Genomic DNA, 57,938 nt, shown 5'->3' on the forward strand with positions numbered 1-57,938 from the left:
AAACTGTGCGTTTTACAAAACTGGAAATTACGACTGTCGCTGTGGCGAAGAAAGAAGCAGACTTGCTCGTGTCTGGCGTACTTCGCCACAGCGAAGGACAAGTCTTCGCTGCGGCGAAGCTTCTTGAAAAGTTCTAAAATTACAGAACTACCACTCTGCTTGCATCTTCGCTTGATTCTTCGATTCTCGATGCTCTCCCTTTGGAACAAGCCTCATCGTGCTTTATCCTGCTTCAGAACTCACTTAACTTCTGAGATCAGCTAACTTCTGAGTCACAAATAACCAATTTTGTCCTCATGTGCTCAAAAATGCCCATTCTAACCTGAAACACGAAATGTAAAGAATTAAGTAACAATTCAGGTCAAAATGCACCTGAAAATACCTGAAATCCGAATAAAAAGTCTAATGAAAACTGTATAATCCACAGATTATCAAATACCCCCAAACTAAAGATATGCTCGTCCCCGAGCATACGGTACAAAACCAACGGAAACAAAAACACAGACAACGAACGAAGACATAAAACACACACAACAAAACTGGAAAATAAACAAAGCCAGAACGACTCAAATTCAGCAAACAAACTACCTAGAAATTGCACAAGTCTCAAAAGTTGTTGAAAAATTATTATAAGGAAATGTTCAACACTCCAAGAAGTTATAAGCATTATCGACTGTCTTCCTCAATCGGTCCACCAAGTAGGTGATCCCCACTTCAATCCACATCCCAACTTCTCGGATTATTTTATGCAAAAATGTAAAGTTATTCAATTGGTGGCAGACTCCATAAGCCTAAATATCGAACTACTCTCCACTAATGAGGACTAAACAAAGATGAGAATCAAAAGGTCTTTAAAAGGTTGTAATGTTAGGCTCGGGTAGTGGGTTCCAAGAAAAGGATAGGAAAAACAAAGTAAGAGAACTCGGTTTTCCTCATGCAAACACTCAAGTCAAAGCGAACTCAACTTCTTTTCAACCAACAATCAACATGTCCACTTGTTTACCACCCTCAAACTCGTATCCTCCTTATTTTTGAAACCACAAATGTGCGGGTTTATGGTGTACGTGGCGTTGTTAAACCTGAGATCGTCAAGTACTGCTAGGCAGTTTTTAAGGCGATTACTGGTTTCTAGCCGATATACCCTTAAACCCAGCAAACGAATTTATTACAATTTTTTTTTTTTTTTTTTTAACAAACAATCAATTGAATTGAGGTGAACTACCTCTTTTATACTTTTTCTTTTTTCTGCCCTTCTAAGAACCCCCAAACTATTCTTTTGGCTTATTCGTACAACTCTTTTTCCGTTCTTTGTGTTTGCACTAAGGCCGAATTCTCCTAAGGGTACGACAAAGTGTTTAGAGTAACAGGATTGGACAATTTTTGGTTTGCCAAGAAAAATAAAGCGATACTGATTCATACGGCTCAAACAGGTGACTAGAGACAATTTCATTCCTAGGTCGACTAGAAAGGCTCAAACGTTCCAACAAGAATGCCTAAATCATCTCCTCAACCATGTCTAATCCTAGAATTTCGCCTCAAGAACTTCTCTACTAGGTTCTAGAGTCCACCAACATTATCAAACTTCACCTAATCACATAAAATGAATCTAAGCATTCTGAAATAAATGAACATTGTGGCTGAACCACTCAACAAACCTCAATAAAAATCCAGTCAATACACAAAAACTTAAAGCAATGCTTAACATTTCTCAACAATAAGATTTCAACAACTTAATTCTCATCATTGATTTGTACAATTCATCATCGGCAAAAACAAACAACTAAAGAAAAAAATAATTTTTTTTTTTAGTTTAAGGTGTACGTGGCATTGTTATACCAGAGGTTGCCAAGTACTACTAGGTAGTTTTTAAGGCGGGCACTAGTTTCCAGCCAATATACCCTTAAACTAGGTTTTAAATAAAAATTTCCTACCCCCAAACTAAACATGACATTGTCCCCAATGTTCCATTATGCATAAATCAGGAATAGAGAAAAATAAAAACAACAAAGGTACGAGAATGCTCCCTGGTTAATCCATGAAGTGTCACTCCATAATGAACACCCGGTCTCTGACTTTTCATCACCCATAATCTGTCAAAACAATTGAAACTGTGGTGTTCCTTATGTTAGCACAAATTCACAACTAACTTGAAAATATTACAACCTAATCTCGTCCTTTCAACAACTACAAATTAAAAGCAACAACTAAACAACTAAACAAAATCCAAAACAAAAATAAAACTGAGTTTAATGTTTAGGATGAACAACAAAAACAAATAAACATAAAAATAAACACAAACAGGTGCTCCGGCTCATTCTTCTTCCTCATCTTCCTCAGAGTCCATCCACTCATCTGAGTTCCAGTCGGCCCATTGGTATGCTGAAGTGTCAACGTTGAGCTCCTTAAAGCTATTCCTCAGCATCTCATGCGTCATCTGAGCCTGCTCCACCACCCAATCCTGACATTTTTTCATATATTTCATTAAACCCATCATCTGCCGCATCATCTCTTTCTGTGTGCCTATGGAGCTGGAGGATGTGGCAAGGCCTGTTCGCTGCCTTTTTGCCCGTGCTCTTGGTTGCATAGCTTCCGGACGGTCAAGGTGCTTCCTGTAATACTCTGAATCTAGAACTGGGGCAGCATGAATACGGTGCTCGTCATCCTGAACCTTGACTCCAGCTCTAAGGCATAAGGCTGTGATGAGATGTGGGAAACCGTAACTTGTTCGCCCTGGTTTGGCCGATAGCTTAATGTTGTTCCAGATCATGTCTCCCACATCAATGCTCTTCCCTATGGCAATTGAGTAAAGCAATACTGCCTTCTCATGAGTAATTGTGTTGTAGTGCGATTCCAGCACCAATTTTGCACAGACAAAATATTGCCACAGTCTAGCCACCAGTGTCAACTGAGTTCCCTTTAGAGTCTTCTTCTGTTTCTTTGAAACTGCCCAATCTGCATCTGGTTTTGCAATGACCGGAGGGATGACATTGTCCTTAAACTGTGATCTCTTAAACTACACATACTCATCCGTGAGAATTTCAGGCAGGTTATAGAACTCATTGATCACTGTTCCCGTAAATGGCACATCCTCCCCTTTTACAAAAACAGTATCTTCCTGACAATCCAGGAGATTGGCATAGAACTCCCTTACTAGCGGCTCTACAGTCGGTTGTGCAGGAGCACTCATGAACATCTCCCAACGTCTCCCTCTACTCCAATCCAAGGCCTGACTTGCGGTCAACCCACGCTCCGGGATAATACCCTTATCCTTTCTTTGAATTGCCCTCTCATATCTTTTACGGGCTTCATCATTAATAAAACGGTTGTCAACATTCTTCCCTTTACTCTTACTCTTGCCCTTGTATGGTTGCTTAATTTTGGGAGCCATTGTTCACAATACAAATTCACTCAAAAATTTTACCCCAACAATTCAAACTAAGTTGTTCCACACAACCAATTTAATCCTGTAAAAGCAACCAACACTTCCAAAAATTCGCGCTTTACCCCCAAATTACAAATTTTTCAAATCTACACAAACACTCCACAATTTCACAAACCCACACTCCTCACAATCACTTCATGCACAAACTACTCTTCCTCTAACAAAATCAATGCTCACAATCACCCAAATTCCATAACCTAATCGCAACAAAAATTTTCAGATCTACAATTAAAAACTTGAAATTGTGCAATAAAAAGCTTTGGGTATGCGAGATCTTACCAATATGAAGCGGTATTTGCCACCAATTGAACCAGAAACATCCCGAATTGAAAAGCCCCAAATTTTGGATCCAAAAATTTTCATGAAATTTTCACGAAAATTATTGTTGAAATGGGTTATTTTGGTGTTTAGGAAGGTTATGGAGTAAGAAATTTGGTTGGAAAAGCACTAGGGAAGCAAAAGATTGAATTTTGAAAAAATTTCTCTCAAGTAAAAATGAAAAGTTGCGTGAAAAAAAAAAAAGAAGAGTGGGTATTTATAGAAAAGGACAACCCTAAAAAAAAAATACCCAGGTTTCACCGCAGCGAAGAAATATTCTTCACCAGGGGGAAAACCTCCAGAGGATACACGGCTTACTTCGCCCCGGCGAAATGCCTTAGCCAATTTTCGAAAAAAAATTTAATTTTTCTTCGCCGCGGCAACGACAATTACTTCACCGCGGCGAAAACTTCTAGGAGCTAACCTAATTTTCAGGTTTCTTCGCCGCGGTGAAGAATACTTCTTCGCCCCGCGAAGTCTGGAACATTTTCATACCGAATTCTTCTTCACAATGCTTCGCCGCGGCGAAGAAGAATCTTCGCCCTGGCAAAGTCTGGAACATTTTAATTCCTTTCTTGGCTGAAGACTTCACCTGAAACACCCCAAAAACCAACATTAAAAATCATACAAACTCATAATGAATTCAACAAATTCAAACAACCAAATTGAAAACAAACAATTAAAAACACTTGGTTTGCCTCCCAAGAAGCGCTTATTTTTAGTCGATAGCTCGACTCTCTCAATCCTTCACATCAGCCCGGACTATCCGAGTACATCACATCCCGAAAATTTCCCTTGTACTGGAGCTTCAATTGCTAATGAACTTTTTCACATAGTGGCCTTGTTGAGGTTTTCACCCCCCATTTCCATCCCTTGGTCATAACTTTGGTCGCTCGACCTTCTCACCCACCACCTTCTGTATCTTTTGCTTTACTTCACCCTTTTTGATCTCAGAGACCCGTTCCTTATGCGAACATCAAACTCACTGCGGCGTGTCTCAGAATTTTGTGTAGCCTAGTCGAATGGTCCTCAATTTTGACCTGATTCGTTTTGACAATGCAGCTCTTAATTTCCACCTTAGGATTATTCAGTTGGAAGGGTTCAATTTTTAAGTTATCCACCACATCGATTTTAAACACAACTCTTTCCTGGGTGGAGCTTTCATTGATTCAAGGACATTAAATGTTTTTCTTCATCTTGCATCCTCATGATCAATTTCCCTTCTTGAACATCGATTAAAGCTCTTTCGGTGGCTAGGAAGGTCGTCCCAAGATAAAGGAATCTCTTTGTCTTCTTCCATATCCAACACAAAGAGTCCGCAAGAAAAATGAACTTGTCCACCTTAATCAACACATCCTCTACAATGCCCCTCAGATGCTTTATTGATCAATCTGCAAGTTGCAAGCATATAGTTGTCGGTTTAACTTCACCAATTCCTAGTTTCCTGAAAACGAAAAAGGCATAAGATTAATGCTAGCACCTAGGTCTCATAAAACTCGATCAAGAGATATCTCCTATAGTGCACGGGATAGTAAAATTCCCTGGATCTTTGAGTTTTGGGGGCAACTTCTTCTAAAGAATGGCACTGCACTCTTCCGTAACATCACTGTTTCCTCATCTCTAGCTTCCTCTTGTTCGATAAATTTTTTTAAGAATTTCGCTTAGCTCGCATCTGTTGCAATGCATCTGCAAAAGGAATTTTAATATGCAGTTTTTTAAAAACGTCAAATTTAATAAACTGCTTATCCTAATTTTCTTTTCTGGTCTTTGAGGAAAAGGTATGGGTGGTGTGTGATGCGCCAACTCTGGTGGAATCTCGAGGAATGGCAATTTCTCTTTCCTTTTCTTTTTCCCCTCTTCCTACTTTTGCTCATCTTTCCTTAACTAGGTGGTTTCTCTTCAGCTTCAATTTCTTTATCAACTTCCTCATCAGATTCTCCATTTTTCTTTGATGAGGTTTCCTCTTTCCTTGAATTTCTCACCTCTTCTACACCTCTCCCACTTCTCAACGAAATTGCATTAACTTGCTCAGTGAGTTAGTTACTGTATTGCTTGGTAAGGAACCCTGCGGTCTCTCATTAACTTCTCGGCCAGTTGGCCCATCTGTACCTCAAGATTTCGAATGGACGCCCCTTGATTTCTAAAATTCGTCCTCGTCTCATTCATAAATCCCTGGTCTCTTGCATAAATTTCCCAAACATATCTTCCAACTTTGTCACTCTTTGATCTCCGGGTTGATTAGTCACCCCTGGTTGGTTATTTGAAACTGTCCTCTGGTTCCATTGGTTATTTTGTTGGTTCTGATTTCCCTAACAGATTTGGATGGTTTCTCCACCCCGGGTTGTATGTGTTAGAGTATGGATTGTTTGGTTGTCTCTGATTTCCTGCCAAGTAATTCACTTGCTCCATTGATGAAGAGGATGAAGAAAATATTTCCCAACTTGACACTCGCTGCTCACATGGTTTCCTGCACAAAAATCACACGTTAGTTGAGTGCTTGACTAGAGTTTACCTGTACAGTTCCCAACTATTTTGAAGTGCAGTGAGTTGGGCTGAGATGGCTGTGAAGGCATTAACTTCATGAAGACCCGAAGATTTCCTTGTTATTGCTCTCTCATTAGTCTTTGATAGTTGTTTGCTTGCCAAAACCTCAGCAACTCATAGGCCTCTTCTGGTGTCTTATTCTGCAAAGTCCCTCCTGAAGCTGCATCCACCATGGTTTGCACATTACCCTCAATCCATGTGAAAGTTTGGACTTGAAGCCAACGGCAACCCATGGTGTGGACATTTCCTCATCAACTCCTTGTATCTCTCCCAAGCCTCGTACAATGACTCGGAATCATCTTGTAGAAATGATGTGATATCATTTCTCAATTTTGCTAATTTAGCTAGAGGAAAGACTTGGTAAGGAATTTCTGTGCTAGATCATTCCAATTTGTTATAGTTCTCGGTGGTAATGCCATTACCACCCTTGGCTTTATCTCCCATGATAATAAGAATAACCGCAGCCTAATAGCGTCATCTGAAACTCCTTTCGACTTGAAGGTGTCACAAATTTCCAAGAAATTTGCAATGTGCTGATTCGGATCTTCCTTCAAATCACCATTAAATCTAACTGACTGCTGGATCATTTGGATGATTGTCGGCTTGATCTAGAAGTTGTTTGCCTACCAGTAGGTCTAGTAATACTCGACCCACTACCATTCACTGTGGGAACTGAAAATTCCCTCAGTGTCCTATTTCTGGTTCAGCCATTTCAACAACTATTTTTCTTCTACTTCTACAACTAAATCCTGTCTTTATCTTCTTACGTCGTCTAACGTTCTCTCAATCTCAAGATCAACAGAACTCTGGTTGACGTCTCGTTCTTAGCATAAACTACAAAAACAGAATTGAAGGAAAGTGAGATCACAAACCAACTGAAAATTAAAAACAAATAAAAACTCCAATCTAGCTAACTATAGATAGACTCAAGTGTTAACATAAAACAAATCCCCAGCAACGCGCCAAAAACTTGATGCGTGTTTCCTACAACATGCAATATGTAGCAAGTATACTAATCGCACAAGTAATTAATATGAGTGGGTATTGTTCCACGAGGATTGTTAGCTAAGCACTAAGTATCTACCGTTTTCCAGTTAGAGCAACCGAAATCTTTGGATTGATGGGAGCTATTTCTATTAAACTTAACAATAATTTTAAATTAAAGTTAACTCCGAATGCAAGATGAAAATCACGGATAGTAATCAATTCAAGTAAAACGGAGGTTTTTTGACTTCATTCGGATTTTATGGTTAAACCTAAAAATTACACTACATTCACATTCATATGCATTGGTTGTAAACTGAACTCACTAAGCTGTTAAACAACCTTCTCAAGCTATGTTTTCCTATTCTTCCTTTTTAACCTTCCGCACCCAACAAATTGAAAGTTAACATTCCAAACTCATTAAGCAACAGAATCCATAATGATTTCATTAATTCTTGATCTATCTCTAGCATCCAAACTATAATGGTGATTACCCAAGAAGCCTAACATGAATCATTTCTCAATCTCATCATGTTCATCACATAAACAATTTAAAACTCAGAGTAAACACACTATGAAAGCATAGTCATATGAACATACATGAATCAATACTTAACCCATTAGAAATCTGATTACAATCAAAACTCTAACCCAAAATGGGTTAGTTCATAGCTAATAACGCTACATAGAAAACGAATAGCCAAGTTCACTAATGAAAGTAAGAGAGAGGACAAGAAATCTCCCCAATAATGATCCCTTGGTTCAAAATCCATCGTCACCCTTCTTATCGCTAAATCTCTCCAAGCTTAATCAAAAACAATGCAAAGTTGCTAACCCTACTTACTGGACGGCCCTCGGCAAAAAGGTTAAGTGTTTTCTTTATACCTCGCCCCAAATTTCTCAGAAAAACCCGCACAAAGTAAAACTGTGCGTTTTACAAAACTGAAAATTACAACTGTCATTGCGCGAAGAAAGAAGCGGACTTGTTCATGTCTGGCATACTTCGCCGCGGCGAAGGACAAGTCTTCGCTGCGGCGAATGTAACAACTGCTGTAAGCTAATACAATGCATGCATAATAAATAGAAAATTGGGCCCAAAAACTTTCTTTTCATTATAATGTCATATGTCTTTACACAAAGAGTATTGTTTACAAAAGTCTTTAGAAGACAAAACAGGGAAACAGTGTAGCTATTGCTCTTCGCTTGCCGCCGCCTCTTCGATGCATCATCACCTAGATCCTGCATCCACAAAGGCAAAAAATAACGGTTGAGCACAAAATATGCTCAATAAGTAAAACCCTCTATCTGTCTATCCCCGTACGTAAACTCTTAATTCTTTCCTTACACTATTTCTGTTTCTATTTCTGTTTCTACTAAACGTCATGGCCTCATCTTACCGGAGGTACGGCCGGATGGCGTTCACACGCACCATCTCACTCTTCATGACTATCGGGTGGAATTCACACACTACCAACCCGTTCTTAGTGACTACCGAGTGGGACACTAAGCCCTACCCCGGTTTTCGTAACTATCGGTGGAGACCACCTAGCACCTACCCGTTCCTCATAACTTTCGGGTAACGATCACTAAGCATTAACCCGTCTCTAATCACTGTCGGTGATGATCACAAAGCATCAACCCACTTCTAATAAATGTCGGATGATGATCACAAAGCATCACCCCTTATCTAATAACTAACCGGGTGGTGGTCACAAAACATCCACCCGTTTCTAACACTTATCGGTGGACGATCACAAAGCATCAACCCATCTCTAATGGCTATTCGGGTGTGATCACAAAGCATCAACCCGACAGTTATCTCTTTTTCTTCTCATTCACTCTATTCTAGCATTTTTCATTCTCTCTACCCTTAGAGTAGTTGCATCCACCAAGTTCTCTACTCATAGAGTAATTGCATACACAAAGTTTCCTACTCTTTCTTAGGTCACTTTTCAATGCACAATTAGTGCCTATGGATGGTTCATCTCCACTAATGCACTTATGAAATGCCAACATGCAATGTTGCAAGAATTAAGGTTCACTACTCATACTCAAACCTCTATTAGGCATTTCATCAAACAACTCAAGTGCATTATAAAACTCTACTATAGCAATGATTCTAAATCTTTCTCTAACCATCCAAAATGGGGAGAAACCCCCTCACATAGCCACATAACCTGCCAAAGAAAGACACTTCCAAAAAGGGTTCCACAATACCCCTTCAATTCCATCTCAAACTACCTTTCCAACCCACAACTCACTTCTTATATTTGAAAGGCATAAACAATCACAAAGCACTAGAAATATCTATTTAAGCCTCAATAACATGGCATATAACATGTTTATATAGCACACATACATAAGTGCTATCAAAACCCTAATCAAGAAAATTCCCAAATCTCAACTTGGGTTGGGGTTTACTTACCTTGTTATGGAGAGACTTCACTAACTCTTCCTTTCACTTGGTTTACTTGACTTTCTCTCTACTCTTCAACAAATGAACAAAAACCCTCAAACTCAAATATATACAAAAACTCACAAGACTTCACAACCAAAGCAAGAATCCTTACCTTAGGATGCCTTAGGTTGATTTTCTACCCCAAATCACTCCAAAAGCCCTTAAAAACTCCTTGATCACAAGAAAGAGAAATTGAGAGGAAGCAAGAGAAGGAAGTGGCGTTGGAGAAGAAGAATGAGGGGTTTGCAATGTCTTAATTCCTTTTAATGAAATTTATACACAAGCATTCCCATTTTGCCCTCACTCTTCTTTGGAAATTCTATCTATATCCTTTGATTCATTACAAACACACCCCCATATCAACATATTCTCCATGAAATTTCCTTACAATTTACTCCCCACTTTTCCTGCTAATTAGGGGTAGAATGGTCAAATTGCCCTTAGGGAAGAAAATATCTAAAACTTAATAAACATTTTGGTTGGCCTGTCGCCGCGGTGAGGAAACTTCTGTCGCCGCGGCGAAACTATCCAGCAGCTTCCCCCGTGGCTTCAACACCTCTTCGCCGTGGCGAAGATTCTTCTTCGCCTCGGCGAAGCTTGGCACACTGAACTTCTTCTATTTTCAACCAATTTCAGGGCAAGTATTCAACACAACACTCAATCAAAGTCAACCAAACAATATTACCAAGAAACCAACTCAAATAAGAGCAAAAGAAGAAACAATAACTACGTACCTCAAGTGAGGCGTTACAGCGAAGCTTCTTGAAAAGTTTTGAAATTATAGAACTGCCACTCTGCTTGCATCTTCGCTTGATTCTTCGATTCTCAGTGCTCTCCCTTTGGAACAAGCCTCATCGTGCTTTATCCTGCTTTAGAACTCACTTAACTTCTGATATCAGCTAACTTCTGAGTCACAAATAACCAATTTTGTCCTCATTTGCTCAAAAATGCCCATTCTAACCTGAAACACAAAATGTAAAGAATTAAGTAACAATTCAGGTTAAAATGCACTTGAAAATACCTGAAATCCAAATAAAAAGTCTAATGAAAACTGTATAATCCACGGATTATCAGAGACCTGCCTCCTACATGACTTCTACAAATCCCCTCATGGATCTTCCTCAGAACATAATTTACGTCTTCATGATCGATACATCGTAGCAACGGTACATTGAATCTGCGTTTGTACAATTTATCATTGATGAGTGTGTACTAGGCTACCTTTGTACAAAGCATTCTAGCTTCAATTCTCTCTTCTGGTAGTGTACCATCCCTTAGGTAGAGATTGATTGTGTCCATCCAACTGTATCTCCAACTTATTGTCAAAACTGGTCATTGTGGAGTGGAGATGTTTGGTCTTGGGAGGAACTTAACTAGGATAGAATCAGCTTTCTCTTGGTTCATTATACAGACTAAGTGGGCTAATACGTCTGCTTATGTGTTCTTCTCCCTCAAGATCTGGTGAATTGTGAAGGACCTAAACTGCTTGAGCTCGGTTTCAACTAGCTGGAGGTAGGACGACATCCTGTCTTCCTTCGCCTAGTATTCCCCGATAATTTGGTCGACCATGAGTTGTAAGTCGCTATAAACCTTAATATATTCTACCCCATTTCCTTGGCAAGGCGAACCCCTGAGAACAACACCTCGTACTTAGCCTCATTGTTGGAGGCGGCGAACCCGAATCTTACCACAGCTCTGATTAGGTTTCCCTCTGGACTTTCAAGCAAGAGCCTCATTTTTGCCCCTTTCTCATTTGAGGAGCCATCTACACACAAAGTTCATTGCCATAAGTTATCGAGCTTCGATTTTTGTTGCTCGATTTCTCCCGAGGTATCTACCCTTGGTGGGGTTGATTCATCTTCTAGTTGGTAGGAGAATTCAGATATAAAATCTACCAAGGCTTGACCTTTGATTGTTGTCATTGGCATGTACTTGATGTCGTGCTGACTCATCTCCATTGTCCACTAGATTAACCTACTCGATGTCACGGACTTTTGCATTATCTTCTTCAAGGGAAAGTTGGTAGCATGTGAATGGAGTGTGCTTGGAAATAGGGCTGCAACTTCCTAGCAGTGATGACAAGGGTGAAGGTGAGCTTCTCGATCTTAAGGTATCTCATTTTCGTGTCCAGTAGTCTTTTGCTCACATAGTATACCAGCCATTGCACTCCTCCTTCTTGGCATATCAATGTCGCGGTGACAATGAACTTTGATACCGATAAGTATAATAATAATAGCTCGCCCTGGCTAGGCTTTGACAATAAAAAAGGTCGTCCCAGATGTTTCTTCAGCTCCTGAAAGGCTCTTTCACACTCCTTTGTCCACTTGAAACCTTTATTTCCTTTCAAGGTCTCAAAAAATGGTAAGCAGCTATCTTTGGCTCAAGAAACAAATCTGTTGAGTGCGGCCACATGCCCTGTCAAGCTCTGTACCTACTTTATGCTGATCAGGCTTTTCATATCGAGTAGAGCTTGAATCTTCTTTGAGTTGGCTTTTACACCCCGTTGGTTAACGAGGAAGCCCAGGAATTTCTCCAAGCTTACTCTGAAAGCACACTTTAAAAGGTTGACATTTGGTATTTTCTGAGGATGTCAAACATTTCCCCTAGATGCTCAACACAGCTTTCTGCAACATTTGACTTGACAAGCATATCGTCGATGTATACCTCTATGGTCTTGCCGATTTGGTTAGTGAACATCTTGTTCACCAAGCGCTGGTAGGTCTCCCCAGAATTCTTGAGGCCAAATGACATAACCTTGTAACAATAAATTCCACAGTCAATAATAAATGACCTATGCTCTTCATCAGCTTGGTACATCAAAATTTGGTTATATCTCATGTACGCATCCATGAAGCTAAGTAGTACATTTTTTGCTGTCACATCTACTAGCTAGTCAATCTGTGATAGCGAAAAGTTGTCTTTGGGACAGGCTTTAGGCAAGTCTACCATTTGCCATTCGACTTCTTGACCAGGACCGAGTTGGCGAGCCAGTCCGGGCATTTGACTTCCCTGATAAAGTTGATTTTCAAGAGTTTGTCAACTTCATCCTTAAGCACTTGTAAGCGCTTTGCATCCATAAACCTTTTTTTTTTTTTGCCTTATGGGTCGAGCTTTAGGGTCGAGGTTCAACCTATGGCACATTACCTTGGGGTTGATCCCCACCATATCTACATGTGCCCACACGAACACATCAAGGTTTTTCTTCAGGAACCCCACCAGATTATCGACCATTTCTCCACTCAAACTGTTGTTGATCTTCAGTACACGAGTTGGATCTTCCTCATTGACACTTATTTCTCGTAGCTCTTCTGTCGGCCCTATTGTGGGCTCTTTTCTATGAATGTGATAATCTATTATATCCTTGAGTGGTCCGGGGTTTGGCTTGGATTCTGCTATAACCATTATTCTCGAGAGTGGCCACTTTTTTGCTGTGTGTATGGCCCAGTTGTAACATTCCCAAGATTCCTTTATGTAGCTCCTGATCATTGCAACCTCTTGGGGAGTTGGAAACTTCATTGCTTGGCAGCACACTGATGTGACTGTGCTTAAGTCATCCAAGATCGGCCTTCCAAGGATGACATTGTATGTGGTAAGGCAGTCTACCACTAAAAATCCAGCCATCACAGTCCTAATCTTGGGCTCCATCCCCAGAGTCACTGGGCGGTCGATCATCCCCTTGGGAACCAAGCTGTCCCCGATAAATCTATTGAGCGGCGAAGGGCACGCCCTCATATCTATCTCTGTGAACTCATTCCTTGGAAAGATCCCAAGAAAATGATGTTCGCTACATTCCCATTATCGACCATTACCATCTATATCGGGCATCACCGATTCTGGCCACGATTATGATCGCATCATGATTGTGGCGAAAAGATTCTTTGCATTCTTCAATCGTGAACTCTACTACCTCGCTTTCTTGTCTAGGCCGCTTGGGTAACTTCTGTTCACAGCTCATTCTCTAGGGAATTGAATTTGTCCTTGCCTCTCGAGCATATTGCTCACGAGCATGCCTTAAGCTCCCTACTATGTCGGGCCCCCCATAGATCATGCCTAGCCAGACTTCATTGTTGGAATTTGACAGGGCCTGTTGGACCTAATTTTGGACTTGGTTTTGGTCCTGGTTCAGGATTTGGTTATTTTGCTCCCTAAGATCTTCACGAGCTGGTGTCGTCTTAATGAATTCCTTTAGGTGGCCCCTTCTTATTAGGTCTTTGATGGCATCCTTCAAAGCCCAACACTCGTTTGTCTTGTGCCTGACATCCCGGTGGTATCGATAATACTTTTGTCGATCTCTTTTGCCTGGAGCCCCCCTCATTCTTTCTGGAACAGGCAGTCTCTTCGCCTCACGGGAGACTTCTTAGATGTGGGCAATGTCTTGAGTGAGTGGGGTGTATTCTGCATACCGCAGGAAGGGCTGCCTATCTTTGCGGTTATCTATTTTTTGTCTTTTTGGAACCTATTGCAGTCCCTATCATTACGATTTTGGCCTCCGCGCTTATTTGATGGATGATCTTGTTGCCTGTTCGAGGCCCCTCGCGCTGAACTTCTGGCCAATGCTGCCAGCGAGCTTTCTACCTACTGGTGTTTTGCAGCCATCTGGTATAACTTGGCCAGACTTATGTGATCTTCACTTTAGAACTCTTTCCACATCTTTGTGTTTGGCCTGATCCCTGTAATTAATCAATAAAGGCATCTTATTCTATATCACGGAAATCATTATTATTGCAATATGTATTTATATATGTCCTTAGAATGGTAGAACCGTGACGAGGGTATCAAGTGTTTCAAATCTTGATAGTGAGAACCCTATAAGCACATATGGTGGCCATTCTAGAAACGTACGTAGCCCTAGTATTATTCTGAAGTAAGGGCACAGATAATACGATAAGTCTATCATAGTGTTGAACGACCCTGTCGAAAGGCAGTGACTGATCTCACTTGTCAAGGTTGTTTGGTGACAACCTGGTGCAACACATGGGTGCTTGTTGTAGGCGGATATACCGCAGCAAGTTCACTGGACTGACCCACCAGAGGATTCCATATGGATGGTAACCCCAGTGTCTATGGAACAAATCCTCTAACGAATGGTGGTGCATGTGATCCTTAGACTTGAGATCACCGGAGCGCCTTGTCACTGATTGGTACAGTTTGACACTAGCCTAACACAATTCTATTCAGAGCTATCAATACGGTGGTGATTGGCTGCATCGAGGATGTATCAGACTATAGTGGATTGACAAGGATTCATCACTCCCGGGTATGGGAGAGTTATCTCACAGTGCAATTCAGTGTATGGTGATGACCCTAAAACTGTGGCCAAAGTGGATTGAGTTGTTGCTCTATCCAGTTTATTAAACGGGTCATTGGTCCAAAAACTGAATACATAATATCGGAAGTAATCAAAGGTTGATACTATTTCTATGCCTTCGTCTCGTCGAGATAACGTATGATGAAAGGATCGAATTGTACGGTAACCATTCGTTGCAGGTAGCTACTTGTTGATCCGAATCTATCGGTGGCCATATGCCTTGCTAGGGGCCAATCTTGGTCTGTGTATAAGTGAACGATTATTTGGTGTTAATCACGATACTATACACTACCGGTATGATGAGGACCTATGAGTCACACACATAGAAGATAATTTAAGACTTAGAAGAAAGAATGGTGTTTTCATCTTTTTGGGTGAAAGGGTATTTTGGTAATTTCACAGTGTTTAAATTGCTGAGGTCGTAGCCTTTATTTGATTTGTTAGAAAAATTAAATAAGTTAAATTCCGTTTAATATGTTGTTCGCATATATTTAATAAACACCGATTGGTACAGTTTGACACTAGCCTAACGCAATTCTATTCAAAGCTGTCAATACGGTGGTGATTGGCTGCATCCAGAGTGTATCAAGACTATGTTGGATTGACAAGGATTCATCACTCCCGGTATGGGAGAAGTTATCTCACGGCGCATTCAGTATATGGCGTGACACTAAAACTTGGGCCACAAGGGATTGAGTTGTTGCTCTATCCAGTTTATAATACGGGTCTGGTCCGAAACTGAATACTAATATTGAGAGTAATCGAAGGTTGATACTATTTCTATGCCTTCGTCTCGTCGAGATAACGTATGATGAAAGGATCGAATTGTACGGTAACCATATCATTGACAGGTGCTACTTTGTTGAATCCGAATCTATCGAGTGGCCATGATGCCTTGCTAGGGCCAATCTTGGTCTGTGTATAAGTGAGACGATTAATTGGTGTTAATCCACGATACTATACACTCCGGTATGATGAGGAGCCTATGAGTCACACACATAGAGATAATTTAAGACTCAAAAGAAAGAATGGTGTTTTCATCTTTTTGGGTGAAAGGGTATTTTGGTAATTTCACAGTGTAATTAAATTTGCTGAGGTCGTAGCCTTTATTTGATTTGTTAGAAAAATTAAATAAGTTAAATTCCGTTTAAATATGTGTTCGCATATTTTAAATAAATTATCATTATTGTTAAATGTGTATAATATATATATATATAATATATATATATATATATATATATATTATATATATATATTATATATAATTGATTTTAATTGAGATAATATGAATTAAATTAAAATATCTAATTGGGTGTGTTTGGCTAATTTGGGGGTGTTTGGGTTGGAGCCCAAGCCCATTCCATATGGGAATAGGGCACTAAAATAACACTATAAAAGAAAAGGTTTTAGTTGAAAATGAGTGTGTTATTTTATTATTTCATTCTTCATTGAAAACAAGAAACCTCCAACCCCAAATACTCTCCCACGCCAGTTTTTGATTTTTTCCAAAATCAAATACCTTTTGTTTTCTTCTTGATTGTCCTCAAGGCCAAGGAGGATCTAGCAAATCCCTCCTTGGTTCTTGTTGATTGTCTTCGTGTGGACCTCTACGGTTCGATCCTACACTTGGATCGGTAGCAAACACATTCAGAGACAATATTGGTGGAGCCTCCAAACGTGGGTATGGTTTCTTAAACCTTGAACTAATTTTTCTGCAGCTTTGATTATTTTATATAAACTGTGATTTTTGTACCCGGATCTTGGTTCTAAAGAACGATCCATAGAGTTTATGTTTTTTGTTTTTTGCTACGTAACTGGGTCATTTGCTAACAGTCACCACATTCTCAAGGTTTCTAGTGGTGGTCTTTGATTTGATGTGCACCATTATGGGCTTGGATTGGGTAGATTGTCATGACTGTTCGTAGGAATTGTTGTGATGTTGACAGAGGACCTTCCTTCTACTCTAAAATGTTGATACAGAAATCTGCACCAACCAGAGAATTCTGATCGACCTTGGTGGGATCAGAATAGATTGCGCATGATTATGGATAATCAGCGATAGACAAGTATTGAATGCAATAAAGTAAATGGCAATGACAATTTTTAAAGTGGTTCAGTGAGGTAAACTCTTGAGCCTACGTTCACTGTTTTTTGTATTTGTTGCGAGAGCTTACAATGAGAATTATGTGGAAAAAATCGTCACCCCTTTTCATCATTTTAAGGGGTTTATATAAAAGGTTTGTACAAAGGAAAAAACAAAAATAAAGGGATTACAATTGATCTGAACTGCAATTCCGATACTCTCGCGATTAGGCACTATGGTTGTGCAAAGATTACTGTTGATCTAGTCATTCCCACAATATCTGGGATCTTAAGTTATCTGAGAATTGATTAAATGATCATTCGGGTTGTTTGTGACTAGCTTATGCTGGGTCGAGCTATATGTTGACGAGCCTATGCCGGGTCGAACAACTGATGGAGTCAGACTGATCTTGGGTCGAGCTACATCCTTGCAGTAGCCCGAGCTTGGTAATAAAATAAAAAAATGAACTCAATAACTATATATTTTATTTGACCAAAAATATTCACTAAAGCAAACTCATATAATAAAAATAATTACATATGTGATAGGATGACAAAAATAACTGCTTATGTATTACCTAGATCTTCGCACATGACTACCGCATGCAAAGCCGTCTTCCTATTGGTGCTTGCATGAGAGGCTGATTTACAAGTCTCTAGTATTTTAGTCACTATATCAAGAGATCGTCCCTCGGCAGCGATGTAAAATGGGGTTTTGCCGAAATTTTTAGCAGAATATGAAAATTCAGGGTCTTCTATGGTTAATATTTCCACCACATCGATGTAGTCATTTTGCATGTCCTCGTACAAAGTTGTGTCTCACTCATAAAACTCAAGGTCTTCTTTGGTTAATATTTCCACCACATCGATGTAGTTATTCTGCACGGCCTCGTACAAAGCTGTGTCTCCCTCATTATTCTTCATCCTTAGCATCTGTTACTTGGCACCTACCTAACTTTCTAGCTCTTCACATTGAGATTTTGCACACTCAATAAGAACTTCCACTATAGCAACATGTCCACATTTTGTAGCAAGAAGGTAGTGATGGACATATCCCAAGGATTTCGTTCACAAACTCTATTGATTTGGGGGTTGGGCTTGGGGACGTGATATAAATACCAACGATTGTATTCTTGTTTGGTGTTACTAAATGGTTAAGATGTTGATTGGTTTCCTTGAAGGGTTCAATATTACCCTCACATGCGACTCATACAAAGGAAGATCAATCTCGAGATTACTACCATCTGAAACTGAATCCATTGGAAAGCGTGGTAGAGGTTTGGAGTTTGATAGAGGATTCTTAGTCTCATTATATTACTATCAAATTAGAATAACTTGGGTGTGTTTGGATCGAGAGCATATAAGATAAAGGGGGTAATCTTCGTTTATTTTGCAAGATTTAGGTGTTTGGTTTACAAGTAATGAAATATTACGAAAATCTTTTATTGCAAATAGTATTTATTGTTGGTAATGTGGGAGGTAATCCAATACCCTCCCCAACCCCTGGGATTAAAATATTATCTGGGTAATATGATTTTTATACCTACTTTGCCCTTAATTAAATACCATTTTGGACACAATTGCCCTTAAATGTCTACCAAATAACAATTACGCAGTCCCCCTACATTTGAGAAATTAGCTAAAATACCCCAGCCACAAAGAAGTTTAAAAGTTAACAAAATACCCCCAGCTATCCAAGACCACCACTGGCCATTACTCACCACCATCGATCGCTGGTGTCAGTCGCTGTAATGGTGAATGACTGACGGGATCTAGCTGATCGTGCACCAGTAAGGATAGATCCATGGCTGGAACAGCCAAATTTGGCCATTTTTATGGCGTTTCACAGCCAAAAATGTGGCTGTGAAACGGCCACATATCTGACCGTGAAATGGTTGTCGTTTTACGGCCACATCTTTGGCCATGAAATAGCCATGGATTTGTGATCCATGGCCGAAAATGGCTTTGCCGACGCAGGACTGACCATATACAACTAGTCGTGCGCCATTCCGTCGATTGTCGGCGGTGGCCGGCAGTGGTGGCTGGCTGCCGATAATGGCTTGGGGTGGGTAGGGGTGATTTTGCTACAAATTAAAGTTTTATATGGCTAGGGTGTTTTAGCAAAATTTCAAATATAGGGGGTTAAAAGAAATTATTCAAATAATAATAATAATAAATATTATTATATTAATATTTAAAAATGAGGGCAATTTAGTGATCTATATAACATACCCACCTATTTATCCTCCCAACCAAACATATTATTCACCAATTTATTCGAACCAACCAAACACATTTTTTAAACATTCCTAGTAATTTTCAAGGTAATCTATCTTTCTGTTAATATAACACCCCCCTATAATAAAACATTATATGATCTAAACGCCCCATAAATGGAAGAGACCTCAAACTCGATTCATAAGCAAAGAATTAGCAATAGTAAGAATAACACGATTCTTTTTCACTCACAAATGGTACGATTCTTCCAAGTTTAGCAAATGCTTTCATAAAAATTCTAAGTGGGACGGAAGCAAAATGGAGGGAAGGTACACTACAAGAAAAATTACTTTTTACAACCAATTTTTTTGCAACTAGGCAAAAATGGTTGCAGATACCCCACATTTAGTAATTAAATTCCAATTAGTCGGCCAAAGGGAATAAAATTCTAGGGCCCATTTATTCCCGCCTTTAGCGTCTAAAATTAATATTTTGTGACTAATGTGATTTGTTGCCTAAAATGTCACATTAGCGACTAATTTATTTGGTTGTCAATTCTTGCGCGAACACAATTGGCAACTATAACAAGGGATTCTACAACTAAAATTATGGTTACAGAAAACAATTATTTGCAACTACTGAATAGTTACTAAATTAGATACAAATATTTATTAATTAATTTGTAACTATTTTTATTAGTTAAAAAATAATACAATTACCAAAATATCCAAGCTTTTGACAATAATTACAAAGGGCCCAGGGTACATTTGGCAACTAATTATTTTGTGCATATTACAATTAGTTGCAAAAACTCATGTATAGCTACGAAAATATATTTAGTCGCTGAAAGTTGATGAATTTTTTTGAACCCAACTTTCCCAGTAAAATTAAAAAATATTATTTTAATTTGTGACTAAAATTACTGTTGTGAAACTAATTCGTTAGTTGCAAATTATCTTCTTTTGGCAACTAAGATTTTAGTTGCCAAATGTATGGTAAATTTTGAGCGCCCCATGTTCCCGCTTGAAATAAATTGAAATTTTGGGTATGTTATCTTGGCAACTAAAGTTATAGTTGTTAATATGATTTTTTTGCAACCAAAATGTTAGCCACTAAATATTGTTTATTAAAAATAATATATACTACTAGTAACCAAAATCAATTTTATTGTTTGATTCTACTTTTGCCGCCTATATTACCCCATTGAAGGTAACTTTTTTTTTTTTTAATTTTTATGTCAGAGCTCATTCTTTTATAGATGGTATTTCAATTTTATTGTTTGATTTTCAATCCGTTTCTTCACAACATTTGCTTTAATTTGTTTAAGCATCTGTTGTTAGTGACGTTCTTAAATAAGTGGCTTTAACTTCGTAATGGGTGATTTTATTTTTGTCTTCTCTTTCATCTGACATTACAATGGGTATTATAATTGTAATGAGTACTTTAAATTCGTTTATTGTTACTAATAAACGAATGGTGTTTGATTTTATTTTTATCTTCTCTTTCATTTGACATTACTATTTTTCCCTAAAACTTTTGCTTAACCGCTATTTCACTCATTTATACAAACCCTCATAGTTGACCTCCTTCCGGCACTAGAACAATAGTTCTAGTTTCTACCACTCTCGTTCTGTAGATAACGACTCGCTCACTGACTTAGATGCTTATTTCGTGCCTATTTCGGCGGAGATTGTTAACTTCGATGAGTTTTGGCAAGGCCTATCCCGAACACCCAGATGTAGTGGTGTTTAGAAAATTGTAGAAACTGAACCTAACCGAGAACTGAACCAGTTTTTCATTTACCTGGGAAACCATTCAATTGTGGTCCACAAAAATACAAAAAAAAAAACAAAAAAAAAAAAAAAAAAAAAAAAAAACTAAATTTCCAAGTTTAAAAACAAAAATTAAAAGTAAACAATTTTCCTTAAAATTTAAAAAGTAACAAATTGAAAAGTCCCTAAATCCTTACAATTAAAGAAAACAAAACCCCAAACCCGGTTTTAGAGTAACATAAAAGGAAAAAAAAAAAAGAGTAAGCATTTTGCACAAAAATTTTTAAACTTAAAATTAAAAAAAAAATTAAAAGATAGTAAACCCTCTTATACAAAATCCCCAAACTAATTTTACCCTAAAGCGCAAACACCTCCACTTCTCCACTCCGTTCGCATCTTCTTCTCCATTTTCCCACACCACTAATTTACTTCTGAACCCAGGAAAAGAAGGCAGAGAGTTTTTAAATTAAAAATAGGTGATGAATCTTAAAATTGGGTGTGTGTATTCTACACACGGCTCTCTCCTCTCTCTCTCTCTCTCCTAATCGGCCTCCATTCCAGCAGATCTTGTCATTATAATCATTACAATGACATCATGTTACCAGCGGTTCACCGCCGGTCCCGTCGTGTCACACACTACTCTACTTGAATCACGAAAACCTTCCATACGGCGGTGATTTCATGCCTCTTACGCGATCAGAGAAATCAACGGCCTGGCTCATCCTGAAATCGCTGAAACAACGTTCGATTTGTACGTGGCGGGGGCGGGGAGTGTGGGAGAGATCGGAGGGGGAGGAAGGGCGGTGCAGAAGAATCGGGGACGTGGTCGTACGCGGTGGAGAAAAGGAGAGTAAAGATGAAAGGATAAGAAGGTGAAAGTGGTGGTGCAGCAGCGGTTACGGTGGTCCTGGGCGTTGGAAATCGAGTGTTGTATAAATGGCGGTTGTTCCTCTGAAGCATAACCCCTCTTTCTTGCTCAGTTGCTACTTTCGGGTACCTAATAATTTTATTCTCTCTTTTACTATTTTATTAATAGTGTTTACATCATATTTTTTTATATTGATTTGTATAGTATGAGTTTTATTTAAATATTCAAAGAAGAGAATTTGTTTTATTTTATTGTATTAATAATGATATGAAATAGTATATAATTATCGTTGGGATTGTTATGTACATGTACTAGCGTAAAATCAGAAATAAACTTTAATAATGAAAACTGATAAAATAAAAAATAAACCAATATGAATTTGAGGGTCTCAATTTAGAATTATAATTTAGTGGTTATATTTAATTTGAAAAAAAAAATGGCTTGATCTACTTAAGAAATGGACAAATACTCTAACTCATATCTTGCACATGTCTTAGTTGTCCTTTCTACAAAAACGTATAGCCTTGTCGCTCTATTTCTCATTTTCAGTTTTATTTTATATATTATCCCTTCAAAATCTCATTTTTTTCTTCCTTGTTGCTATAGGAATCTTCCACAACCCTATTGGATCGTTTATTCAGGTTGGCTTTGTCATTCTTTCTCATTGTTGTGTGGTGAATTCAATAACTTTGTTGGAAGTTGTCAGTACTTGTATCTTATGGGTTAAATTTTTGTATGAGCAGAATCAAGATAGCATAAATTAGCTAGAGTTTTGTCCTCAGTCAATTATAAATTAGCATAAATTTGCTTTATTACAAACTTTGCTAACTGATTACATTGGATAAAGGGAACTGAAACAAAGTTAGAACTACATTTTCCTTTGGCTAAGATGCTAGAGTGATATGAGAAAAAGGGAACTGAAAACAATGGAAGAATCGAATACTGCCGCAAGATGAGAATGATATGCTGAGTGAGAAAATGCAAGAGGTAGCGAATTTGAATTGTATATGCAAACTTATGTGCATTATAAGCCTTTTAACTATATGGCCTCTGCTTAATTGCTTTTATTGTGTTCACTTGATCAGTGAATTTCCTCTATAGAAATATATGTATTCTAGCTCTTAAGATAAGGTGCACAAAAATTATACTTTGTTGAGGTGGCAAAAGGTGTTATTTTTACATTGTGATGAGAGAGTACCTCAATTTGGTGCCTTTTTTTCCTCTTCTTGGGAGCTTTAGCTTCTACTTCAGTTGTATTGGACTCTTCTGTTGCATTCTCTTTACCTTCAACGCATTGGCAGCATGTTGTCATGTGAGGCATTTGATGAGTCTAGATGTAATTATGGTGTTTCAGAGTTGTGAGTCTTAGTCATGTTTACTGACTCCTTGATTAGATGACATTTTTATGACTTACTATGATTTTATAATCTATTGTTCAGCGTATATTGATCTGAAGGTGAGACTATGCTGTGAATCTTGCAATAACCAGCTCAAAAAGATATTGAAGACAAGGGTGAGACATTATGTAACTCTACTATTAGCATAGATTTTTGCTTTTTATTATTACTATTGTTATTAGCTAATCTTATCAGCATTAACTGAAATGTTTTTGTTTAATTAGAATGTTAAAGTTATAGCAAGTTTAGTGCTAGTTGCATGATTGACTGAGGATAATTATTATATTGTTATATATAATGCAGTGTGTAAATTAAAATGTTGTTATTTTTGGATATCTTTTAAAGTGTTGTGATAGAGGAATGTTGTATATAGCATTGGAAATTATTCAAGTTGCAGGTCTCTTTATCAGTGCATAAAAATATCATTTCTGTTGTTGCTGTGTCATGGATAGTGCATTTTGGATTTTTATTGCTCATCACGCATAAAAATCCATGTATGGACATATATATATATATATATGATATTGATGTTAGTGATCAGATTTTTATATTGTGTCAATTATTTTGTTGATGTTGAAGTATAATACTAGGTCAATACGAAAGCCATAAAAAAAAACACATTCTGCAACTAATTTTTTAGTAGCAAAAAGTAATTTAGCATATTGCATTCCGCTGAAGTCAATACGAAATGCTCTAAAAAAACACATTCTGCAACTAATGTTTAGTAGCAAAAAGTAATTTAGCATAATTGCTTCCACATTCGCGTCTAAGTGATTAGAATTAACTATCAGATTTTGGTTACCAAAAGATACATTCGTCCACTAATAAAATATGTCGCGAAAACCTTTTGGATTTCATTAGCGTCTAAATTATTAGAATTAACTACTAAATTTTGGTCACTAAAAGATACATTCGTCCACTAATAAAATAGTTGCAAATTCTATTGGATTCCACAATCAGCGTTCTAAAATGATTATAATTACTTACCACTAAATTTTGGTCACCAAAAGATACATTCAGTCACAATAAAATAGTCGCGAAAACCTATTGGATTCCACATTCAGCGTCTAAAATGACTATAATTAACCACTAATTTTGGTTACCAAAAGATACATCGGTCACTAATAAAATAGTCACGAAAACCTTTTGATTCTACATTCAGCGTCTAAAAGTTATACAATTAACTACCAAATTTTGGTTACCAAAGATACATTCGTCAACTAATAAAATAGTTGCGAAAACCTTTTACGAAATTACTCTTACACCTTTAGTGTCTAATTTTTGTGGCATTCACGACAAATTATTAGACACTAAAAGGTACATTTTGTAACAATTAGTAGTCGCTATACCATTTTACCAAATTACCCTTGAACTATTAGCGTCTAATCGGGGGGGTCGCTTTTGACCAGCAATTAAAGACTAATTTGCTAGTCGTTAAAAAAAAACTTTCCGGGTCTAAACAAAAATTTAGACACACAAACAATTTACGACAGTGATTCTGCAACTACATGGCGACTACGAAATTTAGACACGAAATATGGTTTAGCTTCTAAATTTATTTTCTGCGTATAATTTTGCTAGACCTGAAAGACATTTTTCTTGTAATGGTATGTATTACCACTTTATTCAAAGTAAGAATTCGGGCCCTATGATGTAATTTGAGAAAAAATTAAAGGATTATGCCTGTGATCACATGAGAATTAATCTTCAAATGTGTCACTCAGACTGTTATATTATGTACAATCCTCCACCATCTCCATTGCTCCACATTTTTTTCTTTTCTTCCTTTTGCATAGCCTGCAAACTACTTTAGTTGATTGCAATCTCACCACTTTATTCCATTGTCTACCAAAACCTAGGCCACCTTTCTTGCTGGCAAATCCATCAAATTGAAGATAAAAGAGTCCTTCAATAGTGTCACGAAACTATAAATAAGGTGAATACTAATATGGGACAGTGTCACCACCTCACTTAGTTGGTATAGTTAGACCGTCCAAATCATATATTGGCCTGTGCTATCATACATGTTTGCTATATTTTTTTTCTTTTTATCTATTATCCACGATTCTGAATAATTACTTATTATCATTAATCAATCCCACCGGTGGTAATGATAACTTTAGCACTAATTTATTGCATTGGGAAATTTTTTCGATGGGTGCATCACCATGAAAGCGGTCTCAAAAATTATATACATGTCTTTCTTTAATTAAATAGCATCACCATTCTACATCAACCAAGTGGTGAGACTATCCCATATAAGTTTTTCCAGTAAATAAAATGTCAGTGATTAAAGAAAAATAAAGACAAGAAAGAAGGCAAGAGTAGCAGAATGTCTCCCAAAGAATGCTAAGAGAAGAGAGAAGAATTACATAAGCAATGTCTGTATATTGTACTGTATATCTCTGATGCTTTGTACAACCCCTATTTACAAGTGTAATGTGATAATAAAAGGAAAATGTAGCAATTTATGCCTGATTTCTCAATTGCATGAAATCCAGGCAATAATGAAAATACATGGAAAAATATTATGCATTAAAAACAAATAATTGCATTGGGAAATCTTTCGATGTGTGCATCACCATAAAGAGGCGGTCTCAAAAATTAATAATACATGTCTTTCTTTAATTAAATAGCATCACCATTCTACATCAACCAAGTGGTGAGACTATCCCATATAAGTTTTTCCAGTAAATGAAATGTCAGTGATTAAAGAAAAATAAAAACAAGAAAGAAGGCAAGAGTAGCAGAATGTCTCCCAAAGCATGCTAAAGAGAAGAGAGAAGAATTACAGAAGCAATGTCTATATATTGTATTTGTATATCTCTATATGCTTTGTACAACCCCTATTTATACAAGTGTAATGTGACAATAAAAGGAAAATGTAGCAATTTATGCCATGATTTCTCAATTGCATGAAATCCAGGCAATAATGAAAATCACATGGAAAAAATATTATGCATTAAAAACAAATAATTGCATTCCATATCTCAACCCCCAAACCCCACCCCTCCAAGCTTGTGGTTGGTAAATGTCATAAACACTGAGCTTTCGTAATAGATATGAATGTTGTCTGCAACACAATGGTTTCGTGAAGATGTTTGCTGGTTGTTCTGTAGTTCTAATGTGCATGGTTTTAATAAATTCCTTCCTGAATTTTTCCTCTTATGAAATGATAGTCAATCTCTACGCATGTGTTTCATTCTTTCATGGAACACTAGATTTGCTGCAATGTCGTTTGCTACCTTACTGTCACAATATAAACAAACAAGGCTTTTCACTTGTACTTTCAGATCTCCTAACAACCCAAGAATCCAAGTGATCTTATAGGTGGTTTTGACCATAACTCCATACTCAGCTTCTGTTGATGACAGAGATACAACAGATTGTTTCTTTGTTTTCCACGAAATTAGAGCTCTTCCAAGTTTTGTACAAAACCTGGTAAGTGATTTCCTCGTCATCAGACATGTGCCCAATCTGAGTCGCAATAAGCTGTGACATCCAAGCTTTCATTTTGAGACAAGAGAAGTCCCAATCCAGGAAATCCTTTCAAATACTTGATTACCTTCATTGTCGCATCCATGTGAGAGTGTTTGGGTCCATGCATATATTAAGTGAGGATGTGGACGACATAGCTGATGTCTAGTCGTTTTATAGTGAGATAGATAAGACGATTCACAAGTCTGTGATAATGTGATGCATCTTACAATGGTGGGTCTATTTCTAAGGATGATATTGCTTGGTCATATTCTTGAGTGGTGAACTTAGAGTTTTTCTCCTGTTTCGGTCCATGCATGAATTGAGTGAGGATGTGGACGGCATAGCTGATGTCTAATCGTGTTATAGTGAGATAGATAAGACAACCCACAAGTCTTTGATAATGTGATACATCTTCCAATGGTGGGTCTATTTCTGAGGATGATATTGCTTAGTCATATTCTTGAGTGGTGAACTTAGAGTTTTTCTCCTGTTTCAGTCCATGCATGAATTGAGTGAGGATGTGGATGACATAACTGATGTCTAGTCGTGTTATAGTGGGATAGATAAGACGACCCACAAGTCTTTGATAATGTGATGCATCTTCCAATGGTGAGTCTATTTCTGAGGATGATATTGCTTGGTCATTTTCTAGAGTGGTGAACATGGAGTTTTGCTCAACAAGAATGACACTCGGTTCACATGTTGACAATCTAGAATCAGACACAAGTTCCAAAACATACTTCCTTTGGCTAAGAGATATCCCTACTGGAGATCTTGCAATTTTGATTCCTAGGAAATACTTTGGTTCTCCTAAATCTTTTATATGAAAATGCTTGTTGAGATGTTCTTTTAGAGTCTTGATGGCTGTTTCATTATTTCCTATGATCGGATGTCATCTACGTACATAATAAGAGCAATAAAAGAGTTACCTCTTCACTTTGAGAAGAAAGCATAATCATGTTTAGATTGGAAAAACCCTAGGCTTGTAAGCGCTTTTGTAAATTTCTCATTCCACTGCGAGGATGCTTGCTTTAAATCGTATAGGGAATTTCGAAGATGACATACTTGATTCTCCCCCTATCTTTGAAGTCCCACAGAACATCCATATAAATTTCCTCATGAAGATCACCATACAAGAATGCATTGTGAACATCCATTTGATGCAAGGTCCAATAACGAATGGAGGCAACAGTCAAGAAGGCTTGGACAGTGACATGTTTTGCCACTAGGGAGAAAGTCTCAACATGATCACGTTGAGTGAATCCTTTAGCAACCAATCGGGTTCTGTATCTCTCAATGGATCCATTAGAGCAATGTTTGATCTTGCATCCAATAGATTTTTGATGGGATGGACGTGGTACTAAGTCCTATGTGTGATTTAGAGCAAGAGCAGATAGTTCTTCAACCATGGCCTGACACTAGTGTGAGTGAGAAACAACCTCAGAATAACTTGAAGGTTCTCTTTTAGCACATATGTAACTAATACATACTCTGTGAGCTAGAGATAATCCATCATAGTTGACATAGTTAGATTTTGGATAAGGAATACCTATGCATGTCTTTATGGTGGGATAGTCATAATCAACAACCCAAATAGGTGGTCGAACGGTGCATTTGGAGCATCGTGGATGAGGGTCTGTAACTCTGTCAAGAGATACTGTATGTGTGGGTTGTGGAATGTTGTAAGGAAAGAAGTTACTTCTAGAAGACTGGTAGACTCAAGAGCTATTGTTAAATTCATAGTGTTAGAAATAGCTAGAACAAATATTAGCTCATAAGATGGATTTGAGGAAGGTTCATCTTCCAGAAAAGGTGTCATTTGAGGTGAATCGGAAATGGAAATTGCATCTTGATAAGGAAATCGATCCTCATGAAAGAGGACATCACGGGAGATTAAGAATCTTTTTATTGTTGGATCATAAATTCGATACCCTTTTTGTAGCATAGCGTAGCCCATGAAGATGCAAGGGTTAGCCCAAACTTTGAATTTGTCTGACCCTAAAACTTTAGAATAACAGAGCCATCCAAAAACTCAAAGGTGATTGATATTCGAAGTTTTGTCAAAGAGTAGCTCATATGGAGTTTTGCCACCCAGCACACATGTTGGCAGGCGATTGATTAAATAGGTAGTGTGACCACACATTCACCCCAAAAATAGGTAGGGAGGTTGGCTTGGTGTTTTAGGGCACGAGTGACTTCTAGTAAATGCCTATGTTTACACTCAACTATCATGTTTTGTTGAGAAGTAGATGTGCAGGAACTTTCATGAAGAATCCCAAGTGAGGAAAATAGGGAGAAAAAATTTTGGTTAAAAAAATCTTTGGCATTGTCAGATCGGACCAAATGAACGAGGTTTTGAATTGGGTAGTGACCATCGATAAGAAATTCCTAATGTGGGTAATTGTTTGATCCTTTGATCGCATTAAGAATACCCACATCCCTCGGGAAAAATCATTTATAATGGTGAGGAGAAACCTAGATCCATCATAATTTGGAGTATGGTAAGACCCCTAAATATCAAGATGTATAAGTGCAAAAGGATGTGTGGTAGTGGATGTGCTATGGGGAAATGTGTTTCGTGTTTGTTTGGCGAGTGGACATGTTGGCCATTTGGGTTGAGGGACAGAAGCACTATGACTCAGTCTTTGATGCAAAATATATAATGTTTTATTAATGTTTGTATTACAAAAGGAAAGTTTACTGGTTTTACAATTAGGAAAAACAAAAGAAAAAACATCAAGTGTCCATTAGTAAGGACATTATTCACTCTACCCAAGCCTATTAGTGTCCCAGTCGAAGGGTCCTAAAATTCACATTTATCAAAAAAAAAAATTGTAAAAGACAATTATTATCTTGACATATTTTAGACACTAAGATGAGATTTAGGTGAAAAGCTAAGACAAATAGTGCATTCTTTAAGACTAAAAATTTGGTAAGTTGGACAGTTCCTATGTGTGTGGTTGGAGTAATATTTCCATTTGGCATACAGACAGAGATACTGGATGTATTTGTGGTATGATGATGAAAATATTTTGGGTTGCAAATGATGTGGTCACTAGCACCCGAATCAATTATCCAGACATCATCTTTAATTAAATTAGAACAGAAAGATGTACCTGCATATATGCCATTGGAGCCTATGGAACATTGTTCAACATTTGTAGAAGGTGATCAAATTGTTTTGGGCTGATTTGTGTGGTTGAAACCAAATCTCCGGATGGAATACTGAAAACTTGATAAACGGAAGATTTTCCATTTTTATCCTTGGTTGGACAGCCATGCAATTTCCAACAATGATCCTTTATGTGGTTTTGCTGTTTGCAATAATCATAGTAATATTTGGGTTTGCCTTGTTTGGATTGCTCAAGCCTATTTTGCCAATTTGTTTGCCCATACCCAATTTGCCAATTTGACCCATTGCTAGTTGTTAGGCCATTAGTTGAGACTTGGCCCATATTGAAATTTGACCTATTATTGGATGTTGGGCCATTAGCCAAATTTTGACCCATATAAGTATTTGACCCATTTTACAAAAGCGAGCAGTTAGATGGAGGGTTTCCATCTGGACCGTTGAAGAGCTCATATAAATTAGAGCTTTTCCCATTTTTCATTCCCAGCCACCCTTTGAATTCATTTGTAAAAGAGTTGGGAGAGAAAGAGTGTACCAATTTTGTGCTGGCGACCCACCAAGGGTCATCCACGAGAAGTTGTCGTTGGCTCTCGTCTTAGATGACAAGCTAGAAGGTGAAACGCAAGGATGGTGGTGGTGTGGCAACAAGGATTTGTGTCTGAAAGGGCACAAATCCTTCGTTTAAGTCGAGAAGGAAGCGGCTAAGGCGATCTCAATCTCAGATATTCTAGTATTGCTTCAGTATCTTGGCGGTGCATCAAATTTTTCTTTGGCAACTTCCAGGGTATTCCATGCCACCGAGAGTTTGTTGTAATATGTGGTGACAAACTTGTTGGCTTGCTTTATTTAGACAAGATTTTGCCTGAGGGTTAAGGTTTGGGCAAGATCCAACTTGCAGTACATCTCATTGATGTGTGCCCAAGTTTCAGTCACAATATCCATCGGTGGTAATCTGACTACTACTTCCGGTGATAAGCAATTGTCGATCCATGAACAAACGAGCATATTGCATCTATTCCATTGTCAGAGGAGATTGGATTCTATGGATTGGGAATAGTGCCGTCAATGAAGCCCTCTTTGCCTTTGGTGATGAGGGCTTGACGGAAATCTGTAACCCATGTGGCTTAGTTTCCTAATCTGGTCAAGATCACCTTGACAAGGTTGATTTTGGGCCATCAGACGCCAACGTATACAGAACGTCACCCGATTCAAGGCTGTGGCTGGCGGTTGGTATCATGTGGAATGTGAAAGGTTGTTGTCTCAGGTAGGGTTCAAGACCCATTTGGGCATTTTGACCCGTGGGGTAACCCGAAAAGGTAAATGGATATGAGAATGGATTTGGGCCTTGTTGGTGATCCAAATCCAACAACACAACAACAATAATATACCACAAAATCAAGTCAAATTCGGTAAAGCATAAACTAGCACAAAACACTTACTTGCAAATTTCGAACCAAGACAAGTAGTAACCTTCAAGCATAAAGGATCACTCCACCAACTTGAATTTATTTCACCACCAAATCCTCTTGCCAAGACTTGAATAAAGAATTCACAAACAAGATCACATAAGTTCTTTGAAAATGGAAAAACCAAATATTTCATATATCTTGACTAAATTTACAATGAGGAATAGTTGCCTTTATATAGGCAATTACAAGGATAGGAAAGTAATTCACAAATACAAAGAAATTACAAATAAAGTTAACAAAAATTACAAGCCATTCAATCAAAAACAAAGCCCATGCCTATTTAATGCAAAGGGAACATAAACCCTTAAATCTAAGATCTTTGTCATAACCACTCCATTAGGTGTATAAGCTTGCTCCCATTAGATTAAAAGTCAATCAATAGTCCTAATTAATTCTAGTAGTAAGGATGCATGAAATTGGGCCTTGAGAATCATGGAAGTGAACCCAATAAGGAGTCATGTGAATTCTTGCTTTATAAATGCAAATTTGACTGAATTGGGTATTTTGGGCAATTGGGCTTCTTTCTTGATGGACTTGGAATTCTCTTGATGTGTTTGGACTTGGAATGACTTGGGTTGATTTGATTGGACTCATCTTCTCATTAGAACTCGCTTGGGCCGAATAGTCTTCATTATTTTCCACATTCTATAAACTAAGCGTTTTAGGACTTTGAATGGATTTTTTTTATTTCAACCAAATTAGCAAGTGTGTTAGAACTTGTAATTCTCTTTCCACTCATGCTTACAAGTGTTTTAGGACTTGTAAACATGTCAGTTGGGTTGATGGAAATGGGCCAGTTTTCATTTGTGAGATTGGACTTGTTTGAGTTGGTGGATTTGGGCCTATTAGTGTTGTGTTTGGGCCTGTTATATTTGGGTTGGCTGTGGTATTGAGGGCCTGGTTGTTTGGGTCTTGGGTGTTTGACAATTTGTTTAAGAAGAGATAAAAGATACTAACCAAGTTTTTGTTTGAAAAAAAAAAAAAAAAAAAAAAACAGGGATAGAATGAAGAGATTTCTAACCGAGCTTCTGTTTGTATTTGCAAGGAGAGAATGAAGAGGTTAGCTAAGCGGAAGCTTGTTTAATTGACCTGCTCTGATACCATATCAGAGATTTAAGAAAAATAAAGACAAGAAATAAGGCAAGAGTAGCAAAATGTCTGCTAGAGAATGCCAAAGAGAAGAGAGGAGAATTACAAAAGCAATGCCTGTATCTTGTATTTGTATATCTCTATATGCTTTGTTCAAACCCCTATTTATACAAGTGTAATGTGACAATAAAAGTAAAACGTAGCAATTTATGCCATGATTTCTCAATTACATGAAATGCGGGCAATAATGAAAATTACATGGAAAGAATATTATGCATTAAAAACAAATAATTGCATTCCATATCTCAATATAAAAGTTTTGCTTTCAATGCACTTGTGTTAATTAGAAGAACAGTTCTACCTTATATTGTTAAATATGTTGATTATTTTCAGATTAACCTTATCAGAGTTGTGAAATTTTATCTTTCAGGTCTTCATGAATCAAATAATAGTTTTGGTTTTTTCATCCACATGAAACGATTTGATTTGTTAGTGCATGGAGTATTTTAGTAATTAACTAAAAATAAGTATTAATTTTATGGATAATATTTTATGTACAAACTTCTTATGCGGACTTTTTCATACAAACTGATGCAATGTGATGATTTTAAATTAAAATTAAACTAAATAATTAAAGGAGATTATATGTCAAATATGCAAAGTTACCACATCAATTTGTAGGAAATAGTTTTTAAATGTAGTATTACTCTAATTTGATATAGTGATAAGTAATTCAATTGCCGTTTAATATAATTCCATTCCCCTTTTATTTTTCTTATTAACTTATCAAAACTTCTCTTTCAAGAACAAATAAATTATAAACGTTTGTTATGTATCAATCAATGAGGCGGCTTTCACTTATTGTGACTGATTTACAAGTAATTTTTATTCATTTTATTTGTTGATTTTTGCTTCTTTTTTTTTAGTATTGTTTTCTAATCTTCATTTTTACTACTTGGCATTCTCTAGATTGTTGCATTTAATATGATCCTTTTATTTTATGGCCATCGACTAAAGTAGATTGTAATTATCATAAATTTCATAAATGCTTTAATTTATTGCACAAAAAAATGGATAAGCCTTATCTATAAAAAATGGGTTCATGCTTTTGTTGGATCACTTGTAGGAGATAGCGGATGATTTCCAGGTATGATTTCTTACATCTTAAGCTAAATTTATGTTTTCTTGCCTTATCAATTAGGAAATTTATGATGTTTTTGGGTAAGGGATGCGCAAAAAAATCTGATATCTGATAAGAAAAAGTTGGATATCTAAAAATTCAGATCGGATTCGAATATCAATTTTTGGAAGATCTGGATTGGATACCGAATTGGCTCTACAAAGAAACCGGATATCCAGATTCCATCTGATTTTGTCCATAACTACAAGTTTTAAGAAGTTATTTTGAGGTCCTAGGTGAAAAGTGCTCAAGTATGTGGACTGTTCTAAAATACAATGACAACTTTGGGGGTCAAAATGTAATGAAATGATGATGTGGCAAGGGTTCTAAAGAATAAAGCAAAATTTTAGGGGGGAAATTGATCTTTTTCATGCAAATTCAGATAAAACCGGATCAGACGAAATTTGGATCGGATTTGGATCAGGTTTCATTCTGATCTAAATTTTCAGATCGGATCAGAAAAATACAAAACCGGATCAAATATCTCGTTTTGCACACCGCTAGCTTTGGGGTTTGCAGAACGTGAACCGGAAGCTCTTAGTGAAATTCATGTGGATGGGTGATGACCATAATTTTTTGTAGTGTGGCTGCTTATGTTATCTTCTCTGCCTCTGTTCACACACCGACATATGCAGCGCCCTGATTTTTTCTATGGCATCATTCATCAAATATACATACTGTTCAATTTATAACAACAATATCTTAATGAATCGATAACATTATGAAATTAATGTCAATGATTTACTGCACCATTGATTGACATTAGTTGGATAACATTATTAGATTAATAATTAATAAATCGCTTCGAATTGTATTTTATATATATATTTTTTCTTTTTTCTTTTTTTTCTTTTTTTCTTTTTTAGTCAAAATATGTAAAGGAGGGGATGGAAAATGCGTTTGAATGTATTATTCAACGGCGGCAATGGGTGAAGTGGTGGATGGTACTGAATCTTAATCAAGAAATAGGTCTGGTCAACTAAACATTTGCTTAGAAATTGGAACAATCAACTTCCTTCACGTGATCAACAATGGCACACCGTCTTGACTGAAAGTGAAAGCATGGCCCAACCTAACCAACTCGCCCATACTCCATCGAGGAAACTGCTCAGTCACTCCATACAAACTCTGTTCAATGCCTCTACTCAACCACATCGATCAATTCATTAAATTACTGTTTGACATGTGTCGCAGTTTTAATTGTCAATTTGACATGCAATAAATTTTCAAACATCAATATTCACGCAAACTTTTATGATATATGCAATTTATCTGTAACTCTATATGATATTTAGCTATTTATCTTGATATTAAAATAATAACATAAGAATAAGCCATCCATTTAATTATGAAATAAAAATTTTAATCCAATACAACACTAAACTATTAAACTCAATAGATAAAATCTAGTTACAACAATTGGCCACTCGTCTACTAATTTAAATACATGATTACCGCTTAACAGAATTAACTCCCTTTTCTTTGGTAACCTCCAACTACCTTCTTAACTACTAAAATATATAAATTAACTAGGGTTTCTATATAGAGTTAATGACTTTTTCCCATCCAAATAATGTTTAATGACACTTTTTCACCCACAGACTTTTAAAATATCATTTTACTATCCAAATTTATATTCCGACGATGAACAGAGAGCAAACTCATTACAGGCTATTAGGGCTTTTGAAGAGAGGAGGTCGATGAATCTTTTGGTTGTGGAATGTTGGATTTTGGTGGTTGAGATTGATCGAAATTTGACTTAAAATGGGCAGTTGCGCAAGCCCTAATCACCTGATTCCCAGAGACTGACGGGGTCAACAGGAATAGGGTTTGAGGGGTTTTGGTAAGTGATGATCGGGGAAGAGAATGGTAGTGATGGGGTCACAACGATGTCAGAATCAGAAACGAAATATAAATTTGGATAGTAAATTAGTATTTTAAAAGTCTGCGGGTGGGAGAGTGTCATTGAGCCATTATTTGGGTGGGAGAAAGTCGTTTACTCAATTTATATATGATAGAAAAAGATTGGACCAAGACAACACATGTTTTAGTTACAACAACATTTTCACATTAATCATTTATGTTCACTCAAAATTATATTAACTATGTGTAATGTGAGGATATAAATTAATTTGTTACACTCGGTAATCTGTTTGTTTTTTACTCTTCTATATATAGACAAATGTACTAATATAAAAAGGTCACCATACACACCCCAATCGTCATCGAGTCGACTTTGAATCATTGTTTGCTGATAACAATGGCTTCCCTTAAACAATTATCAGTCATCTTCTTCGTTTTTACAGTGTTCTTTGGGTTCAATGTTGTCAATATTCATGCAATTCAAGCTCGATCGCTCATTGGTTACTTCGATAGGAAACCAGATGGTCCGAATCTAGGTGAGGGTGAGGATCCTGAAAAGCCTCATTCATATTCTCCTTCTTCAGCACCTAAAAGAGAAGCTCGATCACTTATTTATTACGACTTAAAGCCAAATGATCCAAATATGGGTGATGGTGATGATGGTCCTCAAATCCCTCACTAATAATATGATAGACACGTGTCAAATAATAATGAATAGTTTTTAATTAGTTTATATATTTATGTAATGAGAGTCTTAATTAATATGTATGGATATATCACAATTTGATAAATTGTGTTTAGTATGATAATGAAAGAGTTACTATTATAAGCTATTTCCATTTTTTTTTTTTTTTTCTTTTCGTTGTCCATTTCATATTTGAAGATCATGACATATCAAATCTTCAATATATCACTTCTAAATCCCACTTAACTTTCCATTAATCATCCTTTCTTTTATTAACTATGTTGTGCGGTAAATCTAGAATGGATAATTTTTCTTTTGGCTTGGTGATATTTTGCAATATCGAATCCATGATTAAAGCTGAAGATTTCACTAATTCCTGTTTAAGTTAATTTATTTTCAATTCAATCTTGTAACGGATGCTATATAAATCTAGTTGTAATCTATTTGAGGGATTCAAGAAAGAAAAAAGACTTGAGAGACTGAGAAAAGAGAAAACTCAAGAAGGTTAACTCATTGAAATAACTCTTTGTAACTCAGCTCGTCAATACACTCAATAATATAACAATGGATGTAAGTTTTACATTATAAGCAACCGAACCACTTTAAAAATTCTTTATTGTTCCTTGTTATTCTAAGATTAGTAATGCACGTTCATCGTCGCATTGCCTCCATTGTTGATCCATTAAGATCACACACACATCCTATGTGGTTCTAGTGTTGTCAATCACATATCTTTAGTTGTTACGGATTTTCGTATTAACAAGCTAATTAATAATCTATAACCTGTCTATAAATTTTGCTGATTTATTTTCCAATTAACTTTCTATTATGTTTGCTTCATTAAATTAACTATAGAGATTAATTAATTTTTAATTAACTTGCAAAATAAGCAAGTCCGATTAATTAATATTATAGGTGCAAAAATTCAATTCTCCTTCTATGAATCATATTATATTCCTTATATGATTTGTATCCATTCGTAAAATTATAAAGGTATTACATAAAATAAAATAAAAATAAAAAATCTCATAGGGAAACAAACTATATATATATCACTGATCACATACATTAACTGCTTTTAAAATGATCTATAACAAAGAAGAATTATAATCTTTACATGCAAAACAACCATAATTTTTATATATCAATCCTCGTGAAATTATAAATAATTTATTTTGTTTTATGATTCTTTATTGATTTTTTTCTTTGTTTGCCATTAAAAAAGAATCGAAATATATAGTGTTATTCTTTGTTTGCATCGACAGGTTTCTTTACTTCAGTATCATATATTTAAAATGTTTCTTCTTTGACCAAAAAAAAAAATAATTAAAGGGTAATATATGATATGAAACTTGATTAGTATTTAATCTTTTTCATGTTAATAATTCTTTTTTGTACCATCGAAGTTCATTTTAAAAACATATATATAATTAAGTATCAATTAGAAAAAAAAAAAATTCAGCCCACCGCAAAATAATTAACTTTATAATTACTTACTCCCCTCCTCGACCAATGACAGGGGGTAAGTGTATTTGGCTTTCTAATCCAAAGAGATACACAATTATAACTTAACTTTTGATGTGAAGGCTTGAAACGATGTCGCTTGGAATTAATAATGTGTTGTCGTTTCGGAGCTCTACTTGGGTGGATCCTGACCATTGATCCAAGTTTGATCCAACAGCTGCTATTCATCAACTCTGGTCAATGTTATATAAGCAGCCTAATCGTCGGATTCAACCATCGAAGCTTTTTCTCCTTTGTCGAGCAAAATCAGTTTTCTTTGCTAGGGTTTACATTTCTTGATCAAGATTTGTGTAACTTGTGAGTTGAGTGATTAGGGTTTAGCCATTCAGTGAGAGTGATCATTCTCTCAAGAGTTAGGGATTCCAGGGTAAGTTTCTCTAGGTTAGAAGTTATAGGGTGATTTTGGTTGTAAGTAGTAATAGATCGATTGATCTGTGGGTTTGTAAGCTGTTGTTCTTAATTGATTAGTGCAGTGAGCTCCTCTGATTTCGGAGCTCAATGTTGATGTAGTCTATCCAATCTTAGATAGATGAACCACGGTAAAATTCTGAGTTGTTTCTTGTTCTTGTTTGAATGTGTGTTATCTTTGGTTGTGTGACATACATATTTAGGATTACAGCATAACATTAAAATAAATAACTCTCTCTCTTTGAGCAATAATCCTCTTTATTGATGTGATAATTCGTACCAACTAGAGATACCCGGTTGGCCTCTGAAGGGACGGGGCAAGATGTACGCATGATTATTGATAATCAGCAAGGTCGCCAAAATGATGTCACAAAATAAAGAACAAAAGAGATTTTATAGTGGTTTGACGGTATAGAAACCAAACCTACATCCACTAATATGCTATTATTGAAGGGTGTTACAAGGTTGAATTAGGTTACAAAGGAGAGCTCACAAGATGAATGAAAAACATTCAGTTCTCGCAACCTATTCTCTCTAAAACAAGCAGTATATTTTTATCTTAAACTTTACTAATACTGGAATCCCTTTGGAACGGAGGCCGTGGACTCATTTTATACTTATCCCGTTTGGTAGTGGTTGAGGATAGATGTTACGAAGTTGCTTGCATGCATAATCCCCTTAATTAGGGTTTGACTCAGTAGACTTCAAGCCGAATGACCCCAATGGTGATGGTCAACAAATCCCTCACTGAAAATCTTCCTCTTATGGAGCCCATGAAAGACATATGTCAAATAACTAATTGTGTTTAGTGTATAATAATGAAGAATTACTCAGCTATTGTCAATGTTTCTTCTCTTTTGGTTGTCCATTTCACATTTGAAGATCATGGCATATTTAATTTTAATGTCGTATTCCGTCGGGAAAAATATTTATGAATTTGTAATTTTCCCGGAAAATAACTAGATCTTTTAATGTACCCCTGTCCTCTGAGTAAAAATAAATGCTGTGAAACGTGTCAAATTTGTCTTCAACAAACTTTAGTATATAAGATTTCATTTTCAATGTATAATTAAAATAATTTTGGAGACAATAATTGTCGGTTTAAATTTGAATTTCCAGGCGGATAGTCAAGAACTGTGGCATGTAGATGATGAAACATGTTTGAAGATGGGCTTTTAGCCTTCACATTTCGCTAGGAATGGAAAACGTGTGCGGAAAATCGAGGTACAAAACTGGCACACGTGTGGTCAAACAGTCAAAACAATTGGGATCTTTGTTTTGTTGTAGGCTGCCCACGTGATGCCTTTGACTTCGTTACTCCTGCGGCATTCACATTATCTGTTGCTTTAGATTCCCAATTCACCATCTTAATTTTAGTCATAATCGGGTGTTCAATGTGTCACTCATAAATAATTATTCAAATCATACTTTTATAATGTAATTTATAAATAGTTGTCAAATAGTTTATTCTTTTACTCTACCCCAATTCTAAAGTAATTATTTTAATTATCTTTAAGTGATTGAGTGATTCGATAAAAATTCTTAAGTATATTATTCAAAAAGGTTCTGAGTTCGAGTTCCTTCTCAATTGTTAATAGAGATAATTACTAAAACTCTTATCCAACAGATAATTTCAGAATCTTTAAGAGATTAATTAAAGAATATATAAGCTGACCGGAAACCGTTGATCATATAAAAAAAATTATTTTGACCATGAAATCGTCTGTATCCAATTATTAAAACAGATCCAAGAAAAAGATGGGCTGTATTTTATGGTACTTTTCCTTGCAGTTGCGGTGGATAAAAAGATTGACAGATTGATTACTGAAGGCAAATCATCATTTGTTTGCATGGTTTTTTTGTTAGTGTGGTAGATGATTGGACCTTAAATAGGGTTAATTAATTATAATGTGATTAACCGAATCGTCACCGTTGATTTACTGTATACAGTAAAAGTTTGGTCTGTGATTTGATCGATTGTGATAGGCTCATCATACAGAAGCTTACATCATCCGGCAGTAGTATTCTGTTTTGTTTTTTGTCAAAGATTTGCGTACTTAATCTTGATTTGCATTTATGTTGGAAGGGACCAGTAACTTTAATGTTGAAATTAAGCTGAAAATGAAATTTATATACAGTATTTAGGCGTATGAGAAACGCCTTTAGAATATTTATCGCATCAAACCTGTCATGCTTAGACAATTAATGTTCATTGGTAAGTATTTTTTGGTATGTTCCATAAATAATGTAGATTGAGACAGATATTAACAAGAAAATTACAGAAACAAAAACAAGGTATATTTCCATGACCATGACGTGCGGCTATGGGAGGCTAAGATAGTCAAGAATGAGCCTACTTATTCAACAGAGAAGATTCAGTGCCTCATTGCATGAAACTATTAGGAAGATGCAGCATGTGACTGGTTAATCTAGGTCAATTTCGATGGCTTCGAGACATAACTTTGCCTAGTTTTTTCCATATTTCTAATGCCAAGTGGATGTGTTGCACTTGTGTATATGTGACTGAGTTAGCTTCAAATGGTTCAATCAATCATTTCACTTGCCCAGAATTAATAATTCATTCAAAATGTGGTAAAATAAATCACATCAAAAATTCAAAATCCCGCCCAGAATTAATAATTCATTCAAAATGTGGTAAAATAAATCACATCAAAATCCTACATTTGCGCGGAGTGTTGCATAAGATATATCACAACAATGAGTTAGCGTAACAGCAAAATTATCACATTATTATATTTCATTATTATATTTTTAGAATGGATGAATGAAATAAAATATGAATAATTATTGAATCCTCTATAAAAACGAATAATAAGTTTATACAGGGTGATAGCCAATCCTAAAAAAAACCTAAATAAATAAAGAAATAAAATCCAAATTTATTAAAAAGGAAATCCTCTAAATAAAATAAGAAAAACGCAAAAAACTTAAATGACCTGAAACACACCAAAATAGTGTATTTTAGGCTCAAAACGAGCTTTCTGGTTTATGTCTTATTATACAATGATAATACTATTCCTTTTGAGCTTCTATCTTGAAATTTTCATCCCAATTCTTGTTTGAAAATCAAATTTTAATGTTATCATTTCATGACATGAATGGATAACACCATTGCAATGAATAACTTAAAATCTTATTGAATTTAGCCATGGACATGGACATTGTTGCGGTGGGAGTCAGCCTTTCTGGCCAGGTTCTTTTACCAATTAAGCTTTAGAGCATGCATGAGCTGCATCGCAATCTTTTTGCAAAGCAACCGACAATTTGCTCGTGACTGATGATCTATAAAACGCGTTTTTCAACCTTTTGAGGCTTTTATTTTATCAAACCAGAGGCATGTGGCATACTTTTACATGACATGTAGACCTCAACAAGTCCAAATTATTTATTCCTATTTCTTTGAATATTGGTGGATGAATTTTCAACTATTCTAAGTGGAAATCAAAGAGTAAGCAAACAAAAGGGAAAATGAAATGCTCACTTTGTTACACTCCATACTTAACATTCAAGATTAAGAAGAAAGGAAAAGGGGGAGATAGGTAGCAGAATATATAACACCTTTTATATAGTCATGAAATAAAGTTTACATTAATCTAATGGGATACATATAATAAAACTAATCCCATATATATAACGAAGAGAAAACTGAAAAGAAAAATAAATCCTAAGTTTGACTATACACTTGTATGTGTACAATAATATAATTATAGAATAATTACCCCATAAAAACAGAAAAAAAGAATCAAAGAAAAAACTAATCCAATAGCCTGTATCAAAAACTTGAAATATGAGAAGATCATTTGAAAAAAAAACTAATGGCCGATTCCGGGGCTTGGAACTGAACGCAGAATCCGATCAATGCTAGCAAGGTGTCGAGCGAAGAGCTTTTCATCGTCAAGCGTGGCGTGAGTCCTCTTGCTAGGAGTAGAAGACGGAACTGTGCCTTTAGGGAGGGCGCTGAGAAACAAACTGTTGAACAACGAAGGAACTTTGTCGTCGCTCTTCTCTTTGTTTAGGAGCATTCTTGCCTCCAGAGACGGCACGACTGATGAAGCAAACACAACCAGGAAAATAAAAACAAAAGAACCCAAACGAGCCATGAATAAATGTGTTGTAACTGTAGAGCTAGCAATGAAAAAGAGAGAAAAATGGGATCTGGGTATCGTTGAGTGATGAGAAGAGAAAAAGCTTAATGGGAGTGATTGGAAGATGGATTTGTTTATATAGAGAGATTGAGAGCTAAGGTCATGCACTATAGAGTCTACAGCACCGCGTGACGGCTACAGAAAGAGAGAGAGAGAGAGAGAAGAAGGAAGAGTCAGAAAGAGCGTGGTGATCAAGTAAGTTATATCTTCGAGAGATGGGTGTGTTGTGCAACCTAAGTCAAAGATCAAAAAAGGGTTGAAATTTAAGAGAGAAAATTGGAATCAATGTGGTCTTATGTTGGTGTGATTTGTCATAAGGTATTAAGTTGGTACACTAAAACTGGAGTATAAAATTGCCGCGTGGCATTGTTTGGTGAGAGTAAGATAAGCCGCCGGCCACGGTTTTTGTTGGAATTTCAGTTCATGTACTGTCTGTCAATAAATCTAAACCCATCTACAGTAGATGATTTACCTACCAGATGCGCGGCTGATGAAGCCAAATTAACAGCATGTGATTTCCAAGACAAAGTCAAAGCCGTAAAGCTAAGAACAAGACCAAGCATGTCCCACAGAGTTAATTTTTTGCAGAAAAGTAGAGCTTTTCTTGACAGAAAAACTATTAATTCTCATAAAACCTTAAACAAATTGGGGAGTCCATTCTTTAATGGTCTCATTTTCAGTGTTACACATGGTCTTGTTTGCAGTGTTTGTGCTATGCCTCCCTTCCAAATAGCCGCTGTTTGGTGAAACCAAGTTTTATGGGGTTCCATATCTTTGTGTTGGTTTGATTTCTTCTTTGATTTTCTAGTGTAAATTTTTGGGATCATTATTTGATTATCACTAATCATAATTAATGGGAGGGCAAGATATTATTGAGTCAATAGCTTTATAAAAGCCACCAATATTATTCTAATCACAAAACCAAAACCATAGGCTTAAAAGAAATTGTTCTGTATTCTTCGTCAATACCTATATTTTCTATTTAAGTCAATGCAAACCCTCTCTTAAATCTAATTAATTACACAAAACATACGGTTCCACATTCCTAATCCTGTGTCACCAACTAACATGGCCCATCATATTTAATTTTCTAAGTTTTCAAACAGAAGTTATGATCAACAGTTTACTGATATCTTTCAACTCAATCTCGATGGAACTACCTCAACTATATCTAATAGTAAACTCCTCACCATGATTGTATATCAATTTCTTGTAAAAAATAAAAATAAAAATTGGCAAATGGGGTTCGTTTAAATATCCTTAAAAATGATCCCATAAGACAAAGAACAGGAAGGCAATATTTTTTGAGCCCCTCCCTCGTTGTTTGTTGTTAGATTAGAATCGTCCATATGCTGCCGCCACTGACCCCTTAATCTTGTAAATTAAATAACACGGCATCAAAAGATTTGTTATTAAATCATTTTGTTTGCTTTGCTTTATATATTTTTATGTCTTTTCATATCCGGCATACATAATCTTGTCTTTAATCAAATTTTCTAGTAAGCGACTTTTTTCCACCCAAGGTTTGTCTTAACGACACTCTTTCACCCAAAATGTTTCAAAATACTATTTTCCCACCCAATGTTTATATTCTGTTAATACCCAAAATACATTTTACTTTCTTAGCCAGTGTTTGACGAATTATCAGGAGCCAGGATACGAGGTTTTTTGTAGAGTGAAAGTCGATGAATCGAATAATGGTGACCGATTGAATATTAATCGTCAAAATCATTCGAAAATCATCTATGAAAAAAAAAACTTTAGCTTTGCGGTGACCAACAATTGACGAGAAATTAAGTGTTGAAGTGAGAAGGGTTTTATAGAGAAAAGACTAAAGGTTCAAATGGTGGTGAGCGGAGAGAATTTTCGCTGCCCGGCTTTGGATCATATCATAATATTAACTTTTGGTGAAAAAAATGATATTTCATAACTTTTTAGGTGGAAAAGTTCATTAAGGCAAACCTTGGGTGAGAAAAAGTCGTTTTCTCCAAATTCTCTGATGATATGTTTGGCTGCTGTGGCAGAAAGTAACAAAAACTTTTTGGGATTTTAACTCTGGAATCAAATTCATTGATTATCTTATAATAACCAGGTAAATGCCGGAACTTAATAAGGAAAAGAATACCGCATTAATATCAAATCCCAGTTGTGGTTATATGGCACTGTCAATCAACATGCTGTATGACATTAGCTAAACATTTAATACTTCTATTTAATCACGCAATTAACTAATACCAAATTTGTAAGTTAGTATTATTTTCATGTACACTTTTTTAGCTTCAAGCCGGAGGAAACGACTTTTTCCCACCCAAAGTTTGGCTTAGTAATTTTTCATCCAAAAAGTTTCAAAATACCAATTTATTACCCAAAGTTCATATTTCGTTTACTATTTAAAATACACTTTCTGATTTGATGGCGAACGGAGAGCAAACACGATCTAAGTTATTTGGACTTTTGAAGAGAGTATGTTAGTGAGTCATTTGGTGTGGCAGGTTGGATTTTGGTGGTCGGAATCTAACTTGGGAGAGGCGATTGCATGCTCCACAAATCGCTTGATTACCGACAATTGACGGGGTTAGTAGGAGCAAGGTTTGAGGGGTTTTGATGACTGATGATCGAGGAAGAAAATTGTGATGGTGTGGAGTTATAACAATGTCGGAATTGGCCAACGATTGGTTGGAATATAAACTTTGGGTATTAAATTGGTATTTTGAAACTTTTTGGGATGGGAAAGTGTCACTTAGGCAAACCTTGGATGGAAAAAAGTCGTTTACTCTTTCAAGCCGGCTTTACAGACAATTGGTAGTGGTTTATTAATGATAATAAGAGTTAGAATGTGTCACTATAAACAATATATGTAATCCTAGTGGATTACAAGGCTTTCAAAACCCACTTTCTGTTCCCTCTTGCAATTCCCAGTACTATTCTTAGCAAAAAAGAAGATAAAAAAGCAAGAGGGAACGAGAGGTTAAAAGGATTTAATGAATATTTGTTTGGGTAGGTGCAGTGCGATCATAAAAAGGCTGATTATAACCTTTTATCTGCTATCTTTTAATTTAAACTAGTTTTTCACTTTTCTGATAATCGTTTGATCAACAATTAATAATGTGCTTACCTTTTGAGTTCATTTAATTAATGTATTCAATTATTTTCTTTGTGTTAAAACTGAAACTGTGAATACGATTATGCGATGATGGTGCTATTGCTTTTGACATATAAAATGTAATATTCAAATGTTGATACAAAGATGTTAACAAGTATACAATAATTAATAAATTAGAAGAAGATCGTGCTTATAGAAGGCGTGTATTGAGCGTTGTGTCCGAGTTCTTAGCACCAAAATTAAAGGTCGATTAAGAAATATGCCGAACGTGGTGGACTTTGCTTAACAACTATCCTGAGGACCTGAGCTACTACGATTGACTTATTAATTTTTAATTATAAACCAGATTAGATTAATAAACTACCACCTTAAGTAAACCAATGAAGCAGACCTCGTATCAAAGAGAATCGGGAATAAGAAATGGAAGAAGAGGGGGATTTGACTTTGCGATATAAACGATCATTTTCTTAAAAGTTTGTCAAATACAAAATATATATGAGCGTTTGACATTTTATCACTTGGAACTCTATTGTTATATAATATTTCAATATTTAAGTCCTGAGGAAGACATGTATGGTCAGATTGCCCTGTGTTTGAATGCCATATTTGTTTTGTGTATAGAAAAGTCTTGAACCCTAATGAAATTGAAGATAACAAGATGAAATAAACAATTATTCTGATAACAAAAACCTTTATGGGTCTACTCTTTTCTATATCAGAATATCTTATCCCACTCCACAGAGGCACAGACCACTACTTCGTAGGTAGAATGTAGGACCCTTTTGCCTCCTCTAATTAATTTTTTTATGGTTTTACTCCATTAATTGTGGTTAGAATGAGAAAAACATCAACATGTGCAAACCCTATACATCATTTTAACGACTGATACTGATTTAATAACATTATCAAAAACATATTATCATTGAATCAATCAAATTATCAAATCAAATCAATTCATGAATCTCGTTTGCCCACGACATTCATTTTTTTGTCACACAATATAGAGCCGGAGTTCATAAACCTATTGCAAGCATGCTTTTTGTGAAAAATAGTTTCCGATCCGAACTTTTGCAACTCCTTCTAACACTCTTATTAACATTAGAGTAACTAATTATTATTTTTTTTTTTAATAATTACGGGTGTTTAGGCTAGTATGCATGCACCTTAGTCTAATCCTTAGGATCATGAAACTATCGATCGGATAAGAGCTTTAGTGGTCGTCCCTATTAGAGGCTGTGAGGACTCGAACTTAGGAAACTATGTTAAATCTTCTTCTATTGTTGTTTTACCATCAAGATGACTTAAACTTGACAAACTATGTTAGATCATTCTTTACTTTTTTACCATCAAGCAACCCAATAGTGGTCCAGTGTAACTATCTAGTGATGTGAAATTAGGTTTTTTGTGATGCAATTTACTTCTTATAGAATCAATTGGACCATATTAATTATAGAGTGATCATTCTCTACAATATATTAATAGTAATTACCTGCAAATCGGATAGTCGATAGAGGCATCCTGTGGATCCCGTATTGGATCACAACTGTATGAGAATCAAATCAAAATCTTTCATCTTTAGTATGTATCAAATATATATACTGCGATCTGCATTAGTTGTTTATGCATAAAAATAAGTGCCATGAGAGACCTACCAATACCATTTTTAACAAAAAAGTCTTCTTCGAGTGGATCGATGAATGAAAACAATACAGAATTGGCGGAGAATGTTAACTTCACGAAAAGCGAAGGAAGGAATTGTCAACACGATTAAAACGGAGATAGAAGAGCAAGGTCGACAGTCGGCATACATTGGTATAGCAAATAAAGAAGATTTGTATTTGCCTGTTGGGCGTGATGTCTACAAAAAGGCCCTGAATTATTCATTCATGTCAACTACACGGGGGTTTTTCTTGCGACACATTATCCTTTCCCCTTGCCGAAAGGTTCCTTGTCTCACTACACATCATACTTCATAAAGTTTGTACTACAGAGACATTAGACAACGACACTGCAATGTGCATGGACTAAAGAACATTAATTTCTACTTTTTAAACATGTCCATGTGAAACGTTATTTTTTGTCAATCAAAATATTTGCTTTGATCAAAACATTAGACTTTATATATATGACGAAAATCTGTTGAAATTAAATCCTTTATAGATCAATGAAACTCTTTGATTTTAATCTACACATCATACTTCATAAAGTTTGTACTACAAAGACATTAGACAACGACACTGCAATGTGCGTGAAAATTATGCTAAAAAAATAGTATTAAGTTTGATTGGACTAAAGAACATTAATTTCTATTTTTTTAACATGTCCATGTGAAATGTTATTTTTTGTCAATCATAATATTTGCTTTGATCAAACCATTAGACTTTATATATATGTATGTCCATTTCTGACGAAAATCGGTTGAAATTAAACCCCTTATCGATTAATGAAACTCTTTGATTTTAATCTGTGAGGTTGATTATGATAACCATATTGAAAAAAAAATTTGGAATCAATTTTCTAAAGAGAGAGATAAAGGATAGCCTAGAATATCTTTACCGTAGAAGCAAGAGGATTCATTTAAGAGTGATACTATTTACACCAATAAATTGTTTTTGACACTACACACATCATTAAAATCCTAAGAATTGTTTTAATTTATTTCAATAAAAAAAAGGGTAATTAATTAATGAGTAATGGAATGAAAATTACCATCGAAACTAATAAATTTCATTCAAATTGACAAAATACATCATTTTAAATTATAATAATGTTGTTAGACTTAAAAAAATTGTTTGCAAAAAAGGTTATTCTAGGTAATTATACTTATAGCTCACCGTTTCATATAATTTATAACTCATCCTTACATATAATTTGAGTTTTATCTCTGAGAAAATATAAAAACAAAAGATGTATTTATTTTTAGCACATAAATTTTTAATCTAATTAGATTTAGATTTTTTTTTTTTTCAAATTGTCTCTTGTATAGAGATAAATTAAAATCACATAGAATAGTGTTTGATGAAATTCAACACAAAAAAAAAAAATGTTTAAAAAAATAAACATCTTCAAAGGATGGGATGGGTGGCAAACAAAAATACAAGAAACTATTGAGAAACAATGGATGGGCTCCATATCGTCAGCCAGCGTTTGTAGTCCAACGGTTAGGATAATTGCCTTCCAAGCAATAGACCCGGGTTCGACTCCCGGCAAACGCACGGAAATTTTTTTCTTGGAGGCCCAACCAGTTCTAACATTTTTTGCAAGCGTAGGCCTATTATGAAACCCAACCAAGCCAGCCCATGCATGTTTTTGCAGGCCTGGACCCTTTGAGGCCCAACCCAACCCAAGTCAATGCATGAATTGGCGCAATTATTCTAGAGAGAGTAACGCCTTTTTCCAACTTCCAAAGCGACTGTTGAGAGCAAGCATATTTGTGGTCTATATTTACTCTTCCATTTTAAATATCAACAACAAAATTAGTAAACCCTCAATAAAATCTTTGTTTCTTCTTCTTCACTACTAATAAAAATGCAGTGTTGTTCATGTTCTTCTACCAAACTCTCATCGCCTTCCTATCCTTCCATTCTCAACGTCCAGGTACACTCTTTTGTCCATCATATATTGAGATTGTCCTCAATTTTCAGTTTTTTGTTTCCATTTACATTGATTGAAGACTCAATAGTCAATACACTTAGAGACAGATTTCTATCTTGATTATATATTTTTATTTATCTCTCTAAACTTATTGCATGATGACTATAGACTATAGTTGGCAGAATATCATTTTATTTTAATATATTGTAACTGAATCAAGTGACAATGCAGGGTTCTTCATCAGCTGTTGGGAGGAAATTTTCTAAGAATTGTTTACATCCTCAGTTGCTGTCCTCTTCTCCATTGCCTAAACCCTTTCTTCAACTTAGTTACATATCAAACACTTTTCTTTACCAAAACAGCTCATTTAATCTCCCTTCAAGAACCTATAGAGGAACTATATCAGCTGAATCTTGGGACCTTGGTAGATTTTTGAAAACGTTATATTTTTTCAATGGACCCCCTTCTCCAGCTAAGGTATATATATATCACAAGAGCATTCAATTTTGATTATTGATAATGGTCATTGTTGAAGTTTGTATGTATTAGCTGATGGGAATTTATTGTTTGGGAAGTTTGTTGAATTTATAATTGACAAGTTATCAAGTCCATCGCCCCAAGAATCCGCGAAGAAGATGGAAAATTCAGGCATTGTGCTTGTAGCTGGAGCTACAGGCGGTGTGGGTAGAAGAGTGGTGGATATTTTGCGAAACAAAGGCTTGCCTGTACGAGTGTTGGTATGTTGGTCTTATCTCTTTTATGTTATTTGTTTTTCGAAGTTTTTAGTAAGAAGAAGCTGCTTATGGCAATGATTAATTTGTTCAGGTAAGAAATGAAGAGAAGGCAAGAAGGATGCTAGGTCCTGATGTCGACTTGGTAAGACTGCAACCAATTCAAATTAAAATTCCCTTTATAGTGATGCTTTTTACCTTGCCAGATATTATACTAGTTGCATTTTTATGTTTAGTTACACACTTTACCAGTTTAAGTTTTAAATATATATTTTATTGACAAGAAATTTCATTGGGCATGATGAGTTTGATAATGGATAAAAGTTTTAGTTTTATGTGTGGCATCAGAAGTAGACATTCATTTTCTCATATATCCTCCTTTTTCTTTCTGTAGAACTGTTTAGGTCATCCATATAATGGGGAAATATATATTTCTTGTTCTCCATTGAAAGTTTCCATTTCTGTAGACTAAAGAGATTAATAAGATGGAATTATCTTTGGTTCCAATGATACAAAAATGTTTTTTGCAATATCTGTCAACTAAACGAGGTGTAAGAAGTTGGGTTTGTTAATGAAAATGAAGATTCTTAGCCCCTATGATATTTCTAATTCTGTTGATTGGAGGTGTAATCTCCAAACTTCAATCTGATAAATGCTTATTCAACCCTTTTTTTTTTTTTTATTTTTTTTTTTGTGACTTACGGTTTGGAGTGTTTCTAGTTCATGTTTGCATATATGGCGTGCAGTCTACGAACCAGCTGATTGCATTTCTTCTCGATTTTCCTTGTTTCCAACTCTTCTTGTTTATATGGAATGCCAGATTATTGGAGATATTACCAGGGAGAGCACTTTAAAACCTGAGTACTTCAAAGGAGTGAGAAAAGTCATTAATGCTGTTTCAGTAATTGTCGGCCCAAAGGAAGGAGACACTCCAGAAAGAGCAAAATACAGCCAAGTACGACCACAAGCATTTCAATGATGATAGTCATTTAATCTTATTGTTAATTTACTTTTATTGATTGAAAGATAGCTTGCTACATATACTATTTCTATTTAGAGCCATGACATTTAAACATTGTGTTCTGCAGGGAATCAAGTTCTTTGAACCAGAGGTGTGAACCAACTGCTATCTTATGTGTCTAAAGTCAGATTTGCTGATTGCTAAGAGTTCAATACAGAACTTTATCTGCTTTTCCCATTTATTTTCGTAGCTGAAATGATGTATTTGTCACTGTGACACTTCATTTGATTGATAAAAACAGATTAAAGGTGATTCACCTGAAAAGGTTGAGTATTTGGGGATGAAAAATTTGATTAATGCTGTAAAGGGGAGTGTTGCACTTCGACAGGGGAAATTACTCTTTGGATTTGAAGGTACAATATTTAGTCAATGCTTATTGCTGATTAAATTCTTTGCATGATTGCATCAGTTTAATTACTTGAATCATTTTTCTCTTTCTAAATAAATTCAAAGTGAACACAAACACTAAAGAGATGAAGGGGGTGGTCTGGGTGGTGCAAATGTATGATGTACAATAGCACAAAATTTGAAGAAAGGTTCATGAAGCTACATATGGTCATTATTACATCCATATTGCACCTAGGGTTTTTGCAAGCTACCTATAGTTTAACTGGCAAATTAAAGTCATTTTCAGTAGGTCTATCAAAGAAGTCTAAATTCTCAGTTCTGACAGGATATATGGTGTAAAATTGGTCAATATATGCAGCCAACATGAAAATTGCTATCCTTCATATGTTCTGGTGCTCAATGTATTTCAATTGAGTTTTGTTTGTCTTGGTTGCTTTGTGCAGATGATAGTTTTAAAGAACTCCCTTGGGGTGCTTTAGATGATGTTGTGATGGGGGGCGTTAGTGAAAGTAAATTTCAAATTGACTGTACTGGGGGTGAAAATGGTGGACCAACAGGGCTTTTTAAAGGTTTGCTCTTGTCATATCCCATTGTCTATGTGTGTGTTTTGGTATAATTTTAGTAGAACCATAGTCATAGTTATTTATTTATGTCTTATTTTTTTGACTATCTCCTTCAGGTGTTGTTTCCACTGCAAACAATGGTGGCTTTACAAGTATCAGAACAAGGGTAAAATGGAATCTTTTTATCATACCTTATCCATGTCCTTGTGCTACATATATGTCACTTTGTTTTTATCTGTGCTATTTTAGATTAACATAACAATAAGAGGGCTCGTTTATTTTCTTTTCCATTAGATTAATTTTATCTCGCTCTAAATTGAGTATCATGGTCTTTATTCAAGTCAAAGTTTGGTGAAAAACATCTATCTGATGGTTTTATTTCTTTCCTACACAGCATCAAGAAAATTATATTAAACTGATATTCTGTACATGAAATTTAATCACAGTATAAGGAACAATTTTTGTTGGCAATTGGATAGAGATGTTAGTTTTAGTGTTTTTGGTGAGGCCATGCTCTGTGAGTTTTAGAATTAACTTAATTAATGTTAACTAAGTAATGATTACAGTATCCTATTGGAGAGAAAATTTACTTTTTGGTTTCAGAATTTTTCTGAGCCAGAGGATCTTTCTGCTTATGATGGTTTGGAGCTGCGCCTAAAAGGTGATGGCCGTCGGTATAAACTTATTGTTCGCACTAGTCCTGATTGGGACACTGTGGGTTATACAGTGGGCTTTGACACTGTGGGAGACCAGTGGCAATCAGTAAGTATCACAACATGATAATTGAACTTGGGGTGAATAGATTCTTTTCTTATTTCGTTGTTTATTATTTTCCAGATACACTTGCCATTCACTTCTTTGAGGCCCATATTTCGAGCACGAACTGTATCAGATGCTCCACCCTTTGACCCTAGCAATATTGTGTCATTGCAGGCATGTTTGTATCTACTATATTCACTATATCTGGCTTTTTGAGTTCTTACCATACCACTTACATAATTCAACAATTTTCAGCTCATGTTCAGCAAGTTTGAATATGATGGGAAATTAAATCCCACTTTTGTGGAAGGGGCATTTCAGCTTCCTGTGTCGTACATACGTGCTTATATAAAGGAACCTATCGCTCCAAGGTACATACTCTTTATCTTAAGTTGCTTATCTTTTATGTGATTGAACATAGATAATATACTAGCTAGGCATATGTGCTGTGTTAAATTTCTTTTATACGTGCATCACTTGTAGGTTCGTCCATGTGAGCTCTGCAGGAGTTACCCGACCTGAAAGGCCTGGACTGGATCTAAGTAAACAACCTCCTGCTGTACGCTTGAACAAGGAGTTGGGTTTCATTCTCACATTTAAGTTGAAGGTTGAATTCTACTCAAAAGCATGTAGTTTGATTACTATACCTTTACTTATAAAGAGGTCTACTAATATCATGAACTTCAACATTTCCATTGCTGTTTACAAATGAAATGCTGAGTTTTAAGACTTAAATTGGATCTTGAACTTCCAACACATCCTATTGGACGAATTATAAATATTTGGTCAGGGTAAATATGTACTTGAAAGGAATGACAGAAAGTGAAGAAATTTAAACTCCTTAATATCAGAAGTATCTAATACTCAGGTTCGTAAAATTAAAGCTAGGACCAATTCATGTTTAGATACAAAAATTGGGAGTTTGTGACATTGATTAACTATGTTCTTCCTGTCTGCTGTGTTATGATTAACTGGAGCCATCTCCCTTTTTATTGCTGGCCATCTCAGTCCTCTTCTTTGAATTATCTAATTCTGTCCGCTTGTTAAACAGGGAGAGGATTTAATACGAGAAAGTGGAATCCCGTATACCATTGTGAGGCCTTGTGCATTAACTGAGGAGCCTGCTGGAGCAGATCTCATTTTTTATCAAGGAGACAACATAACGGTATTAACTTTTATTGGGCCATGAATTGTTGTACATTTATCCAGATATTGCTCCATTACATTACAAAATTTAAATAACAATGTAGCTTTCTGTTTGAAGTTGAAAACTCAGGAGTTTCTTTTCTCAAAGTCCCCTTTAGCACTACTATTTTTTTTTTTTTTTTTTGGTTCAATATATTATATACAGGGAAAAGTATCAAGGGAAGAGATTGCTCGCATATGTATTGCTGCCTTTGAAAGTCCATTTGCATGTGACAAGACGTTTGAGGTTATACAAACTTGTCTTAAATCATGAAGTGCTGATATCCTGCTTGGCTGTCATGTCTACTAATAGAATATAATCATATATAGCTGTGGAATGGTTAGAGGCTCACATTATTCTTTGTATTTCTTATGTCCCTCTGTTTCTCATGCAGGTTAAGAGTACTGTTCCATTTAGTGAACCCTTTACAGTTGACCCTGAAAACCCTCCCCCAGGGAAGGACTACAACGTTTATTTCAAAACCTTGAAAGATGGCATTACCGGGAAAGAAAGCTTGGAGCAAAGTCCAGTACCAGTGTGATGCTCTTGTTTGGAAGGTCCACCTTCAGCGCTATACCTTGTAAGTACTATTATCCTATTTTTAAATTTAAGGAAAAAGGACGGAAAATTGCTTCTTCAAAACTTTTGTCAGTACATTTTATGGTTGTTATGGATGCCACTGCTAGGAACATGAGATTTTGCATAATTATCTCGTTGCTACTGCACTTATTATCACCATTACAATCAAATATTGTTTCCTGATTTTTTATTGCAGGAATATTTTCTTACAACAGTACGAGATCATCAAAGAAAATATGGGTTAGGAAGAGAAATTCACCGCCGTTATGTTGATGTTAGATGATGTAAATGCTATACAATAAGTTGGTTAAGTGTAAATGACTATCATATAATGTTTGAGATGGTGATGGTCTGTACATTTTCCTGTATACATAAGCACGTTAATGCCGATAAAAAAAAAAAAAGATAAAAAGTTTAAAGGACAATGTTTATTGTAATAATTGAGTCTTGCATTTTTTTATTTCTTGGCTGACGAAGACTAGAAAAACTGTGGAAAGAACACTCTACACTATTATTGCAAAACTTGAGGCTCCGTTTGATTGACTCTTCGAAATCGTATTATAAGTTTTCCTAATAAAGTTAAATAGTGGGATGGTTTATTCTTAAAATATTATTTTATATTATTTAATTTTTTTTAAATTTGTTTAAATTTGTTAATTTAAAAATACCTTCAAATTTTTTTTTAGAAATTGTAAAAACACTTCAGTAGTCCGCATTTATCATATTTCGACCACCGTTGGTGGAATCTAGTATAATGGCGTATTATCGATTGAATCTAGTTAGTAGTGTGCTGATCTAGTCCATTCGGTCAGATTTTTTGCTGTAGCCAGTCGTCAATGACGATCAAGATATGGTCGTTGTTGACCATCAACGATGGTCGTATCTTTGGCCGCTATTGACAACCAAATACGGTCAGATCTGGCCGTCAATGGTCAGATCTACCGTGGATCTGGTTAGAAAATGTCATATCAGTGCACGATCAGTAAGATTCAGTCGGTCATGCGTCAATACAGCGACTCCGACCAACCTTTAGCCGTGGCGGTTGGTTATCCGTATTTAATGGGTGGATTGGGTGTATTTTTGTTAACTTTTAATATTTTATTATAGGAGTGTTTAGTAAATAAACAAACATAGAAGGTGTTTTGGTTAATTTTTAAATCTTACATCGTAATACTCATTCAATTTAATTTTTTTCAAAATCTTTTATCATAATAAAGAACCAAACAGATCCTAAAGAGTTCCCTGATTTTGTACTGACTTTCATGTTTTCAATCTCTCCTAAATGCAATAAACTCTTTATTAATAATCCGATTTCAAGACTAATTTCAGATGAAGATAAAATTCAAGTGGGATCATGAAAAGGGCTGCAATTACTGATTAATTAATGGACGAGCACAAATAAATTAATATGAATGGTACTTGTGTTTGTGTAGTTGGAAGTTAGGACGGGGGATCAGATGAAAGAACAAAATGAAAGAAAATTGTGAGGTCAAGAATCAAACCAGAGGGAGATCTTTCTTGGACAAACATCTGTCTTGTGTTTGGCCCAAATATCCAGACGTATCTCATCTGCAATGCATGAGGCTCTCATCCCCATGTGCTTACGTTACGTGGCTCTTCCTCGTCACTGCAATTTTCTTCTACCAGCAATGTTAGTCTTACAAAGAAGCCTACAAAGGAGGCATACAAAGTTAACGTCTACCCTTCATCTTCATCATTTCTCTCTCTCTCTCTTTCTCTTTTTCCATTTTTCCTTTGTTTTTTTCTTCACTTTGTAAGTTTCTTTGTAGAGTTCTTTGTAAGGATAGACTTATTCTTTCTTCTACATCTAACTATCAACCTCAACCAGTGCAAAGTGGCAAAGAAAATCCTTAGCGATCTTTAGTCTGTTGGTTGTTTTTCTGTTTTGGAATATTAATTTCCATTATTGAAGTTTCATTGTGATGAAAGAATTGAAAATGGTATTTTCTTATTTCAAGATTCTTTGGCTCCTTTTGGTTCACAATTTCGTGTTTTTAGAAAAAGTTTTTTGAAAAAAGTTATAAAAAAAGTTGAATTAGGCGAGTATTACGATGTAAGATTTATAAATTAATAAAATATCTCCTATATTTGTTTTTGTACAAAACACCCCTATGATAAAACATTAAAAGTTAATAAAAACACCCTCAACCCACCCTCAAATACAGACAACCGGCCACCACCGCCGGAGGGTGGCTAGAGTCGCCTTATCGGCTCATGACCAGTTAGATCTTGCCAGTCGTACGCCAATATGGCCTTTTCCAGCCAGATCCATGGTGGATCTGGCCGGCAAATGTCAGATCTACAGCTAGATCTAGCAATTGACGGCCAGATCTGGCCGTATTTACTCGTCAACGACGGCCAACAAACGGTCGTCGTTGATGGTCAACGACGACCGTTTGTTGGCTGTTGTTACCGACTGGTTACGGCCAAAGATCTGGCCGTCAACGGCCAGGTCTTTGGCCTTAGATTTGGCCGAAAAAGGCTAGATCAGCGCACTACCGACCAGATTCAGCCGGTAGTGCATCATCCTACTAGATTCCAACCATTTTCTGGCAGTAGTGGCCGGAATCTGGTAAATGTGGATTGTTGGGGTGTTTTTGCAATTTTTAAAAAAAATATTTAGGGGTATTTAATTAAATTAACAAATTTAGGGGGTTTAAAAAAAGTTGAATAATATTGTGAGTTTTTTGGTATTTTACTGTTTAACTTTTTTGGGAATACTAAAAGTAGTATTCCCAAAAACCAACCAAACGAAGCCTTTATCTTTGCCTTGCTTGCAATGTGAAATGAGTTAACGACTTTTTCCCACCCAAATAATGATTTAATGACAGTTTCCCATCTACTGATTTTTAAAATATCATTTTACTACTCAAATTTATATTCCGACAACGAATAGAGAACAAACTTGATCCAGGCTATTGAGGTTTTCGAAGAGGGAGGCCGATGGGTCTTTTGATGGTGGAATGTTGGATTTTGGTAGTTGGGATTGATTAGAATTTGACTTGGGAGGGGTGGTTGTGCAAACTCTAATCGCTCATTATCGATGATTGGTAGGGTTGACGGGGGTAGGGTTTGAAGGGTTTTGGCGAATAATGATAGGAAAAGAAAATAGTGATAGTTTGAGGTCGCAAAAATGTCGGAATTAGAAATAAAATATAAATTCAGATAATAAAATGGTATTTTAAAAGTCTGTGAATAAAAAAGCGTCATTAAACTATTATTTGAGTGGAGAAAAAGTCGTTTACTCATATAAAATTTATAACAATCTTTTTTTATGCATGACAAATAAATTTCCAGTATATCAATTCATCCCTGATTTTAGAATTAATTACTTTTGTTACCAAAATTTAGATCCTAATTAGACAATGTCTATCGTCCCCACAACAAAATGACAGTGAAATTGAATTCAAATCCAAAGGATGTCTTTTTGACGAGTGGGTTTGACGTTTTAATTCTAACCATAGTAATAGGACCCATGCCATGCATTTAGTTTTCATAGATTTTCCCGTAGGCAGTTTAAGAGGGACAGAGATAGATAGCTGAGTGTGAAAGAGGGAGCAGTAATGTAAGACTGTAGAGGTTGTCTGTAGTCGGAAACAATAAGCTGTAAAAGATTGCATTGAATTACTTACCACTTACTCATGCACCT

General features: G+C 35.9%; 2 protein-coding genes and 2 non-coding genes across 5 annotated transcripts; 3 read left to right on the forward strand and 1 right to left on the reverse strand.

Moving 5' to 3' along the window:
* Positions 1–6,530: 6,530 nt before the first annotated feature.
* On the forward strand, positions 6,531–6,637 carry LOC116130792. Its single transcript, XR_004128129.1, has one exon. It is a non-coding gene; the product is annotated as a small nucleolar RNA R71 (small nucleolar RNA).
* A 4,004-nt stretch (positions 6,638–10,641) lies between these two features.
* Positions 10,642–13,478, reverse strand: LOC116130567. The gene is made up of 4 exons (XM_031416289.1): positions 12,891–13,478; positions 12,693–12,755; positions 12,411–12,500; positions 10,642–10,707 (listed from the first exon to the last, which is right to left on the reverse strand). Exons 1-4 carry the CDS (start codon positions 13,476–13,478, stop codon positions 10,642–10,644), a joined length of 807 nt encoding a protein of 268 aa, XP_031272149.1.
* A 35,152-nt stretch (positions 13,479–48,630) lies between these two features.
* TRNAG-UCC lies at positions 48,631–48,702 on the forward strand. The gene has a single exon. It is a non-coding gene; the product is annotated as a tRNA-Gly (tRNA).
* Positions 48,703–48,930: 228 nt separating this feature from the next.
* Positions 48,931–54,663, forward strand: LOC116130439 (protein HIGH CHLOROPHYLL FLUORESCENCE PHENOTYPE 173, chloroplastic). 2 transcript variants are annotated; one of them, XM_031416191.1, is made up of 17 exons: positions 48,931–49,084; positions 49,313–49,558; positions 49,657–49,818; positions 49,907–49,957; positions 50,633–50,767; positions 50,901–50,924; positions 51,075–51,186; positions 51,625–51,750; positions 51,861–51,910; positions 52,348–52,506; positions 52,582–52,677; positions 52,759–52,874; positions 52,987–53,110; positions 53,555–53,668; positions 53,855–53,935; positions 54,084–54,269; positions 54,465–54,663. In XM_031416191.1, the coding sequence occupies exons 1-16, from the start codon at positions 49,016–49,018 to the stop codon at positions 54,228–54,230; spliced, it is 1,812 nt and encodes a 603-aa protein (XP_031272051.1). In that variant the 5' UTR covers positions 48,931–49,015; the 3' UTR covers positions 54,231–54,269; positions 54,465–54,663. The 2 variants fall into 2 exon arrangements, with proteins under 2 accessions (XP_031272051.1, XP_031272057.1); XM_031416197.1 differs by having other exon boundaries at positions 54,084–54,246.
* Positions 54,664–57,938: the final 3,275 nt, after the last annotated feature.

This window comes from Pistacia vera, unplaced genomic scaffold (assembly GCF_008641045.1).
Source record: "Pistacia vera cultivar Batoury unplaced genomic scaffold, PisVer_v2 Contig1060, whole genome shotgun sequence".
Lineage (NCBI taxonomy): Eukaryota > Viridiplantae > Streptophyta > Magnoliopsida > Sapindales > Anacardiaceae > Pistacia > Pistacia vera.

Excerpts from the sequence above, each read along its gene's own strand:
- LOC116130439 (XM_031416191.1), top strand. The coding sequence starts at position 49,016 with ATGCAGTGTTGTTCATGTTCTTCTACCAAACTCTCATCGCCTTCCTAT. Across the intron at positions 50,768-50,900 it reads AAAGAGCAAAATACAGCCAA|GGAATCAAGTTCTTTGAACC; the intron begins GTACGACCACAA and ends TGTGTTCTGCAG. Across the intron at positions 53,669-53,854 it reads ATCAAGGAGACAACATAACG|GGAAAAGTATCAAGGGAAGA; the intron begins GTATTAACTTTT and ends TATTATATACAG.
- LOC116130567 (XM_031416289.1), bottom strand. The coding sequence starts at position 13,478 with ATGAGGGCGTGCCCTTCGCCGCTCAATAGATTTATCGGGGACAGCTTG. Across the intron at positions 12,756-12,890 it reads TGGTGGGGATCAACCCCAAG|GGAAGTCAAATGCCCGGACT; the intron begins GTAATGTGCCAT and ends CAACTTTATCAG. Across the intron at positions 10,708-12,410 it reads AAATCGGCAAGACCATAGAG|GTTAGAATGGGCATTTTTGA; the intron begins GTATACATCGAC and ends TTTGTGTTTCAG.